A 69,806-nucleotide genomic window follows, 5' to 3' on the forward strand; every position below is an offset into this window, starting at 1 on the left:
TCTGTAGAGTCTGACGCAGGGCACAAGATTAGAGTCAGACTTGAATTCTAATCTTCCACTTAGGAGTTATGTCATCTTCAGCAAGGTACTTGACCTCTCTTACCTTAACGTCCACACCTGTCATGTGGAAATAACAGTGGTACCTAGGAGCAAGGCTAAAATGAGATGTTGGGAAAAGTGCAACGATGCAATAAGCATTGTAAATTCTTTCCCTGCTCCTTGGGATCTAGGGTGGGTTTGAGCTCCAAGTCCCAGACTGGTTGTGCTCTGAAGCCTGCTCAAGAGGAATCCCCAGGGAGGCCCGTGAGCTCAAGCTTGTCTTTTCTGGGTGTTTCTGTTTCCACATCACATTTTCTTTTCTGTTCCGTGGTGACGATTACACTTCTTTCCTTGATTTCCACCAAAACCAAAACAGAAACAAAAGTAAAAACTCCCTTGCAAAGAAAAAAATCCATGAGTATGATCAATTTACTGAAAATGGGTGACCACACCATACCTCTCAATGAATGCAGAATTTTGAATTGGTGTGTTGAAATTCCTGTCCTTTAAATTCACATTGGTTACCTAGCTTTGGGGGTCCATTTCTGACCCTTCAGCTGAAAGGTGAAAGGCTATTACTCTGACTCCTTTCTCCCTCTCTTCCTCACCATTTGCTCTTCCCCTCCCCCTTGCTCTATCTCCTCACCATTCAGATCTTAGCTCGCCTCTCCCCTTCTTAGAGAAGTCATCCCTGACATCGTTTTTATGCAGCTCCCTCTCTTCTTTCCCACCAATCACTCCTTATCACCTTGTTTTCTTTGTAACACTTACTACTATGGAAGTCACCTTGTCGTTTACTAGTCCCCAGGCTTTTTGCCCGTCTCTCTCCGCTAGGATGTAAGCTTCATGAGAGCAGGGCCATCATCTGCTCACGCAGAACTCCTGTCCAGAACTGACCTGAGCTATCTTGGAGACTCTCTTCCCACAATAAGGTTAGGGTTACGGTATTTGGTGCAGAAAAAGAGGAGCATGTGAATAGGATGTAAAACCCAGAGCAGTGAGCAAAACTCCCAGCACCAGCAGAAGAATGCAGATCTAGAGGAAACTCTGGGGAACAGGAGTCCCATTCCGTCATCCTTGGAGGTGTGGGGAGTGACCCTGGCTCCCCACAAGTTTGGGCTGGGGAGCAGAGGGTAAAATCTTCAGACAACTGAAATGTGTTAGGGACATATAAAAAACTGATATACTGGGGACATTTTCCCTTAAGAGGATGATCAAAACCAAGGCCACACAAGAAGATTATAGGAGGAGTTTTGAAAAAGTTGATTCTGTTCTTTTGGTGTCCTGTAGTTCCTAGCCTGGAGGACTCTGAGGCTGGCCCAGGTGGGTAAGGAGGTGGTGAACTGGAGAGCCTTTCCTAGAAGCGTCAGCAGGTGGCGCCCTAAACCAAGTGTGTCCTGTGAGGCTCAGCGAGCAAAGTGGGAGGTGGTTGCTCAGGCCCTTTGCCAGGAAATGACTCTCCAGGATGACTTCATCAGTGGGCTGTTCATCACTAGGTTCAGTGGGGTGAAACCCAGGAGGACTGCATCACTTAGTTATATCTGAGGTGATGGTGCAGCTGGGGGTTCCCTTCTTGACTTATTCATTCGACCTTCATCAACATTCTAATTAGTGCCTGATCTAGAGGGACATAGCAAGCATTTCCACAAAGATACCTCTGTCCTGCTTCCTTCTGAGTTTGGGAAGTGGAGTGGAGGATGGGGGAGCCAAAGCTAAACACCGGTGTCTGAACATGGAAAAAGGGGGGTGTGGATGGCAAAATGGAGAACACCCCAGCCCAGCCCAGCCCATGGTTCTTTCTTGCACTCTCCCTCCTTTGAAACTGCACACGACTTCTTGACGCTACTACGTCTCTGGCATTTATTGCAAACTGCCCCAGACTCTGATAAGTTTTTTCAAAGTGCATATCTTATCTCTCCAAGCAGCTGAATGGTAAAAGATGCTAGGTCAGGAATTATGTCTCATTCGTTAACACTATCTTACGAACTCCCACCCCAGCTACCTCTTTGCCAGCATTCAGTACAGTGACTAGAACATAGCGATGGATGTTCAATAAAGATATGGTAATAATGATAATGGTGATGATGTTGATGATACATCCATGGGTCATCTGTATTAACGTACTAGGAATGCTACAGAGGCCCTACTGAAGCAAGCCCTGAATGTCACAGATACTAATAAAGATGTCAAAGGTTACTGAGGCAGGGTGGTATGTGGTTTGGATTTGAGGATAACCAGCATCTCTGCTTTTGGAAGTAGTCATGTCTCAGGAAGCAGATAGCAAAGATAGCACACCCTGTTCATTATCATCCTGAACATTTCAGCTGATGATGAATTACATTTATCATAACAGCGTAGGACCCACTAGGCAAGCACTTAACCCTTAGCTCCTACTGGTTTGAAATCTCCCAGTGATAGAAGGATGTGGGGCAGTGTTACTCCCTGGGCACAATTATAGGTAGTGATATTCATGATTCATTCATTCATCTGTGCCTGCATTTACTCATTTCTTGAGTACCTACTATGTGCCAGATGCTGCGCTAGATGCTGAGATGCAATAATGAGCTGAAACAGACATGGCCCCTGTCCTCAGTGAATTTAAAATCTTGACAGAGATCCATCCAGTTATCACACAAATACAGAATGACTACTGTGATACAGAGGAGAGGTGTATGGTGAAATGAAAGCTTGTTTTAGGAGAATTTAGCCAGGAAAGGAGCCCCTCTGTCACCCACAGGCAGGAAACCAGCATGGTAACACGTCTGAGCAAAGCCAGATGTGGCTTCTGCTGAGGTCACCTGACTTCCGTCCTCTCAGAGGCTAATTGACTGCTTTGCATTTGAATTTCAGGGATGTCATGTCCTGAGGGGCAGCTAGAAACTAAAACTCTGCCACATTAGGGGTCTGATCAAACAGCAAGACACCCAGTAGGTTGTCAGGATTCACTGATCATCTAATCTATCGTTTTAAGTGGAAAGAGCTACTGAGAATAGGGAGGTACACATTTTAGTTCAGATGATCGACTCATCCTGGTTAACTGGGGGCTTACCCAGTTTGGGCACTGAAAGTCCCACGTTCTGGGATTGTCCTGCTTTTAGAGCTGAAAGCACCACATCCTGGGAACCCCCAGAGTCCTGGGCAAACCAAGATGGTCAGTTATTCTAGTGCAAGCCTTCACTCAACTCTGCCTCTTGGTTTCTTCTTCTGTAAGATAAAGCAGCTGGATGAGAACAGGGGTTCTCAGCCCTGGCTGCTCATTAGAATTACTAGGGAAGCGTCTCAAAAATACAAGTGGCCAGCTTCTCTTCCACAGCTTTGACTGGGGTGAGACCCAGGTGTCAGTGACGCAGTAATTCATCTCCAGGCTCAAGTGCTGGCCCATGTGGCCACTGCTGTTCCTTCCCCCCTCCCCAGCTTCTCCATCTCCCTTTGCGGCTCTCGAGGTCTTTCTTGGATGCCTAGGTTCCTAATGCTAATTCTACCCAGCTTTGCCTACTAGGCCTAGACCAATCAGCAACATCCCTTCTACTGTCCATCCTCTGTCTTGGCCTTCCCCTTCTCTAGCCTCTCTCACTTCTCACTAGAGAAGCTGAAAGAGATCTCTAAGTTCCAATGTCCCCTCTGCTGGGACCAGAGCCAGGCACTGTGCCCTGGGAGTCTTTCCTTTTTCCTCTTCACAGTGGAGAACAATCCCTGTGTATGCCTCCTCCCAGGTGGGTCCTGGGCATCCTCAGCCCAGGGGTCATGTGGCTGCCTGGTGACCCTAACTGCATTCCTACTCTGGGGTCAGAGATTGATATGTAGCTCCCTGCTTCAGACAATGTGCTCTGTGGGTACAGAAATAGACCAACATACATACATAGTCAGTTGAATTTTTGGCAAAGATACCAAGATAACTCACTAGGGAAAAGATAGTTTTGTCAATAAAGGGTACTGGAATAACTGGATGTTCAAAATGGAAAAAAAAAAAAAAAAAAGGGATCTTGACCTTTACCTCGCATGACACAAAAATTTTAACTTTAAAAGGATTATAGACCTAAAAGTAAAAGCTGAAACCATAAAAATTATAGAGAAAAATAGGAGAAAAATCCTTTGGATTAGGAAATAATTTTTATTTACTTTTTTATTAAGAAAAAAATTTTTTGGCCACATTGTGGCTTGTGGGATCTTGGTTCACTACAAGGAATTGAATCAGGGCCTGGTCACGAAAGTGCCAAGTTCTAATCACTTGGCTGCCAGGGAATTCCCCAAGAAATGACTTTTAGATAAGTCCTGAGAAACACAAACTATGAAGGAAAAAACTGATATGTTGAATTCCATCAAAAATAAAACCTTCTCTTTAAAAGACACTGTTAAAAAAGATAAGCTGCAGAATGGAGATATACAGAGAGTGCAAAACCCATTAGAATATAAGGAGAACTCTTAGAGCTCAGTAATAAAGAGAGAAACAACTAGATAAAAAGGGGAGGGGACAAAAAAGATCTGAATAAACACTCAAGTAAAGGAGATATCAGTTCAGTTCAGTTGCTCAGTGGTGTCCTACTCTCTGCGACCCCATGGAGTGCAGCACGCCAGGCTTCCCTGTCCATCACCAACTCCTGGAGCTTGCTCAGACTCATGTCCCTCGAGCTGGTAATGCCATCCAACCAGCTCATCCTCCGTTGTCCCCTTCTCCTCCTGCCTTCAATCTTGCCCAGCATCAGGGTCTTTTCCAGTGGGTCAGTTGATCATATCAGGTGGCCAAGGAATTTGAGCTTCAGCTTCAGCCCAAGAATACTGGAGTGGGTAGCCCATCCCTTCTCCAGCAGATCTTCCCAACCCAGGAATCGAACTGGGGTCTGCTGCATTGCAGGCGGATTCTTTACCAGCTGAGCCACCAGGCAAACCCAAGGAAGATATAGAGATGACCACTAAGCACAGGGCTTCCCTGGTGGCTCAGATGATAAAGAGTCTGCCTGCAAAGTGAGAGACCTGGGTTCGATCCATGGTCGGGAAGTTCCCCTAGAGAAGGAAATGGCAGCCCACTCCAGTATTCTTGCCTGGAGTACGCCATGGACGGAGGAGCCTGGCAGACTACATACAGTCCATGGGGTCGTGAAGAGATGGACATGACTGAGCAACTTCACTCACTTACCTTATCTTAATAAGCACAAGAAAGAATGCTCAATGTCCTTAGATATCAGAGAAATGAAACCACATTGAAATACTATTATATACGCATTAGAATAGCTGAAATGTAAAAGACTGACCGTAGCCAGCATGCGTGAGGATGCAGAGCAACCAGAACTGTCATATGTTGCTGGCAGGGATGCAAAAACGGTACAGCCGCTTTGGAAAGCACTTTAGTTTTTCTTACAAAGCGAAGCGTAAACTTACCATATGACCCAGAAATTCCACTCTTAGATATTTTATACTCAAGAGAAATGAAAACATGTCCATACAAAGAGGTACATGAACATTCATAGAAACTGTATTTATAATTTCCAAACTAGAAGCAATCCAAATGTCAACCAACTTGTAAAGGGCCAAATTGCAGCATATCCATATAATGGAATAGCACTAGCAATTAAAAAAAAAAGAGCAGACTATTGCTATATGCCAAAACACGGTGCTGACTGAGAGAAGTCACATATTTAAAGAGTGCATACTTGCGATTACAATTTATATGATATTCTAAAAAGGCGCAGAAAAGTGAATCCATGGTTGTCAGGGCCTGGGAGTGTGGACAGATGATTGATGGAGAAAAAGCATAAGAGAAACTTTTGGGAAGATGAATAATTGTTATTTTGAATGTAGTAGCAGCTATGCAACTGTAATATTTTTCAAACTCATCAAATTTCAAACTTTAAAAAGTTGAAGTTTGTGGTACATAAATTACACTTCAGGACATCTGATTTTTTTAAAAAAATGAATCAGATCATGCCACTACACTCCCTCAACACACTCCACTTACTTAAAAGAACACGATGGCTTTTCATTGTTCTTGGAATAAAATTTAGACCCCTGTCTGGACTAGATCTGACAGACAGAGTGCCTGATGAACTATGGATGGAGGTTCGTGACATTGTACAGGAGACAGGAATCAAGACCATCCCCAAGAAAAAGAAATGCAAAAAAGCAAAATGGCTGTCTGAGGAGGCCTTACAATAGCTGTGAAAAGAAGAGAAACGAAAAGCAAAGGAGAAAAGGAAAGATACACCCATTTGAATGATGAGTTTCAAAGAATAGCAAGGAGAGATAAGAAAGCCTCCCTCAGTGATCAATGCAAAGAAATAGAGGAAAACAACAGAATGGGAAAGACTAGAGATCTCTTTAAGATAATTAGAGATACCAAGGGAAAACTTCATGCAAATATGGGCTCGATAAAGGACAGAAATAGTATGGACTTAACAGAAGCAGAAGATATTAAGAAGAGGTGGCAAGAATAGACAGAAAAACTGTACAAAAGAGATCTTCAGGACCCAGATAATCACGATGGTGTGATCACTCATCTAGAGCCAGACATCCTGGAATGTGAAGTCAAGTGGGCCTTAGGAAGCATCACTACGAACAAAGCTAGGGGAGGTGATGGAATTCCAGTTGAGCTGTTTCAAATCCTGAAAGATGATGCTGTGAACGTGCTGCACTCAATATGCCAGCACATTTGGAAAACTCAGCAGTGGCCACAGGACTGGAAAAGGTCAGTTTTCATTCCAATCCTAAAGAAAGGCAATGCCAAAGAATGCTCAAACTGCTGCAAAACTGCACTCATCTCATACGCTAGTAAAGCAATGCTCAAAATTCTCCAAGCCAGGCTTCAGCAGTACATGAACTGTAAACTTCCAGATGTTCAAGCTGGATTTAGAAAAGGCAGAGGAACCAGAGATCAAATTGCCAACATCTGCTGGATCATCGAAAAAACAGAAGAGTTCCAGAAAACATCTATTTCTACTTAATTGACTATGCCAAAGCCTTTGACTGCATGGATCACAATAAACTGTGGAAAATTCTGAAAGAGATGGGAATACCAGACCACCTGACCTGCCTCTTGAGAAACCTGTATGCAGGTCAGGAAGCAACAGTTAGAACTGGACATGGAACAACAGACTGATTCCAAATAGGAAAAGGAGTATGTTAAGGCTGTATATTGTCACCCTGCTTATTTAACTTCTATGCAGATGTACATCATGAGAAACACTGGACTGGAAGAAGCACAAGCTGGAATCAAGATTGCCAGGAGGAATATCAATAACCTCAGATATGCAGATGACACCACCCTTAAGGCAGAAATTGAAGAAGAACAAAAGAGCCTCTTGATGAAAGTGAAAGAGGAGGGTGAAAAAGCTGGCTTAAAGCTCAACATTCAGAAAACTAAGATCATGGCATCCACTCCCATCACTTCATGGGAAATAGATGGGGAAACAGTGGAAACAGTGGCTGACTTTATTTTTCTGGGCTCTAAAATCACTGCAGATGGTGATTGTAGCCATGAAATCAAAAGATGTTTACTCCTTGGAAGGAAAGTTATGACCAACCTAGATAGCATATTAAAAAGCAACAAAGGTCCGTCTAGTCAAGGCTATGGTTTTTCCAGAGGTCATGTATGGATGTGAGAGTTGGACTATAAAGAAAGCTGAGCACCAAAGAATTGATGCTTTTGAACTGTGGTGTTGGAGAAGACTCTTGAGAGTCCCTTGGACTGCGAGGAGATCCAACCAGTCCATCCTAAAGGAGATCAGTCCTGGGTGTTCATTGGTAGGACTGATGCTAAAGCTGAAACTCCAGTACTTTGGCCACCTGATGTGAAGGGCTGACTCATTGGAAAAGACCCTGATGCTGGGAAAGATTGAGGGCAGGAGGAGAAGGGGATGACAGAGGATGAGATGGTTGGATGGCATCACCGACTCAATGGACATGGATTTGGGTGGACTCTGGGAGTTGGTGATGGACAGGGAGGCCTGGCGTGCTGTGGTTCATGGGGTCGCAAAGAGTCGGACACGACTGAGCGACTAAACTGAACTGGACTGTGGCCTATGGGACTCCAGGACCACTCTTTCCTTTGTTCTTTCTGCTTCCATGATGCTGCTCTCTTTTCCATGAAGCTCTTCCTTCTACCTAGAGCACTGCCTCTGATTCTTTCTCATTATCCAGGACTTTCCCTGACTCCATCACCCAAAGCACCCCTTCATTCTGCTCCATTTTATCAATTTTCTTTCCATTGCTACATGAAATGATTGTGTTTGTTTACTTTTTCTTGCTTACTGTTTGTTTCCTTTTTAGAACTTGAGCTCCATAAGGACAAGAATCTCATTTGTTTTCTTCACTAGAATTTGTTCAGATTTTTTCACCAGATTTGTTCAGAATCCTCAGTACCCAGCCCAGGCCTAACACACAGGAAGCTCTCAAAATTATTTGTGAAAAAGTTTTTTTTTTAAAGGTTAAACACAGAGTTATCATCAGTTCAGTTCAGTTCAGTCGCTCAGTCATGTCCAACTCTTTGTGACCCCATGAATCACAGCTTGCCAGGCCTCCCTGTCCATCACCAACTCCCGGAGTTCACTCAAACTCATGTCCATCGAGTCAGTGATGCCATCCAACCATCTCATCCTCTGTCATCCCCTTCTCCTCCTGCCCCCAGTCCCTCAAAGCATATGACTCACCAATTCCAATCTTGGGTATATACCTGAGAGAATTGTAAACATGTGTCCACACAAAAACCTGTACATAAATATTTGTAGTAGCCTAGTGGTTAGTGGTTGCCTATGGGGTTGTGAGAGGTAAGCTGAGGAGAAAGAGAGAGTGACTGCTAATGGGTGGGATGTTCTTTTGAGGGGCGATGAGTGTTCTAGAATTCATTGTGGTGATAGTTGCATAACTCTATACACTGTAAGCAGGCAAGTTATTAGGGATGTGAATTCTATCTCAAAGCTGTAATTTTGTGTGTGTTGGGGAGGGCAGGGGGATGAATTCATGAATCTACTTTTTTCTGATCACTTCCTGGCTCTTAGGGGAGACAAATCAAGTAAGACATGCTCCCATGAGCTGGTCTGTGTGCTAAGAGCTGGTCTGTGTGTGCTAAGTCACTTCAGTCATGTCCGATTTTTTGCAATCGTATTGACTATAGCCCACTAGGCTCCTTCGTCCATGGGAGTCTCCAGGCAAGAATACTGGAGTGGGTTGCTGTGCCCTCCTCCAGAGGAACTTCCTGACCCAGGAATTAAACCTGTGTCTCTTATATCTCCTGCATTGGCAGGTGGGTTCTTTACCCACACCCCCCGGGAAGCCCATGAGCTGGTCTACTCTGCTCTATTCTGGAAACTCACAGTGATGCCAGAGAAGTCCACACACATGTCCCGTTCCCCTCTGGGGTTCCATCCCCATGGAGCATCCCTGGATGCTATGGGAGACCTCCTGGAAAGGGTGTCCTGGAAAGGGTGTCCTGGAGGGCTGCACAGGATCCAGGCCCAGGTGAGACTGCTGGAATTTTCTCTCCAGCTCTCCGTGCTAGAGCAAAGCATTCTCTTAGTCACTGGGCTCTGTCACCCCGCCCGGGGTTAATTGCCCCTCAACCTCTGTGTGTGTGTCATCCACACATGTGAATGATTGCACTAAACTTGGGGCTGATGACTTGGGCCACGTTGCATCACACCAGTCTTGGCCCAGTGAAGGCTGGGAGAACTGGCTCTCCCAGGTGCTCAGGGTGAGTGGAAAGCCAGGGTGCTCAGCACTTAGAGGGAGAGGGGACAGTGGTGGCACAGAGGGCTCTCTGGTCTTCCTCACTTCTCACCCCAAAACTGGGCCCCAGAGTGGGTGGAGCCGTGGTGGCTCAGGCCAGAGCTGAGGATGGCTGGCTGGTTGGCCTCGTGTTTGGCCTTGAAGCATTGAACTTAGTATAGGAGAGTCTATGGTTTGGTGTTTAACCAAAGAAGCCTTGGGCAGCCTTCAGGCTCCAAGATGTGGGCAGAGGCCTAGGAATAAAAGTCAAGGACAGGAAGTAGGTCTTTAGAATTCTGGCCTCTCAAAGCTCTGCCATAAGATGTCAGAGAGTTACCCTGCAGTAGTTTAAGAGAATGATTCAGAAAAGAGGATCCCTGAGGTTCCTTCAGATCGGACATTCTGCGAGCCTGATTGTGAACACCCACTGAGCACTGAGTCTGTGCCACAGCTGTGTGTGCCCTGTCTTCATCTTCACATAACCCTAGGAGGTGTAGCCTAGTCACAGGAATTGTTCTTTGTGATAGGGAGATCAGTGGAGGAAATTTAGTTATTAAGCAACTCCTGATAGACACATAGTAGAGAGTCAATAAGGACTTGTTGATACAGAACAAACTTATGGTTGCTGGGGTAAAGGACGGGGGAAGGGAGTTAGGGAGTTGGGATGGACATGTACACATTGCTGTATTTAAAATGCATAACCATCCAGGATCTACTGTTTAGCACAGGGAATTCTGCTCAATGTTATATGGTAGTCTGGATGGGAAGGGAGTTTGGGGGAGAATGGATACATGCATATGGGTGGCTGAATCCCTTTGCTGTCCACCTGAAACTATCACAACATGGTTTGTTAATTAGTTATACCCCAATACAAAATCTGGAGAAGGAAATGGCAACCCACTCCAGTGTTCTTGCCTGAAGAATGCTGTGGACAGAGGAGCCAGGCGGGCTCCAGTCCATGGGGTCACAAAGAGTTGGACACGACTGAGTGACTCTCACTCAATACAAAATAAAAAGTTTTGTTTCAAAAATGAAGACTTGTTGACCGACTGACTGGTTGCTTAGATTTGTGCTAGACATTGTGAGGGGATGCAAAAGAATTACATGTCAATTAATGAGTACTTATTGTGTGTATTCTTCTGAAAAGTGTTGTCCGGTCTTGGAAGAGAGACCAAACTTCCATAGGTTTTTTAATGTTGGCAGTTAGTTCAGGTTAAAGTAATAGTGTCCAAATTCAAGAAAATACATTGTGAAATAAGAAGAAATCTATGTGTTGGTCTCTGCTCCCTCCGATTCCTGTCGTAGAGCTCCTGCACCCCTTGGAAATAGAATGCTAGGAGAACCTTCCATTTCAGTGTTTTGGTCTTTGATCCTGGTTCTTGACTCAGAGTTCCTAAAGTTCTTTTAATCTCCTGGGTGATACCAGTGTCTTTTGTTCTAATGAGGCAACTCTGGGTGGGCTCTTGAGCCTTCCTGGATGGGGGCTGGCCACCAGGAAGGCCAAGTCAGGATGAGAAGCTTGGACATTTCTGCCCCACCCCATCATTCCCTAGAAAGCGCAGAGAGGCTGGAAACGGGGTTGACAATTGATCCTGCCTGCCTGAGGCAGCCACCACAAAACCCCAATAGTGTGGGGCATGGGGAGCTTCCAGGTTGGTGAGCACTGGGAGGGTGAACGTGGAGACAGAGACTCCTGCCCTCCCAGACCTCACCTGTGTGTCTCTTCATCCGGCTGCTCATCTGTGTCCTTTATCATACCCTTTAATAAAAGGTAAGTGTGAGTAGTTGTTTCCCTGAGTTTGGTGACTTGTTTTAGTCAGTAACTGAATCCAAGGGGGAGGAGGTCATGAGATCCTCCAGTTTGCAGTTTAAGTTGAACGAAAGTTGTAGGTAAGCGGAGACCTTATTACTTGCAATGGTATCTGAAGTTGGGAGCAGCCTCATGGGACTGTGCCCTTAACCCGTGGGATGTGTCAGAACTGAGTTAAATCGTAGCACATTCATCTCGTGTCACAAAATTGCTTGGTGTGGGGAAAAAACCCACCTTCTGGTGTCAGTGTTGTGGGTAAGGTAGGAATGGGGAAACACAAGGTGAACACTGAGTTTTTCCCATCACAAACATCTTAATCCAACTGGAGAGAAGCTAGTTTTCAATATTTGTTTTAGATTTTCTAAATATGGTGAAAAGCTCCAATATTCAAGGTTATTGAAAAAGTTGTGCTTAAGAGGAAAGTTGCATGATATAATATACTACCACTGTATTGAGCGTTGTCTCATTTAACCTTTGAAACTCCATGGGATAGTAATGGGGTATTATTTTTCTCTTTTGCAGATAGAGAAACTGAGATCTAGATAGTAAACTTATAAGTAATATAACCTGAATTTCACTTTAGGGTATATATATTTTAAGTCATAGTCTAGTTTACATCCTTAACCATTATAGATAAAATAGTAGCCTCACCCAGAAAACCAACCATAGAGAAAATTGGAAACTTCTCTATACAAAGAATTGTCAAGTCACAGTTGTTTTCAGACACATTTCCACCTCTTACTAGCTATGTGTTCTTGGGCAAATTGCTTATTCTTTTTGAGCCTTGATTGCATCTTCGTCTGTAAAATGGGGATAAAAGTATCCATTCGTAAGTGTGATGTGGCAATCGACTCAGACACTGCCCATAAAGAGGATTCAATACACATTAGCGACTCTTCTGGTAGCGAAGTCCTGAGATGAGGAGTGTGAGGACGGAGAAGAATGAGGCTTCCATGGAAGGGTAAGTGTCATGAAGACAGGCACCATGCTCGGCTACTCCTTCTGTTTTCGTGGCCAGAGCAGTATTCGGTACATGATAGGTGCACAGCAAATTATTGTTTACAGATGTATAATAATTAAGCAAGATTTCAGGGGCTGAGTGGTAAATGGAAGGGAACATATTTCAGCAAAATGATCCAAGCACTGGGATCAAACCAGTCCATCCTAAAGGAAATCAACCCTGAATATTCTTTGGAAAGACTAATGCTGAAGCTGAAGTTCCAATACTTTGGCCCCCTGATGTGAAGAGCCAACTCATTGAAAAAGACCCTGATGCTGGGAAAGGTTGACATCAGGAGGAGAAGGGGGCAACAGAGGATGAGACGGTTGGACGGCATCATCTATTTAATGGACATGAGTTTGAGCAAACTCCAGGAGATTGTGAAGGACAGGGAAGCCTGGTGTACTATAGTCCATAGGGTGGCAAAGAGTCGGACACAAATTAGCAACTGAACAACAACAGCAGCAACAATTACCTTCAAGGTCGTGGGTCCTGAGCCTTTTGTTCTGACTCAAGAAAGGGAACCAAAAGGTGCTACTAATAGTTTTGGATACTGCCTACTAGTGGGTGGTTCAAAGGGTAGTCACAGCACCGAAGGTCCATGGAATCTGGATGTTTTGCAGGAGAACTTTGGAAACTAGCTGGAAATCTGATCTTGCTCTGTGTAATGCCCACCATTCAGTGCTTCAAGGGTCTCCATCAGGAACCCCTAAACCCAATTAGTTTAGGGAAATTGTGGGAAAATTAAAGCTAAAAAGAAAACCCCAATATGAACTTAGAAAACTTGGAAGGCTGAACTGAATTCTGGACACATTTTAGCAGTCAAAAGCATTGAGTGAAAACAAACTGTAGACAGATGTGTTTATACATAGTTTCAAGCTGATGGTAATAATATCTTATGTCCTGAAAGTTCACTTCAGTGTTTCCCATGAGCCATCTCACACTATCACTTGATCTCACAGGGGCAGGCAGAGAAGACCCTATCTTCTCTGCGAACTAAAGTGGAGTAATTTGGCCAAATTTCCGCTTCTGGGGAAGGAACCGAGCCAGGACTGGACCTGGGTCAAGGCGCGTTGTCCCTAAGCAGTGTTCTAGGTTGGATACACAGACAGTTTCAAGGGAAGTTTTGCCTTCATGAACTTTTATGTTGATCACAGTTATTAGGGGCATGAATGTGAAGTGCACAGTCTTGCAGGCAGTTCGGCTGCAGCCGGGCTCAGCCAAGCCACCAGCCTGGGGACCTAGAGACTCTCTGGCCTTTCCTGAGATTGTTAGCTGTCCGGTCCATGTAGGAGTGCTGTCCTAAGGGCTGCAGGAGATAAACAAAGAGAAAGGGCTTTGCAAATGTGGTTGTTAATGTCTTAATATCCATGTGCATAGAGGAAAAATCTCATATTCTTATAGATTAATTTGATCTAAACTGAGAAATCTTTTGAAAGCCAAAAAAGCAGAAAAGCTCATGCTTTCTTACCAAACTCTGAAAAACCTATTGGAGAAAAGGAATAACATAGTTGCATGCTCGAATATCTAAAGTTCCTCAAAGACATAGATAACAAATTTATGTTTACAAAGGGGGAAAGGAAGGGAGGGGATAGTTAAATTAGGAGTTTGGGATTAGCAGATACAAACTACTATGTATAATAGATAAACAATGAAGATTTACTGTGTAGCACAGAGAACTGTTTTTAATATCTTGTAATAAACTATAATGGAAAAAAATCTGAAACGTATATATATGCACATATATATAAAACTTCATCACTTTCTATACACCAGAAGCTAACACAACATTGTAAATTAACTATACCCCACAAAAATATCTAAACTTTCTCATGTTGTCTAGATTTAAAGTCTGGATAACTTTGTATCTTTTTAAAAATAATTCATATTAGAAAAGCCCAAAGTTCAAAATGCACAATGTTTCCCTTTCACTGGGGAAACAATATAAATGTCTATCTTTTGGTGTCAGTTGGCAAAACACAGCATGATTAATCTGGGGACCTGCAGGGCTTCACCTTCAAAGACTTCACACTTTTCATCTGCTCTGATAAAAACACATCTGAAGCAGCTGAAAAAATGAAGCTAGGAAAAGAGTTATTTACATCCAAATGAAGTCGTCCTTTTAAAATACTCTGAGCTGCAAAGAATAAAGGTTCTAACAAGAATGTACATATTTAATATTTTAAACTTTATTATCAAAACAGCATATTGATACTTAAGACAATTTAAAAATATGGTGACCCATTACACTGGTCTATTACAACTGACACTATCATGGTAAGAACATAGATGTGAGGCAGAAAATCTGAATATGAGCATTAGCTCCATCCTGCATAAACTATTGACAGTGGCAAGGTTATTGACTCTTTGCTTCCTTGTTGCAAAATGAAATTGTGTTCTGAGGACAGAATGAAATAATATTCATGCAAGTGCTTTGCAAATGTGAGTTATTATTTCTTGGTGCTCCTTTTATATTTAACCATGAAATATATATGTGTGTATATATATATATATGTATATATATATATATAATTTTCCCTTCAGATTCTTATTTACTGCGCATTGCACCTGTTCTTCTTCTCTCTGGGTTCTGATCACCCTTCTGTTCTTGTCTTTCTGGACAAACTTTGGTGGCATTGTCTTCTTTCTTGGACTGTGCTTCTATTTCTCTCTGTGAGATTTTCTGTTCCTCAGCTCTTCTGCAACAATCTCCACGCTGCCTAGTCCTCTTCACTGACTCTTGTGCCCAGTCTCTCTGCTTAGAGATGAGGTTCTCCAGAGTTGAAAAGGACCTCACTTTTTAGAGATAAGGAAGCCGAGACTAGGGGCCCCTGGGAAGAAGTTGCTTAAGAGTAACAGAGCAGGAACCAAAGTCCAGTCCTGAGCCGTAGCCCAGGGCTTCCCTCCACCACCCTTCCAGTAAGGAGCCTTCTCTCTGGGCTTCGGATTCAAAGCATGGGTCTTAACCCTCGCTATACCTGCTCAAAGCATTATGTGCTGTTCAACCAAATTTAGAAATTATATCACAACGGCTGCTATTTATTGGTGGGTACTATGTACCAAGGCCTGTGCCAAGTGTTTTATACAAATGCTTTCAGTGAGGGGACATACATACTTTGTTTGAGAGGAACAATTATCCCTGTCTGAGGGAGGCTCTGAGATGAGGAGTAACTTGTCCAAGGACACAGAGGTCGTACCCGGAGAGCTGAGATTCTATTTGCTGCTGTCCAGTCTCTAAGTCGTGTCTGACTCTGCAGCCCCATGGACTTCATCATGCTGGGCTTCCCTCTCCTTCACTAACTCCTGGAGTTTGCTCAAATTCAAGTCCATTGAGTTGGTGATGCCATCCCACCATTTCATCCTCTGTCATTCCCTTCTTCTGCCTTCAATATTTCCCAGCATCAGGGTCTTTTCCAGTGAGTTGCCTCTTCACAACAAGTGGCTAAAGTATTGGAGCATCAGCTTCAGCATCAGTCCCTCCAATGAATATTCAGGTTGATTTTTTTTTTAGGATTGACTGGTTTGATCAAAGGACTCTCAAGAGTCTTCTCCAGCACAGCAGTTTGAAAGCATCAATTCTTCGCTTCCATGCCAGATCTCAAAGTCTGTTGCACAAACCACTCAACACTCCCTGCTCTGAATGTTCCTTTAAGGCCTCTCACATTCCCGCTGGCCTCTCACATTCCCCCTGGCAGCCGCAGAGTGCCAGCCTGTCTTACTGCCTGCCTCTCACACCTCCTGGAATCTCACCTCCTCCTCCAGAAAGCCTTCTCAGATGGATCAGAGAGGAGTAGAGACGTTGCTATCTGATGTGGGAGTCTCGTGGCCACAGCAGTGTCTCATTTATCCTCACACTCTGCAAGTATTTGACTGGCTGTGCCCAGGTGGCACAGTGCGCCTCTGCAGGGCATACCCTCCACCTGTCTGCCAGCGCCATCAGTCTGCTTGCAGGTGCTTCAGTCCTGTGGAAAAATTAGCAGCAGTCGGTGGGTGGTCCTGGTGAACCGCTGCGTGTGCTCAGCCGCCCAGTCCCGTCCCAGTCTTTCTGACCCCGTGGACTGTAGCCCACCAGGCTCCTCTGTCCATGGGATTCTCCAGGCAAGAATACTGGAGCCGGTAGCCGTTCCCTTCCCCAGGGGATCTTCCTGACCCAGGCATCGAACCCGGGTCTTCTGCATTGCTGGCGGATTCTTTACCACCTGTGCCACCTGCTTTTATCTCAAGGAGGAGCCCGTGTAAATATGACTGTGGGGGCCCTGCTCTGGGCCCATGTTTCAGGGGGGCCAGAGCAGCCGTGGGCCCAATTTTGGAGAAATTCATGGAGGGAAGAAGACCTTGATATCCCCTCACACTAGGAGCAAGTGAAGGAACTGGGTGTGTTCAGGTGGGCAGATGCCAACTCAGAGGGTCACCAAACCATTCCCCCGAGTGTGAGAGGGGCTGTCGTGCTAAAGCAGGACTTGACTTCTGCTGGGAGGGGGACTGGGAATTCGGAGAGACGGGTGTGGGCGAATCATGAAGAAGAGCAGCTGCGCCAAATCCTTCTTTGGAAACAGGTGGCACCTAGGACTGTCTCCAGATGGTGCATGTTCTGCTCCCATGTGGGCACAGCTGGGTGGCTTCCAGGGAGGGGCATCACAGAGGGTCCGTCTGAGAGGGCTGGGCTGCTGTGGCCTGGGACATCCTGAGGACAGGCCCAGCCTTGCTCACTGCCCACTGTTAGAGGGAGCGGGGGCCAGAGTGTGCCAAGGTAGCCCAGGGTTCTGCCAGAGGTGTCTTACCTAGTTTATCCCATGTAATCATGGATTTGGGGTGATGCTAACCACCCTAGACAGTGATGGGAACTGTGATGGTCACGGGGAGAAGACCCGTGGTACCTCTCTGCCTCCTGTTGATCCTGCACCAGACCCAGGGGGTAGAAACTCCACGACTAAGGGGAACGCTGGCTCCTGGGCTGAGGGTTCTGGACCCTCCGAGGCACTCAGCTGTGGGGTCACCAGGTGGCCCTTTGGCCATGTTCAGGCTTCCTGCCCACCTGTGTTTTCTAGGTATGCCTGGACTTCCTCCCTCTGCCCTCCCCATTACTCAAGCCAAGAGGCCCCTTATCTGTAGGACTTGGGAAGCCTCAGCCGTGCCCCACCAGCAAGCCCCCTACCAGTCTTCCTCAGGCTACCCAAGGGGCCAGCTGGGACCAGGGACATCATTTAGGCACATGGATTGTTTCTTCTTGGCTTGGAAAAAAGTACCCCCACTCTATCCAGCCTCCCCTTATACTATCGGGGAGCATCTTTAGCCAAGTACCTGGTGTTGATCCGGGCCAGTGGCCTTGCTGGTCTGGACTCAGGGATAGTGCTGGACTGGGGGCTGGGGGGTGGGGAGCGGGGGCTGGGTGGGGGTAGTACAGACTCTGGGGTGGCGCAGTTGTCTTGACCCAAGGGGTCTCTCCTGGTGACTTACTCCCTTGAGGGTGACTCCTCTCTGCCTGGCCTCTAAGTATGTGGTCTGTGTGTTCTGGCTTCCCTTAGACCTGAAGGGAAACCCTTCTGCAGAGCTCTGAGTGATGGAAAAGCTCAGAAGTGGGGTGCCTAGGAGGGAGGGTGCTCAGAGTTTCCACGGAGGAAGAAATTTGGGAGGGAGGCTGCTGAAGGATTCAGGAGCCAGGACCACTGGCAACCAGGTGCAAATAGAATGGCTAAGAGCCTCGGTCCCCAATCTGTAGCCCTAGGAAGGAGCTCGCAAGGACCTGGGTAGTGGCGACTAGAGCAGCTGTGAAAAGCGGAGTGCCAAGAGTTTAGTCTCAAAATAGTAGTGAGATTTCTGTCACTCTTCACGCTCTTGGGGTTGCCTTGAGGCACTTGCTTGTTTGTATGGATGATATATTTTATGTGAAACCTCCTCCACCCTGAAGGAAAATGACCCAGAGGCAGGAAAGGACGAGGCTGCGGATGGCCTGGGGTCCCCACTGCAGTGGAGATGAACGGAGCAAATGAACACCTGGGTCTATCGCACTGCTTGCCTCTGGGTGGGAAGTGGTCAAGGTCGGGTCCCTGGTCGGAGAGAACTGAGGATGGTTTGACCAGGTGTGGAGACAAGACAGTGCAGAAGCCGAGGGCAGAGGCAGGTCTTCCCCAAGGCCAGTTCTGTTGCGGGAGAGTCCAGACCTTAGGCCAGCCCAGCACCTACCCCTCTGGAAAGAGGAAAACTACCAGCACAGAATTTCAAGCCTCAGTGTCCCTCAGTGCCTCCTCGCAGCCCCAGCACATATCCTGCATGTTCCCCCAACCCCGGGCAGGGTCCCGCCCTTCTGTTCTTTGCCACCCTCACCCCAGCAGCTACTGTGGGGCCTGGCGCTGAGCCATCAGCACTGACTGAACTGAACCAATGGCTGGTGGAGCTTTCCACGTGGGTCCTAAGGCTTGGTCAGCAAGGATGCTGAGACAACCTGTGTCTCTGATGGACCCAAAGAACAGAGCAAGAAATACAACCAACATCTCTCCAGAGCCTCACAGTGCTGGACATATTCTCTGGGGGTGGACGTGTCACCACAGTCTTCCAGAGAGTGAATCTGAAAACCTCCAAGTTCACATAGCTGGCCTTTATCTCCAAGGTGGGATTCCCATCCCCCCAGGCTGGCCCAGGACCCCAATCCTGAGCTCTTATCAGAGGCCGGTGGGACCTTCAGGGAATGACGTGAAGTTAAGGGTGACCCTGGGAAGCCAGTGGTCTGCCTGGGGGACAGAGTGGGGGTCCTCAAGTCTGGTGCATGGAAGGAAAGGCCCAATGCCAGTCTCCAGCCTTAGTCCCTGGTGGCCTGAGTCAGGGTAGGTGCCTCCCTAGGAAAGAGGGAAGACAAGGCACAATTTGGCATCTCCTTGGGAATGGATAACCATGTGGGAGGAGTCCCCCTGCCATGGCAGGCTGGTGGAGGGAGGGAGAAGGGGATAGGGCCAAAGCTGAGTTCTTTTGGAGAGCCAGGGCAGTGATGCCCCAAATCACCCAAATCTGCAGACCCCTGGGGTCTCTGCCTGGGCCCTCCAGAATACCTCTCCTCCATCCTTCTGTCTCTGAATTCGATTTCCCTTAAAGCACCTTTGGAGCCAGTGGTTTCCAATCTGATCTAGAACTTTCCATTTTCCTGTATGTAAATGGAGACAATAGTAGTCACATCCGTTGTTGTTGCTTGAATGTCCCCTCAGTGAGGCCCTCCCTGACCTTCCTGTTTCGAATTGTGATTTTGCTTCCCCAGCCCTCTCAATCTCCTTCCCTGCCTTGTTTTGCTCTGTGACATTCTCCCCTTTCTAACACACTGTATCTTCTATCTATCACCATCATTATTATCTATCTGTTTATTTTAAAAATTATTTTTGTCTGCCCCACCCCCCAAATGCTAGTGCCATAAGGCAGGGGTCCTCACTTATTTTGTTTACTGGGTCCCCAGCACTTAAAATGGTGCCAGGGACATAAGAAGCCCTTAACACATATTTGTTTAATGAATGAGTGAAGGATGGGTGAATAGGATTGTTGTAGGGATTAAACACATCACTGTATGTGAAGCATTTGGTAGGATACCCAGCACCTTATTGTTATTTCTGCTGTTGCTATTGTTTGTTAGATGTGACTTGTACAGGTTCCTCAGGCTCTTAGCTCTCAGGTTGTCCACCTGTAAAGTGAGGAGGCTGAATCACTAGATGAACTCTCAGCTTCCTTCAGGCTCTAAAAGATCTGCAGTACTATGATCTTTGTGCTCCAGATACTCGGAGTCTGGAAGGTTCTTCCTGAAGCTCACCTTCCGCTGTTCTCAGCAGCTCAGCTGGGTGTGGAGGTGCTAAGTAACCCTTCACGGCTCCTCTTGCTCTGTTTCTTTAGACTCGAATTCTTTCGACAGTGTAGGGCAGAGGTATGGAACCATGAGTCAGCCTAGGATTTCTTGGAACCTTTTCCCTTCAAAACATTTGTATATTTTATTTGCACTGGTTTTGATGTCTTGTTTCGTAACATTTTATCATTTTCAATAGAGGCAATTCATTATGTGCATAATTAGAAGTCGTTTGATTTTAATTTCCTTTAGCGTTTTTATAGAAATAAGCAAAAAAAAATTATTTTTTCCATACCACATGTCCTGATTTGAGATGTGGACATGCAGTCCTTGCAGACGAAGGTTCACACTGTCCTGCCATGGGTGGGCCTCTGAGCTTGACCGAGCCCCATGGGGACAGGATCGTACCTCAGAGGGCTCAGAAGCACCTGTTTTAGGAGTCGAGGTTGGCAAGGCTAAGATCGTCCTCACAGGTGCTGTGAGGACATTTTGGGCCATTTTGTCTCCCCAGAATCCTCTTCTGAAAGAGGCAATCTGGAACCCTTGTTCTCCCCAACAGCTGACTTTGTGGGGGCAGCTTTAGGAATAAAGGTAGCTTCATCCTCCGGGTATTTGGCATTTGCTGAGTAACTGTGGAGGCCTTGGAGGAGGGGCAGGGGACAGGTCTGGCTAGTTCTGCGCTGTTGTTCATACATGGGATTACTTCACATGTCCCAACCAGCTTCCCCGCCCAGCTGCGGGGGGGTGTGGGGGGGCGGCCCTCAGTTCCAACCCCCTTTTTCCCTACATGTCTGGGACGCCAGAGGCCAACATGGATCTTCCCTTCGACACCAGCTGAGTCCGGAGGCTTCAGGCCTTGGGAGACCATGGAAGGGGACAGCCGCCGGGTGAGTGCGTCTGGGGACCTCGGGCCAGAACCTCCTAGCACTGGGAAAGCAGGGATGGGTCTGGCAGCTAGGTGTGGCACGGGCACCCGTGTGCGCATTGGGTTTCATAGGAAATTGAAGGTGCCTTTTCCAGGAGCTACTTGGCAGCTGCTTGGGCAGCCTGCTTTATCACAATTCCTAGAAGGGGCTGCATGGGAGGAGAAGCTGATGGGATTTGGAGACTGGTCAGGAAGCAGCCCCTGGGCTCTGTAGCTGGATCCCAGCTTCCCACTCTGCGGTCTCTGAGAACCCCAGCCAGTGTGTGTGCTCCTGGGAAATCTTAGCTGGTTTGAGAATCACAAAAAATTATTAATAGCATTCTCACCAAGCTTCAAGGTTATCTTGGGAAACTTCCTCACTAAACCATCCTGGAAAAGGTGACTTTCTATGTGCATTTAAGATCTTCAAGGGGCCTTTTCAACTTCCCTTGGTCATTATTTTGAGCCTCCATAATCATCACGCTTGGAAAGTGCTTCCTTACGTCTAACCATGATTCCTTCTGCTACAACCAAGGTGACTTTCCTCTTCTGCTTCTGGTGGTGGAGAGCAGCCAACTGTCCTCTGTGGAAAAGCCAGCCATGTGCATCTGAAGGCTTCCAAAGCTTTTGTTCAACGATTCCTCAGCTCAGCTTTCTTTTCTTGAGGGACATTCCTCTTGTGCTCTAACTTCTCCTCGGGTCTTATTTTCTGCGCATCTCCACCTTCTTCTGTTCTCTACTGGTGTGGTAGAATCTAGGACTTGGGGAAGGATGGGCCACCTCTGGAACGGAAGCCTATGTCCTGGTTGACAGTGGGCTTGTGGTCCATTCTGAACCCCAGAAGTGTTTCTGCACACTTTACCATCATCTCTCCTGCCATTTTTTTCCAGCTCCTTCTTGACTTTTCTGTACTGGATTTTCTCTCCTCCCCTCTGCTCTGGACTTCTTGGCTCATGTCTCTGCCTCACCAAGGTCATTTGACCCTAGGCTTCTGGGGGTCATCGGAGCCTCTGGTGAGCAGTAAGCGTAATGCAGAGGGAGTTTTGTCTGAGGTACGGAGAAAGTGAGCCCATGGTCTCAGCCATGGGTTATGCTCCTTGATAACTTGCTGGGAACCTAAACTTCATGGTTCCTAGACAAGAGGGGTGAGAACAGAAGCTATCTGAAGGGTCAGTCCCTGGGGCAGGGTGACGGGAGTGGGTGATACCTGCGAGGAAGCTCACCTCTCCAGAGTTAGGGACCAACATGAAGGTCACTGGAGCACAGGATGGATGCAGGCTTTTCATTATTGATGGATAAATGGCGCATGTGTGGCAGGTGCCATGTTCACTCTGGGAGGCTGTCCTAACTTACCTTGGAATGAAAGAACTGAACAATTGCTTCCTTAATTAGGGTTCTTAGATTTGTCCCCTTATTTAAGGTGGAAACTCCAAGATTGTGAGCCTGACGGAGGGACAGAGAGAGCTTCCTGCAGGTTTTAATCTTATCTGCAGTGGGTTTCTTAATACAAATGAAATTGATTAAGAGCAGAGTGGGAGTAATTGATCATCCAAGGCTGTGCCTTCTCCCTGAGGACTCTGTCTAGAAAGATGCGTTGTACTTTTTGACCATCAGCTCCATACAGGAGTGAGAAAGATGGTGCCCACTGGACTTCAGCCTGATGAAGCTTCTCTGAGAGCTGGTCGGGACTTCAGGGGAATCTTGGAAAGAAGGTAGAGAAGGTTCAGAGCTTCTTTGTATTCAAAGGAGAAGCTGTAGGGTGTGGTGGACAGAACACTGACCAAGTTCCTGGTCAGCTGTGACTTTGAACCAATTACTTAACCTTTCCGCACCTTAGTTTCTTCATCTGTGAAATGGAACCAATGTAGTATCTACTTCAAGGAGTCTTAGAACAGTGTCTTTCACATAATAAGGCTCTTTGACGAGAATGTCTAGCATAGTTAGATAGATATACAGGCAGACCTATATTCATAGCTAAGATTTATTGTCATCATCATCATTGTCTAGGGTCTGGTCCTAGTCCCTCTAAATCTGGGCAAATATCTTCTGTTCTCTGTTCCTCAGTTTCCCCACTTACAAAACGAGAGGGTTGGACAAACTGCCCCGAGGCCCTTTCCTGGTTCCGTGACCGTCTCTGGAATCACACAGAGTGGAATTACAGCTGTGCCACCACGGAGATGCACGTTGCTTCTTTAAAAATAGTGTGTATTTTGTGTTTTTTCATAAGGCTTCACATTCTTAATTCTTAAAAAGAAGTGTCACATTAATTAAAGAAAGACAGGAGTAGACCCACTGATAAAGCAACAATTCTCTGTAGAGTGGCTCTTCCCCTCCTGCGTCTACTTAAAGTGGAGCAGGTTTTCCAAGACCACTTGAGAATGGCTGGAGATCCCAAGTCTGGTCCAGGATGAGGCAGCCTCTCTACAGGAGGCTTGTCAGGTTCCCAAGATGGCAGACAGCAGGCTCAGGTGACTCTGCCACTCCCTAGACCCTAAAGTGTAGGCACCCCCTAGGACCTCCGGCACCTGCCCTTCGTCCCTGCAGGTATGCAGCCCTCACCTGAGACCTCTGGGTTCCGGGTCGGCACTGGTGCTGAGCAGCCTTCCACCAAGCCCAGCCTGCCTTGCCGCCCCCTGTGTTGTCCCTGTGACCTGGCAAATGTGAGCGTCAGTGTGGGGGGGTGTGTGCGTACGGGGCTGCAGGCTGGGTGCTGGGCAGGAAGACCGACTGATGTAACAATAGCCACTTAGCTTAAGTGTCTTGGGTAAGTGTTTTGGCAAAACAGCTTCCTCTTGGTATGGCAACAACGGGGGTGGATGATGCCCAGCCAGGCAGGGAGGATGCTGGACTGGGGTATGAGGGAAGTTAGCACAGGGAACCCCGGGCTTTGTCAGCCAAGTGGAGGCCTTGATAAAGCCAGGTGGAGTCTGTGGTAGGGTAGCAGTACCCAGGACTGCCCACGGGGCTCCCATTCATAGCAACCCTGAACTGTGTCAACACCCCACCATTGGCAGAGAGGGGACATAAGGAGAAACTGAGGAACCAAGTTCCTGGGAAACCAAACATTGTTTGCTTGGCAATAGGGAGTACTCAATACTCCTTGAACTATTTGATTAATGAGTGAATGAATGAATAGGAAGGTGTTTTCATTCTGGCCTAGTAGTGATCCCCAGCTTTTTCACATGTTTAAGAGGCATCATAAACTAGAAGGAACTTGAGCTCCCAATCATGCTGGCAATTTTCAAGTTCTTTGTAGCAGCAGCCTCTTTCATTCAGATGAAATCTTATCTGGAACCCATTGTATCAAACTGAAAAGTTAATCTGCTCTGTTTAAAGTGGGATAAAGGACTTTTTACTTACTAAGCTGGATTCCAAGGCGTCTCCATGGAACTTCGAATGCTCAGTAGAAACTTGTCTGAAAATAGCTGGTTGTTTTTTAAAATTTATTTTAAATTTTTTATTTTGTAATGGGGTATACCAGCCCGGTAACAAACAACATTGTGATAGTTTCGGGTGAACAGGGAAGGGACTCAGCCATACATATACCTGTATCCATTCTCCCCCAAACTGCCATCCTATCCAGGCTGCCACATAACACTGAGCAGAGTTCTCTGTGCTAGACAGTAGGTCCTTATTGGTTATCCATTTTAAATATGGCAGTGTGTACATGTCCATCCCCAGCTCCCTGACTATCCCTTCCTGCCTTCCTCCCGCCCCACACGCCCCAGCAACCGTAAGCTCAGTCTCAGAGTCTGTGAGTCTGTCTCTGGAAAACAGCTGATTGTTCTATCCCTTCATTGTGTAAAGTTGCCAGCTCCAGAAAGGAATGCCGTTATCCCTCAGGTCACAGAGCTGGTTCAGAGCAGAAGCAAGACTCCCTGGTGCCTTCAGTGCATGGGGCGAGGGGCGCCTCACAGCTCCGGCTCCTTGTCCTGGAGCCCAGTTTAATTCCAGGCTGCCTCGGGCCCCTGAGGCTAACATTGCTTGTGTGTGTGTGTGGTGGTGGGGGGCGCAGGGGGGTGGGGGGGATGGTACTGGGGGCTGGGTGGGAGGAGATGCTGGGGAATCTGCCTGCGTTCTGAGGCCCTGTATCTGTGGGGTTTCTCCGGGTCCAGGGAAAGGAGAGGAGGAGTCAGCCCTGTGTACTGGAGATGCGACGAAGCCTGGCTTGGGCAGTGGGGATGGAAAGAAGGCTGAACCTCTCTGATCCAGTCCAGTTCATGCTGGAGGGCGTTCAGGCTCCCCTGCCGTGGCCTATGGGCTCCACAGGCTCCCAATAAGCCAGGGAGCTTTTTGGGTGCTGTTAAAGGGGCTCCTGATCTTTCTTGGTATCCCGGCTTCTGCAGGGTTGGGGACCACTTCTTCCTGCCTACCCTGGAGTGCTGGGGTGCCTAGCCCTCGAACCTCCTTGATGCTAAGGATCCCTGGAAGAGCGACACTGCCTCAGGGGCCTCAAGCTAGTGAAGAGTCCTTCCTTTTCTGAGCTTGTTAAGGGGTGGGCAGTAGGGGGACCCTGGAGGTGGGCAGCAGCCTGAGGACAAGAGTCAGGTCCTGATTCTGATCCTGGCACTGCCCCCGCTGGCTGTGTGACCTTCAGCAAGTCACACTGCCTTTCTGGGCCTTAATGACCTCAGCAGTAGGAAAATGGGTTGGACTAGGGGGATTTCAAGATGCTTCTAGTCTGTAGACAGCCTAAAGCACAGCCTAGGGCTGAGGAGGGAGGCCCAGTCAGTCCGGGCTGGACTTGAAGGGCCCTGATGGACCCGCCCTTGGCCCTGAAGACATGTTCAAGTTGCCGCAGGTAGACCTTTTTTCCTTTTTAAATTAAAAAAAATTAAATTTAGTTTTAAAACTTGGAGAATAATTGCTTTACAACGTTGCGTTAGTGTCTGCTGCACAGCAGTGTGAATTAGTTCTATGTATACATATGTCCCCCCTCCACCCGCCCCCGGCATGCTGCAGTCATGGGGTCACAAAGAGTCAGACACTACTGGGCAACTGAACAACAACAACAGACCCCCTCCCTCTAAGCCTCTCTGCCACCCCGACTGCCACCCCACCTCTCCAGGTCATCACAGATCACTGGGCTGAGCTCCCTGCGTTATGCTCACGGCTGTGCATATATGCCTGTGCTGCCCTCTCGGGGCTTCTCAGGTGGCACTAGTGGTAAAGAACCCACTGCCAACCCAGGAGACGTGAGAGATGCAGGTCGGGAGGATCCCCTGGAGGAGGGCATGGCAACCCACTCCAGTATCCTTGCCTGAAGAACGCTATGGACAGAGGGGCCTGTGGGCCATGGTCCACGAGGTCATAAAGAGTCGGATATGACCGAAGCGACTTAGCACCGACCAGTGCGACTCTCTCAGTTCGTCCCACCCTCTTCTTCCCCTCCTGTGCCCACAAGTCCGTTCTCCACGTCTGGATCTCTATTGCAGGCGGACATTCTCAAGTCTAGCGTGAGACGTTATTAAAGGGTACTTTTCCCTGTGCTGCCCGGGGCTCTGAGTGACGCACAGAGTGCAGCCTGCCGTCCGTGGGTAAATAACTGTCGCTGCGGAAAGCCCAGGGCACAGTCCATGGCAGCAGCCACGTAACTGCTGAGATGAAGCAATCTGAGAGTGACTGTGACATCACTCAGCACAGCCAGAGGCCCCTGCCTCCCTGGCACCTCTGGCTGGGCCTGCAGGAGATGCAGAGAGGCCAAGGGCAGGACACACCCGGGGGCTTGTTAGCTCACCCCCATCCCCCACCAGGTGAGGGGCCAGGGCAGAGCTGCAGCAGGAAGCCCTGGCCCAGGAGCCATGGTGACTCTACCCTGGATGCAGTTGGTACAGAGGGCAGGTCTCTAGTTTCAGTCCCTGTTCTGCGATTAGACAAGACGTACCTGAGCAACTTTGAGCAAAGCATACAAATAATTAGGGCCTCTACTTTCTTGTCTGTAAAATGGGCATAATAATCCTCAGCAACTCCTGGCCAGGAAAGTGCTTGGAAAGAGCCCCAGGGCCCAGGACCGGGCCTGCTCTTGTCAGCCCTCTCCCTGGCCCATCCCCGCTGCCTTCCTGCGGACCCCGGCCCTGCCTCCCTCCTCCTGCCCCAGAACATCTTGAGGGGACTGGATGAGTTTTGAGTAGGAGTCCCTGGGAGCTGCAGAGGTATAGGGGTATAGGCCACCTGGGGTATAGGCCTAGTCCGTAAGAGGGTGAGGGTTCACAGCTCTATTTGCTGAGGGGTAAACCCAGAGACCACACCAGGGGTGGATGGGGTTAGACAGGAAGAAATGCCTTAGGATTGGCAATGCTAATCCAGGGAAAAAGCCCTGAGTCACCCAGGCTTCGGCTCTGCCCTGTCCCCCGCCCCCTCCCAGGGAAGGCAGCGGAGCCTCTGGTCTGCAGGTAGGTTGTGGAGAGCCTGGGCCTTGGTCCTCTGAGTTCCATTACTGGGTCTGCTGTTCACGGGCCAAGGCCAGGAGTCAGGCCAGTTCAGGCCTGGGCTCTGCCCCTTGTGTCCAGGACCGAGGGCAGGAAGTCTCCTCCCTACCCTGTTCCCCACCTGCTTAAGGCATCTGCCCTGAGGGTGAGGTCAGGTCTCCAGGAGGGATGCTGGAATCTCAGCAACTGCTCTCCAAGAATTGAGGAAAGGAAATGAGTTGCTGCTCTAGTAGGCTAGCCATCAGGAAGAACTTCCGGGAAGGTGGGGTGGCAGGCCGTCAACGGCCATGGACCCTCCTACTCTGGGGGGTCCCGGAAAATGAGAATACCTAGCATGTTCTGTGATGTTTGGAGTCAGGAAGACGGAGTCAATGGCCTCTCTCTGACGCTGTGTTCCTCTGGTCTTGGGGCCGTGCTTTCATCCTCTGTCCCTGCTAAGGGCACACACTTGGGTGGCTCCCCACATGGGCCGCTTCGTCTAGCACCTGGAGGTCCCTGGTCCGCGGGCTCAGAAACTCTCCACTTGCCTCCCACCCTGTCTGACACTAGAGCGCTTGTGCTCCTGGGGCGTCCAGTCCCTTCTGGGGTATCACTCTTTCTCCCCTCCCCCCAGCTTCTCCTCCACCCCCACCCCCTGCCTCCCAACCCTGGGAAGTCTTTGTACTGGGCCACCGAGGCCCAGAGTCAACAGTTTGAAAGTCTGACTGGAGACGACTCACCCTTCCACCTGGCTCCTTGGGCACCAAGCCCCTGGGTTGGTTCCATCTTACAGGTCCCACCTCCCTCTAGACTCAGAGAAGAGGAACCCAGGTGGTTTCCTGCCAGGACCTCAGGGCTCAGCTCATCTCTGCTTCCTGTTGGTCAAGGCCTAGGGTGGGCAAGTTGGGACCTACCTGTAGGTGAAGCCAGCATCAGGGACAGGGACCCTGCCTCTCATGGCTGCTCTTGGCCTCCTGCTCTGCCTCCCGCCCCCTGTTCCCTCCAGCCTCCCCCAGGTCTACCCACCCCCATCTTCCTCTGGGCCTTCACCACTGCAGGCCTCTCAGCCCTTTCTTACACAGCTCCTGCCCTTCATGATGGGGTAGCTGGATCAGAAGCTTGTGATCAAGTCCCAAGACCACTAATCGTTTTAGAGGTTTTAGGCATGCTCTTGAGTGCCTCTGAACCCCAGTTTCCTCATGTATAAACTGGAGATAAAAATTTCTGTCCAGCTTGTTAACTAAGAGCCTTGTGAAAAATGGAATAAAGGGTATAAAAGCTCTTTGCAAATTGTAAACCCTGAAGAAATGCAGGAAGTTATTATGGGCCTTCTTGATACTCTGGGGCCAGATTCTACTTGCTCTGAGGGAGCCTGGTGAGAATCCAAGCCCATCAATTAACTGAGATGTGAATTTGGGCATATTCTCAACCACGTTGAAGCTCAGTTTCAAAATCTGTAAAATGGAGTTAATAATACCAACCACGAAAGCTGTTATGAGGTTGAAATGGGATCAAGTGAGACGTCTGGTAGGCTGTTCCATTTGTTACAGTGATGAGCATTTATAAACTGGGCTCTGCCATATAGATTCCTCGCTTATCTGGGGGAAGGAGACAAGGTCAGTCCCATTTCGCACGTGGGGAGACAGATTCTAAAGGGTTAACTCACCTGCCTGAGCCAGTCAGGCATGGATGTCGTCATATTTGAACACAAATTTTTCCATCTGAAGCCCAGTATCTTTAACAAGCAAGCAAATAGACACCTACCCACCCGCCATCACCAAGCGTGATGGTCACCAAGCGCTTACTCTGCATTCATCACCCACCACTGCAATGCTATGAGGCAGGGTGACCAGCTCACCGAACAGATGAGGAAACCAAGATGTACAGAGGTCAAGTCACTTTCCCAGAATTACCACCCGGCTTCGAGAGTTCTGGAGGGCTCCTGACCACCAGGTTCCACCCGAGATCCTGACAGGCCTCTGGGACCAACACTGGTTCCCACCAGAAAGTTCCACAAGGTCGAGATCCCTGTAGGGACCCCCGGCCCCACCCCCAGATCCCCTCTGGTGCTCCCAGCCCTGCGAGGCCCCAGGCCCGGTTCTCAGGCCACGGCACAGCTGCAGAACAAGCAGGCCGTGCGGAGTTCAGAGAGAAGGTATGCCAGCAGCGTCTGGCTGCTGACTCAGGGGGCAGGGGGCTCAGATGCACGCCGGTTTGTGGCAGTTCCGGACTCTGGGGTTCTGGGCAATCTGTGCTCTGAGCCTTGGATTCCTCATCTGCAAAATGGGCTTCTAGACGTGTCAACCTCCCCTGGAGTGAGGACCCCAGGAGGCCACAGATATGCAGGTTTATTGTAAACTCTAAGGCGCCACTCACTGGGAGCTATTATCATATTATTGTCTTGAGTTATGGGAATTTCCCCTGAGGTGGGGATAAACTTATATTATGAGCATCACAGACGGAGACCTGGTAGGTCAGTGGGGATGCCACCATGCCAAGGTCCCAGGCAGGCACTGAGGCTTGGGTGACTGCTGGGAAGGAAGGACGGGACCCTACCCAGCCTGAGCTTCTCCCTCTCGTGGTAGGACCTTGCTCTGGTCTTTGTCCAGTTCCTTCTTTCTCCAAAGATGAGCTCATACCACCTTATAGCCCTCTGGTTGTGCCCCAGGGCTGCTAAATCTCAGCACGGTGGGTGCTGGGTGCGCCAGTGCAAGGGGAGAGAGGAATGACCATTTCCTGCTGGACACAGGCCAGAGATTTCCTATTTTATCTCATTGAATCCTCAGGACGACTAGTCCTATTCTACAGATTAAGAAAAAGGAAAGTTGAGGGGCTTGTCCAAAGTCACACCTCGGGTGAGACCTAGGATTGGGGCCCAGGTCTGCCTGACACCAAAGCCAGTGCTGTGAACAGAGGCATTGTACATTTACACATATTCTCACCTCCTCTCCCTACTCCGACTCCTGTCCTGATGCCCTTGAGGCTTCCGGGGGCATAACCTGTCTTTGTTCTGTGGAGCTCTAGCCTCTAGACAACGAGGGTAGGAGGGAAATTTGAGCTCTGGTTCATCTGGGTCAGCAGCTGCTGCAGGTGCTCTTCACGTCCCTAAACACACACGCGTGTGTCGCTGCTCTGCTGGCTGGGGCATCTGGACCATGTGTATTTACCCACATCTGTCAGTGAACCCCAGGGACTAGTGACTCCTGGGATAGTCACTCCTGGTCCCTGCTCCTGTAAAGCTGAGTATAGTCAGGGACGTGACATTCTTTCTTGGATTCATCTCACAGCCTCCAGAAAAACAAAGAAGTAACTAAATCTGTTACCTCTGACTCTTAGAAGATGGAGTTAAAAAAAAAACAACCAACCCTGTCTGGTAGGCTTGATAGTGTTGACTTGAGTTTGATGTTCTAATAAGCAGGACTTTTTAGTAACTGGGCTGCTTACTAATAATGTCAAATGCATTTAAGCACAGTGGTAGCTGAAAGATGAAAAGGAGGTGCCTGAGGTCCAGAGCACATCCCCTCCTCACAGCCCTGCTGACTGTACCCCCAGTGCAGGGACCCTGAGCACAGGTCTCGGCTCCCCCTGCTTCCTGCTGCTCCCCCGTTGCCCTCCTTGGTGTTCAGTCAACCTTCAGCAAAAATGAGAATGAGGGGCAGACGCGACCCCCTAGGCCAGGCTAGCCCCCAGCTCCCCTGCTGTGCTGGGGACACGTACAGGGGCTTAGAAGGCAGAGGTGGCGCGAGGGAGGGCAGAGACCTCCGTAAGGGGCCACGGAGAGGACAGAGGAGGCCTAATCTGGTGATAGGGCCTGGGTGTCCTACAGACCAGGGCATGGCTGCCACCAGAGGCTACTCGAAGGTTTTCCATCAGCCCTGGCTGCTCACCAACTCCCAGTCCCAAATTGAGTGCACCCAAAGTTTTTGAACTGTGGTGTTGGAGAAGACTCTTGAGAGTCCCTTGGACTACAGGGAGATCGAACCAATCCATTCTAAAGGAGATCAGCCCTGGGATTTCTTTGGAGGGAATGATGCTGAAGCTGAAACACCAGTACTTTGGCCACCTCATGCGAAGAGTTGACTCATTGGAAAAGACTCTGATGCTGGGAGGGATTGAGGGCAGGAGGAGAAGGGGACGACTGAGGATGAGATGGATGGATGGCATCACTGACTTGATGGACGTGAGTCTGAGTGAACTCCGGGAGTTGGTGATGGACAGGGAGGCCTGGCGTGCTGCGATTCATGGGGTCGCAAAGAGTTGGACATGACTGAGCGACTGAACTGAACTGAACTGAAAGGCTTTCCACAGAGGAACAGCGCTGGTGTTCGTGGATCACCTGCTCTGGCCGCAGCTGCTTTAACTCTCACCTCCCTCCTCAGAGAGGCTGCAAAGCCTCCTGGTTGAACACGACCCTCAGAGCCCAACTTTCTGGGCTCACACCCTGGCTCTGCCACTCTCACGTGAGATCAAGTTTTGATCAAACTCTCTGCTTCTTTTTCCCTGGATGCACAATAGGGATAATCAGCGTTCCCTCCTCATAGGGTTGTTTCTCAAGACCAAGTGAATAAATACATATAAAGCACGTTAACTCCTCTGTAACTACGGATTAAAGTGCTAACTCTAGATGAATGAATCACTTCTCCTATAGCTGAATAAGGTTAAGGACCTTGGTCACCTTCTTCCCCTGCCTTCTACCTCTCCTGTTGTGTTGTTGTGTGTGTGTGTGTGTGTGTGTGTGTGTTTGTGTGTGTGTGAGTGCACACGAGTTCCCTTGTTACTGAGAAGAGGGGAGAACAAGGCAGGTCAGGGCTTTTCTTAAGCAGTGCTTCTCACACTTTTTGATGACAGCTCAAAGTAAGAATGATGGTTTATAATCTAACACACATACACAGAAGGATGGGGTGCGGGGGAGTAAAGAAGGAAGAAAGGGTGGTAACTCCCAGCTCAGAGTAAGGTCTGGTCCAGCAGCCTCTTTTTTGAGGGTCCCTAGACAATAGTAACCCACTCCAGTACTCTTGCCTGGAAAATCCCAAGGGTGGAGGAGCCTGGTAGGCTGCAGTCCATGGGGTCATGAAGAGTTGGACACAACTTGAGCGACATCACTTTCACTTTTCACTTTCACACATTGGAGAAGGAAATGGCAACCCACTCCAGTGTTCTTGCCTGGAGAATCCCAGGGACGGGGAAGCCTGGTGGGCTGCCATCTATGGGGTCGCACAGGGTTGGACAAGACTGAAGAGACTTAGCAGCAGCAGCAGACACATGTAGCCCTTGGAGGAGGGCATGGCAGCTCACTCCAGTATTCTTGTCTGGAGAATCCCAGGGACAGAGGAGCCTGGTGGGCTACAGTCCATAGGATCACGCAGAGTTGGACTGAAGTGCCTTAGCACAGCACAGCAGACACATACAGCCAAAGCAGATGCCCTGCGCTCTAGGCAGATGGCCCAGCGCCCTCTGCCCACCTCTCTGTAAGGGCAGAGACCACAGGGAGTTGGGGACAGCAGGCTCTGAGCTTTCTTTCCATCCTCAGACACTCTCTTCCCTGTTTGGGGGCTCTGCTCACCCCTTAGCCACCTGCCCCAGGACCTCTGTCTCCTGGGTCAGCAGGGCTGACTGCTGCATGAGTTAATAGAGGAGCAGCCTGAGGGACAGCCTTCGATCTGCTTTCAGAATGCCTCCCCAGCAAGGACGCCTCCAGCCCGGGCATCCCCGGGCCGAGCACCCCCAGCCCGGGCATCACCTTCCAGGTCATCGTCTGGCAGGTCCTCGTCCACCGTGTCAGCATTGACATCATCTCCAACCCGAGTGTACCTTGTGAGAGCCACGCCAGTGGGGAGTGTCCCTGTCCGTGCGTCTCCTGCCGGGCCCGCACCAGCCACCAGGGCCGCCAGGGAGAGCCCAGGTAAGGGGACTTCTGCAGGGAAGGCAGGAGGGACAGGGGAGCCATCGGAAGGCGGAGGGGGTGTGGTGCAGGTAAATCTCCAAGTTGGACACTCTCTGCTTCTCCTCTAGCTGTTGGATGACAATGTCTGGGAAGGAGGGGGGATGGTTTGGATGGGCAGTGGGGGACCTGGGGAGGTGGGGGCAGAAAGGAACCATGACACGCAAACCCAAGACAGTGGGAAATTGGGGCAAATGTGGTAAAGCATGAGAAATCAGGACCAACACAGCAGGCATGACTTTGGAGGCTGCACATACTGGGTCAAGGTGCAGATTTTGAGAGCCAGAGCTCCTGGTTAGAAACCAGGCCTCTTTCCTAGAGCTGCCCTGGAGGGTCTGCCAGGGAAGCTGGAGTCTGCACAGGAGTTCAGCGATGATCAAGGGCCTATCTGTGGGTGAAGGAACAAAGGGAGAGATTCTGATCAGGCAGGCACTCCCCACCCCCAACTTCCCAAGCTGGCCATTATGATTCAGCCCATACGGAGACATGCCAAATGGGCCTCAGGGACTGGCTCTGCCCTTAATGAAGCAGCCCTTTTGCCCCCATTCCAACTTGCCCTCCTCTTGCCCTCGAGTTCAGTCTGCCCATCTTGCTCTCTGAAGAGTCAATGAGGCACTTTGGTGTAGAGACCTTTGGCATCAAACACATTTCATTTGAATTCCTGTTCTGCCACTCACTAGCCAAGTAACCCTGAGCAAGTCATGTAACTTCCATGAACCTCAGCTTCCCCATCTATAAAATGGGTATAATAATGCCCAGTTCACACAGTTGCTGTCAGAATTAAATAAGATACCACACACAAATGCCTAACGGGCCCATAATAGATTCTAAGTAAAAGGGAACTTGGTATCAGGCAGGGATGGTACCATATGCTGGGAGGAGAGGGCCTAACTGGGTCCTCCTGGACCAGTCTTCTTTCCCTACCCCATCTCCTCTCTGCCTGACTCCCCTCTCACAGTCGCACCCTCCCCTGCTGCTGGCCTGCTCCTAGGTATCACCTTGCCCAAGTTCACCTGGCAGGAGGGCCAGAAGCGGCTGCCGCTCATCGGATGTGTCCTCCTTCTCATCGCCCTCGTGGTGTCGCTCATCATCCTATGTGAGTTTAACAGAGGGAGCAAGGCTGGCCCCTGGTCATTGCAGGGTGGAGTGGGGTTGGGGGATGGGGGCACTCAGCAGGGAGACAAAAGTAGGGAACACACACAGGCTGCCGTGTCCACAGAGGGACACTCTTACAAGTGGCCTTGAACCCTGGCACTTCCAGGCCCCTTGGCGGTGGGCGGGTTGAGAGGGTGGGAAGTCAGAGGAAGTGGGAGTGGGTCCCTTCTGTAGTAGTTCACCAGTCTGAGCTTAGTTTCTGTGTCTTCAAATGGGATTAAATCCATTCATTCATTCAAATTAACATGTGCTTAGTAAAATATCCTGAAGATTTCACTGGGTTATGAGGAATAAATGAGCTAATGGCACAGTGCCTGACACAAAAATCCCCCTCTAAAAATGTGACTTATTTAAAAAACAAACACTTGGAACATTGATGAGGTAAAGGCCCCTTGGGCATTTTTGGTCAATGAGATCAAGCGTTAGGGGTCCAATTCCCCTGAAATCCACATCTTCTCGAAAAGACACTCAGGACCTGTGCCAGGGCTCCCTGCGGGGGTGTCTGCTCTGAGCCCAGCACAGTGGGAAGCAAAGGAGAGTACCCACTGTACCCCCCAGTCCTTGGGGCGAGTACAGTCCCCTGGGGGACAGAGATGGAAATGATTAAGGCCAAGTGGATTTGAGTATTACCAACAGGAAGAGAGGACAGCTGTGTGGGTACGGAGGCAGGGGGCAGTTCCTGAAGGCTGTGGGGCCAGATGAGGATCCAGAAGATGGCAGGGAGGGGAGAATCTCCTGGCAGGGCATCTAAGCGCGGTGAGCAGCTGCAGGAAGTGTCGGGGGGGGAGGCAAATGGGCAAGTTGGCATGGGGAGGGACCCGATTCACCAAGGTAAATACTCATCTGGGGACCTGAAGGCTGTCCTTGGGTTGGGCATGGCTTGGCCACGTTGTAGAGAGCTTGAAGTGCCAGGCCAAGGGGTGAGGATTCTGTTACAGAGGCTGCACAGGGCGGTGAAGGGCAGGCTGGGTGACTACAGGGAAACACCCAGCTGGCAGGGCTGTTTGAGGAAGAGAATCGCATGGAAAGAAGCAGCTGGTTACAAGTACAGCTTTAGGACCAGACAGACCTGCTGAAGCATCTTGGCGCAGCCACTTAAGTTAATGAACTTCCTGAGCCTCAGTTTCCCTGCCTGCTTGACAGTGCCCATGAGGGTGTCAGCACAAAGCCTGCCTCGTGGCCCCCATGTGAACCTCCCACCAGGATGCTCGACCCTGTTCCCTCCCTTTCCCACACAAGGCACACGCTCCAGGGGAGGCCCCTGGCAGTGCACAGAGAGCACCAGGAAATAATCCAGGGGGAGGTGAGAGGGCAACCTGGGCAAGGGGGACTCTCAACATGATTTCACAGCATTTCCTTAAGTCCCCTGACCTCCGGACTTCCCGGGGAGGTCGTCACTGAGCAGCTTGGCAATGTGGTCAGGACTAGAGCCCCCGTCTCTTGAGAGCTCTCTGCTACACATCAAGGCGATCCCAGGAGCCTCAGTGCCCGGGATGGGGGTGGGGGGTAGAAAGAGCAGGGCACAGGAGGAAGGGAAGTCCAACAAGTTAGGGGGACTGATGTCTGAACCAGGGAGGAGCAGTCACAGAGGGTGACCTCCAGATGGCATGACAGCACAGTGGGGCCAGTGACAGAGGCTGGAGTCAGGGCTGAGAAACAGGTTGCAGACAGGAGGCAGGGTGAGGGGTCAGACCCTGGGCTTCCTCAGGCGTCCAAGGAGGCATGACAACTCCCAGTATGGAAAGCGCTTTTAGGAGAAGTTGTGGAGCTGATGCTCACATATGGTTTGTAAAGCTGTCGGCTTTTCAACCCAACTTGTGCATTCGGGAATCAGCCACCTAGAGCTGCTCGCTGAGTGGGAAGACACTTTTTATTTTTGGCGGCCCTGGGTCTTCGTTTCCGTGTGTGGGCTTTCTCTGGTTGCGACAAGCGGTGGGCTACTCTTGGGCTGCGGTCCGTAGGTGTCTCATTGTCATGGCTTTTCTTGTTCTGGAGCACGGGCTCTAGAGTGTGCGGGCTCAGTAATTGTGGCTTGCAGGCTTAGTTACCCTGAGGCACGTGGGATCTTCCTGGACCAGGGATCGAACCTGTGTCCCTGCATTGGCAGGTGGATTCGCAACCACTGGACGACCAGGGAGTCCCTGGGAAGACAGTTAAAGGCCTTGAGACAAGCAGTGGGGCAAGAACTGAGCCTAAGGAATAGCTCTTGTTTAGAGAAGAGGGAGGTGGAAGAAAATCTAGGAGCTTTTGAGGCTGGAAGGACAACCTCTGAGAAGACCAGACAGGCAGTGGCTGCAGATGTGTGCGCTACAACCTGCAGCGCATAGAGATGGTGAGGGTGCTGGACTGGGTCTGAGAAGGGGCCTCTGGGACACTGAAAAGGAAGATTTCTCGGAACAACACTCTGCCCAGCACATCGGGCAGGAGAGCTTCCAGAGTATTACCCATCTCCACACCTCCCTCCCTTACTCTCTCTCTCTCTCTCTCTCTCTCTGAGTGGCTGCTTTTGAGTTTGCCTGGTGCTGTCCTGCTTGCAGGAGCTTTCTGGAACATTCCAGAGCATTCCTGAGCAGCCTTTCTCTCCATACAGATGGGGGACAAGAACCCCAGAGCCCAAGAGGGATTACAGGTCGGTGTCTCAGAACCCCCAGGGCCTTGGGCTGCATCGTGTCATGTCTCTCCGGGGCTAGCAATGACCCAGCTTCTGCTTCATGTTTTTTCTCTCAGTTTACTTCTGGCGGGGCCACACAGGGGTCAATTACAAGGAGCCAAGAGAGAGCTGCCCCAGTCACGCTGTGCGCTGTGATGGAGTCGAGGACTGTAAGCTGAAGAGTGATGAGCTGGGCTGTGGTAAGGAGGTTGGACGTGTGCGTGTGTTTGTGCGTGCACTCTGGGGGCTGCAAACTGGCTATCAGCTCAAACGGGAGGTGACGGACAGAGACCTGGAGGATCTGGGTTCTAGTCATAGTAGACTGGGGTCTGGAACCTGGCTTTGAGTGTGTCTTGGCCAAATCACTTACCTTCTCTCGGCTTCAATTTCTTAATTTGCAAAATGTGTGGACTGGACAAGATGAGTGCTTCTCAGATAAAATCTGATAGCTCCCAGCAAAGCACAGCTGCTCTGCAGCTGGGGACAAGTGTGGGGTCCGAAGCCCTGTCCGTGTACCCCTTCTCTTCACTCAGCAGGTAACCTCTGACCTGCCACCTCTATGGTTTCATAAAGGTCAGTTTGTAAATGAAGCTGCAGATGAGACAAGACCTCTTTAAGTGCTGTCCTCAGTGGTTTTTACAAGTGTCGTCTATGTACAGCCCTGACGTGGGTGTCTGTGGGTACATAACCTGCCCCTTCCACCTGTGTGCATATGTGTGTCCTTGCCCATGACCACATCCATCTGTGACTGCACAGGTCTAGGGAGGACTCAGTTGGATCAAGGTTCCCCTTGTCACACTCTTATTTGGGCATGTCACTGCCCTCTTAGGGTAATGCCTCCTGGCAGTGCTCACCCCTTCTCCCAGCAAAGGCTCCTGGGTTCTGTTGAACAGAGAGCTCTCTGCTCCGCTCCAGCCCCTTGCCTTGGCTCTGCCCTCACCAAGCATCTTGGGCTCTGAGTACTGGCTGATGGCCATCCTGTCCCCGGCCAAGCTCCCAGACGTCGGCAAGGCCTCAGCAAGAAGCCTGGGGACAGGAGCATCTCAGAGCCTCGCTCAGTTCATTCCTCAAGAGCTTGGAGCCTCCCGGTGTTGAGGACCCACCTTGCCCTTTTCTTGACCGGCAGTGAGGTTTGACTGGGACAAGTCTCTGCTTAAAGTCTACTCTGGATCCTCCCATCAGTGGCTTCCCATCTGCAGTGACAGCTGGAATGACTCCTATTCGAAGAAGACCTGCCAGCAGCTGGGTTTCGAGAGGTACACCTTCCCCACCAGTCCTTGCTTCAGGGACGTCTCAGACTTTTCACACGGGCATCTCAGGCTCAATGAGGGTCACTCATACCAAGAAGACTCTTGGGGACCAGGGCTGAGGTCACGAGCTCATAGTGCCCTCAAGTTATTCAAAGGAACAGCAGCCTGGGGGGAGCCCAGGTCTGGGGGCAAGCTGTTTCCAGGAGGCCAAAGTAGTTATTAGTAGATTTGCAGCAGGATGGCACCCCTATACGGTTCTTTGCATCAAAGCACCCTTGTGCCCACGATCACATTCAATGGTCGTGGTGGCCTGTGAGGTGAGTGTGCATTTGGGAAGGTCTTCTCCTCACATCTGATAACTAGCAGCTCAGGCTGGGCAAACCCTTCAGCGGACTCTGAGCAGCTGTAACTCGAGCTAGGACTCATCAAACGAAGAGTGAGATGGGCAGATGTGGCCAGGTAAAGTCCTTAGCACCTTTGACTCTAAAGATCTGAAACAGGAAGCTGGTACCAGTGGGTGGAGGAGGGAATGGGGTTTACCATGACCTTCCAGCTTGAAGGAGCCCTCCATTTTTGGCCACATAGTCACCTCCATACTCCCTTTTGGTCTGAGTTTCAAACCAAGTAGTTTGGGGGGGGGTTCACTAATGTGTGTGAAGTTCTGGGGAGAGGGTTTATTAAGGATCTCACTGTGGGTTCTCTGCAGAAGCACCTGGAAAACTAGGGCTTGGAGGCTAGGACTGAGAACCAGTTCTCTGCCCCCACATCAGAGTTCCCATCGTGAAAGATGACCTGGGTGACCTAGTTGGAAGATGACACGGTTTATCATTGAGTTGTGTGACTTTATGCAAATGTGAACTTCCCTTGGACTTCAATAGACAGCGTCATTTATTCAAAGAATATTCATCGAGTTTTTATTATGTGCCAGACACCCAGACAAGATCCCTGTTGTGGGACAGTCTCTGGTATGGTGTGGGCGAGAGAGGCTTTAACCAATAATCACAGCGCTGTGTGATGTGTAATGGAAAGAATATGTGGGAAGCATTATGTGCACACAACAGAGAGGGTGCCTGACTGCACTTGGAGGTCAGCAGAGCAATGGAGGAAGAGCACCCGCAAAGGCAAGCTTGCATGTGAGGGCGTCCCATGTCCTAGAAATGCACCACAGTGCCACACAGATAGCAGTCCACAGATCACACAGAGCAGAATCACCTGGGGTGCTTGTTAAAATGCACCCTGAAATAAAAATCTCTGGAATTAGGATTTCAAACACTTACCAACACCCCAGGGTGGTTCTTAGGCACACTCTGGTCTAAGGAGCTAAACGGTTCTCAGGCTTTAGTGTGCAAACCCATAACATGGAGTTCATTAAAATGAAGAGCATGGCTCAGCAGGTCTGGAGGGGATGCTGCTGCTGTGGGTCCATGGATCACAGTCCAGACAGGAAAGGGCTCAGCCCATGTTCCTCAAACTCCAGAGTGCAGCGGGATCACCTGGAGAGCCTGTTTAAACACAGAACCAGAACTGTTGATTCAGCAGGTCTGAGACAGAGCCCCCAGATTTGCATTTGTAACAAATTCCCAGGCAGTGCTAACATAGTCCCCTGAGATGGGACCATATTTTCAAAACTACTGGCTAGTGTGTAAGGCGAGTGGGGGGAGTAGTGGAATATGTGGGTGGGGTCTGAGACCATTGGATTTTAACTGCCTCTGGCCTCTGCAGCAGGGCTGGCTGGGACTCTCATGCAGGCCCGGGGACCAGGGGTGGGCGCTTTCTCAAGGTGGTTCATTCCTCTCCCCTCTCCTCCCTTGCAGTGCTTACTGGACAACCAAAGTGGCCAATAGGAATGTTGGCAGCAGTTTCTCAGTCTCTGAATTTAACTCCACCATCCAGGAGAGCACCTACACGTACGTGGGGTGGGCGTGGCTGTCTGCTGCCTCCAGGAGTCCTTCGTGAATGTCCAGAGCATCTCAGAAACAGCTCTCGTTCACTACCTGCCTCCTGAGTTGGAAGTCATCAAAACTTGGTGCACAGAGCACCTCGAAGTCAGGGGGGCCCAAAGAATTTACCTGGTTGCCAAAGACAATGAATAAACCGTGGGGCCACTGATCAGCCTGATGTTAGGACTGAAAGCTGCTGCAGGGAGGGTGCTTGGGGTGGATGGGGAGAAACATCACTGGGGTGGCAGTGGGGAGGGGGAGTGCCAGGTGCAGGGAGTCAGGGGCAGGGAGGCCCATCTGGGGAGCTTCACCCTCTCTTCCCCGCTGGGCCTCGCCACCTGTCACTCTGCACTGCAGCTGCTCTCGTCCCAGCGCCACTGGGTGGAGGGGGATGGGGGGCTCTCCAACAGCTAGCAGTGTTTACCCTGGGGAGAGGAGAGAAGAAACCAGGCTGTGAGAGAAAAAGGCATGGAGAGGGAAGGAAGGCAAATGAGCTTCCTCCTGGATTCCTGCTTTTTGCTGGGTGGTTCACGTGCTGTATTGCTGGCAGAGCGTTGAGCAAGTGTCAGAGGAGAGCTGAGCCACATGTTTAGCTGCACAAAGATGCTGGGACAGTGAAGTCATGAGTTCAGAAGACATGACCTAGCCTGTATGTGCAACCTGCCACAGAAAACCTGGGAGATGGGGAGAAGGGTGGGGCTGGTTCGCACTAAGCCATCCCTGTCTCTAGAGAAAGCACAGGAAGGGTCTGTCTTACTGGGAGGGAGAAAGGTCAGAATCTCCACCTTCTTGTGCAAAGGGGATAGGATAGAACTTAGCAGGGGCCAATCGTGGAAGGCTTCCTGGAGGCGGTGGCTGATGCGCCCTTTTCTCAACTTTTGTATCTTCTCCTGCAGGTCTGATTGCCCTTCCCAGCAGTATGTCGCTCTACAGTGTTCCCGTAAGAAGACACTCTTCCTCCTGGATTGTGGCCTGTGTGGGGTGGGAGTCAGGGGACAGAGGGATGGAGTCCCTGTGAGGAAGAGAGCCAACCCTGGGGATCAGAGCCAGGAAGAGGGGCTTGAGCAGCAGGCCTGTTTCAGGGCCAGGGTGCCTGCAAGTCATCTGGATAGACACTCTCAGGGCAGCATTTCCCCTTCTGACTCTGCCCAGCCCAGCAACCTCATCATTCAAGTGTCTTCGATTCTGGGCAGGGGGCAGAGGATTGAGAGAGCATGTCAGAGCTCATGGTAGGTGAAGAGCTGGTATTGAATCTTGGGTCTGACCACAGGGCCCAAACCATTAACCAGTCCACGAGTGCTGCGTCCTCATGATGAACAGGTGGGGTGCCCCCCTGAGCAAGTGGGCACAGTGCTATGGACAGAGCCCCCTCAGACCCCCGCTGGCTCTTCACTCTCTCCTCCTTCAAAGAGAAAGGAAACTCTGTGCATGATCTCAGGGGATGACTCACTCTGGAACATGTTTGGAAATGTTCCCCTGGGGCACAGGGTCCCCAACAGCACTAAATGACCCCCTGAGAAACCATGTGAGCACCAACTACTTGTGCATCATGGGAAGGAATTTTCTTCTTCCTTTTGAAATGATCCAAATCACATTGCTCATCAATTCAGGGTTGTGTTAGACTTGGTCTGTTTTCCAAAGCTCTTGACAGCAGCCCTGGGGTTCACCATTGTGACCCTAACGCCTGGCACATCACCCAAAGCAGGGGGTGCTTAGGAAGCATTTGTTGAATTACTAGAACAATAAATGAGTGGGAGGAAAGAGGATATTTCCTAGGATCAGACTTTCTACTGGATGATCCCAGAAAGCTAACCCACCATGTGGGAGCTCTGTGTTGGCGGAAAATAGCTGTGCCGAATCAGATTAAGTGGGCAAAGCGGCCTCCGTGGGTGGGTGGTGCTCTCATGCCTGAGCTTCTCTGGGCCTAGGAGCACGGTAGCAGCTCTAAGAAAAGCCGACTTCATCTCTTCTGCTTCTCTCCAGACTGTGGACTGAGGGCCATGACCGGGCGGATCGTGGGAGGGGCGCTGGCCCCAGAAAGCAAGTGGCCTTGGCAAGTTAGCCTGCAGTTCTCCCATACCCACATTTGTGGGGGCACGCTGATCGATGCCCAGTGGATTCTCACCGCTGCCCACTGCTTCTTTATGTAAGTGCCCGGGGGCGCCATGATGAGACGCGGCTGAGGGTCTGGACGCCAGGAAGGGCTGAGGGCAGACTGACTTCTCTCTGTGGAGGGGGACTTTGGTTGCAAGCCTGGCCCCGAGGACTGGGCGGCACATGTGTGGTGAGGACCGTGATTCGGTCCTGGGAGTATGAATTAGGGTTACTTATCCTGAGCCAGTGCAGAGTGAGAAAATACCATTGCTGGCTTCAGGGGAGAGAGACGGGAAGGTAGACAGGAGGAATTGGGAGCCTGCCCTAAAGAACAGGGTGAAATAAAGAGGTTTGGGGCTTGTGGCTGCTTTCAAAACCTGGAAGTTACAGAAGAGGAGCTGGAGACATTGGGAATGCTGTCCCGGGAACTGCGGGCAGGACAGAGCAGTCAGCTTTCGACAGGCACCAGCCAGGCTTGTCCTTCGAGTTGGTGGACAGGAAAGGGCTGGGAGATGAGGCCTCAAGGGCACCGGCTTCCCCAGCAGTGAGTCTTCAGTGGGTCACTTGGTCCTGTCGAAAGCCTCATTTCTGCTGAGAATACTACCACTGAGATGTGTCCCGTCCACTTCCTTGGATCCTTGGTGGCATCCAGAGGAGACAGTGGGGCCAGTGGTTCCAGAAGTCTTACTCGTCTCCTCCCATTCTCCATTTAAAAATTTTATATATTTATTCATTTATGGTTCCACTGGGTCATCATTGCTGCATGTGGGCTTTCTCTAGTTTCAGCGAGCCAGGGCTACTCTCTAGTTGCGATGCATGGGCTTCTCATTGAGGTGGCTTCTCTTGCTGCGGAGCAGTGCTGGGGCTTCAATAGCTGTGGCACGTGGAGTTGTGGTTCCCAGGCTCTAAAGCGCAGGCTCAACAGATACGGCACATGGGCTTAGCTGCTCCTCGGCATGTGGGATCTTCCTGGACTGGGGATCGAACCTGTGTCTCCTGTATTGTGGCTTTACCACTGAGCCACCAAGGAAGCCCCCATTTTCTATTGTAAGGTACAGAACCACCAGTTCAGAGCAGCTTTCTGAAAGTAGAGGATTGTTCTAGACCCCTGGGCTAAGATAGAGTGCCCCCTCCAGAGGTCACTTCATCCATCCTCCTGCCTCCAAGCTGGTGCTCTGGCTGAAGCTCCTTGTGTGCAGCAGATGTTGCCAGGACCTCTGCCAGGTGGTAACTGGCCCGTGCTCTCTGTGGCTTTGGCAGTACCCGGGAGAAGATCCTGGAGGGCTGGAAGGTGTACGTGGGCACCAACGACCTGCACCACCTGCCCGAGTCAGCCTCCGTCGCCCAGATCATCATCAACAGCAACTACTCAGATGACCAGGATGACTATGACATCGCCCTCATGCGGCTCTCCAAGCCCCTGACCCTGTCCGGTGAGTGAGCCCCCTGCTCAGCCAGCACCCCTCGGTGCCGAGCCTTTGCACTTAGCAGCATCCACAAACCCATCCCAGGGTCCAGAGCTTCAGCATGGCAGATGTCAGTCTTCGAGATCATTTGGTGGAACTCTATATTACAGTTGGCAGAACTGAGACCGGGAGGTTGGAAAGAAACTTGCCCCAGTGACTCCTCTTCTATTGCAAGTTGGTGACAGAGCCGGGGTTTAGGTTCTGGGCTTCATTAAGATAAACAGATCGAATTGTTTCACTGGTATATCCAGCACTTAACAGAGGCCAGACACCATGGTAAGTGTTTTACATCTACAATTTCATATTCTCTTCACTACCAGATCCTGTGAAGCAGGTACTATTATTAACTTCATTTTCCCTTTGAGAAGACCTTTAGAGAGAGATAATTTCCCGAGGTCATGAAGTAATAAGGAGCAGCTTCAGGACTGGGTCCAGGTGGGTCTGCCTCACAGGCAACTTTCTTCCCACGCTGCTCTGTGCTGGCAAATTGCCAACACCGAAGTTGCGAACACAAGCAAAATACCTACGCAACCAAACAGCCAACGGCTCAAAGGATGGAGCTGAGACCTTGAGAACTAAATGGGGCTACAGAAAGGAAATGCTACCGAAATTCTCAGGAGGAGATCAGTTTTCGTTCATTAGTTCATCCGCCCATTTGTTCAGGTATCAAATACAGTGTGTCTACTACCTAGCGGCTCTGCAGTTCCCCTGCAAAGAGAACAACAGCCGCTTAGAAGCTAGTGATGTGATGTCAGGGGCCACCGCGGGAGCGGGGTACGGTGGCACAGATGTGGGCACCTAACAGTCTTGGCAGGCTAGAGAAGCTTCCGGAAGCCTCAGAGGGCTCTCTGGTTAGTCCAGCCTTTCTGGCGCTCTGGGCCTGTGAGCTGGCCTTTCCTGGCACATTAATTGCGGAGGCGGGGTTGGTCCTGAGTCAGAGCAGATAGCTCGTCAGAGTGGTGTGGGGAGGAGTCCAATCCCCAACACAAGATTTGGTTGGGTGGGGCCAACCCAGAGCCACGCCCACCTCCAGCCACGCCCACGCTGCGGGCCCTCTCTGCCCTCTGCCTGCCACCCCCCATCCCCCACCCCGCCCCCAACATCCTTGTCTGCGGAGCCTCGGACTGTGAGGGGAGGGGTGCCCTACTGCCCCTGCCTTGCCCCCCTCATGCACACATAAAAGGGGGCAGGCAGTCTGCAGGACCAAAACAGGCCTTCCCAACCTTGTCAAACACAGACTCCATTTGGTTAACCATCCGGACCTCGCTTGCCATCAACCCAAACCCCATTAATATTATCTGAAATTCCAAATCTAATTAAATAATTTGTAAAATGAAATTTAAGTTATTATAGCATTATATATGCTTTTCAGACTACAGCAATCCCTCCCTATACTCTGATAGCCACCCCTCCCTGCCCCCCACTTCTGGTCAAGAAGCATCTTTGTAGCATCATAAATCACAGCTAGGATTTGTGTAGTCCTGAGGTCAGACCATGTGCCCTGATTTTTGGTTTAGAAATCAGAGCAGATTTTCTTAAACTGCCTGGTAGACTGAGCACTTTGAAGTCACTGTACTAGCTGAGAAAGCTTGTGAAAACTCACAGATAAATTTAATTACTCTATAAAAACACAAGTAGATATATACCAGTGTTACATGTTTTTAAGACTGTATGTCTCCAAAATAGGTATAGACTAATTTTTTTTTTTTGGTATACAGTAGGTTCTTGTTATTTATTTTTTTAATTAATTTTTTTATTGAAGGATAATTGCTTTACAGAATTTTGTTGATTTCTGTCAAACCTCAACATAAATCAGCCATAGGTATACATATATTCCCTTCCTTTTGAACTTCCCTTCCATCTCCTGCCCCATCCCACCCCTCTAGGTTGATACAGAGCCCCTGTTTGAGTTTCCTTAGCCAAACAGAAAATTCACGTTGGCTTATCTATTTTACATATGGTAATGTAAGTTTCCATGTTACTCTCTCCATACATCCCACCCTCTCCTCCCCTCTCCACAGGTCCATAAGTCTATTCTCTACGTCTGTTTCTCCATTGCTGCCCTGCAAGTAAATTCTTCAGTACCATTTTTCTAGATTCCATATATATGCATTAGAATATGATATTTATCCTTCTCTTTCTGACTCCACTCCATATAATAGGTTCTAAGTTTATCCATCTCATTAGAACTGACTCAAATGTGTTCCTTTTTATGGTTGAGTAATATTCCATTGTGTATATGTACCACAACTTCTTTATCCATTCATCTGTTGATGGGCATCTAGGTTGCTTCCATGTTCTAGCTGTTGTAAATAGTGCTGCAACGAACAATGGGATATATGTGTCTTTTTCAATTTTGGTTTCCTCAGGGTATATGCCTAGGAGTGGAATTGCTGGGTCATATGGTTGGACATGACTGAAGCGACTTAGCAGCAGCAGCAGCATGGTGGTTTTATTCCTAGTTTTTTAAGGAATCTCCATACTGTTTTCCATAGTGGCTGTATCAATTTACATTCCCACCAGCAGTGCAAGAGCATTCCCTTTTCTCCACATCCTCTCCAGCATTTATTGTTTGTAGACTTTTTGATGATGGCCATTCTGACCAGTATGATGTGATATCTCATTGTAGTCTTGATTTGCATTTCTCTAATTATGAGCAATGTTGAGCATCTTTTCATGTGTTTGTTAGCCATCTGTATGTTTTCTTTGGAGAAATGTTTGTTTTTCTGGTATTGAGTTGTATGAGCTGCTTGTATATTTTGGAAATTAACCCTTGGTCAGTTGTTTCATTTGCTATTATTTTCTTGCATTCTGAGGGTTGTCTTTTCACCTTGCAGAAAGTTTCCTTTGCTGTGCAAAAGCTTTTTAGTTAATCAGGTCCCACTTGTTTACTTTTGTTTTTATTTCCATTACTTGAGGAGATGGGTCATAGAGTATCTCGCTTTGATTTATGTCATCAAGTGTTCTGCCTATGTTTTCCTTTAAGAGTTTTGTTTCTGGTCTTACATTTAGGTCTTTAATCCATTTTGAGTTTATCTTTGTGTATGGCGTTAGGAAGTGGTCTAATTTCCTTCTTTTACATGTAGCTGTCCAGTTTTTCCAGCACCATTTACTGAAGAGGCTGTCTTTGCCTCACTGTATAGTCTTGCCTCCTTTGTCAAAAATAAGGTACCCATAGGTGCATGGGTTTATTTCTTGGCTTTCTATCTTGTACTATTGGTCTATATTTCTGTTTTTGTGCCAGTACCGTACTGTCTTGATGACTGTAGCTTTGTAGTATAATCTAAAGTCAGGAAGCTTGATTCCTCCAGCTCCATTCTTCTTTCTTTCTCTTTCTTCTTTCTCAAGACTGCTTTGGCTATTCAGGGTCTTTTGTGTTTCCATATGAATTGTGAAATTTTTTGTTCTAGTTCTATGAAAAATGTCATTGGTAATTTGACAGGGATTGCTTTGAATCTGTAGAATGCATTTGATAGTATAGTCATTTTCACAATATTGATTCTTCCTACCCAGGAACATGGAATATCTCTCCATCTGTTTATGTCATCTTTGATTTCTTTCATCAGTGTCTTATAATTTTCTGTGTACAGTTCTTTCATCTCCTTAGGTAAGTTTATTCCTAAATATTTAATTCTCTTTATTGCAATGGTGAATGGGATTGACTTCTTAATTTCTGTTTCTGATTTTATATTGTTAGTATATAGAAATGCAAGTGATTTCTGTGTATTGATTTTATATCCTGCAACTTTGCTAAATTCACTGATTAGCTCTAGTAATTTTCTGTTACTATCTTTAGGGTTTTCTATGTACGGTATCATGTCATCTGCAAACAGTGAGAGATTTACTTCTTCTTTTCTGATCTGGATTCCCTTTATTTCTTTTGCTTCTCTGATTGCTGCAGCTAGGACTTCCAGAGCTATGTTGAATAATTTTGGGGAAAGTGGACACCCTTGTCTTGTTCCTGATCTTAGGAGGAATGCTTTCAGAGGCATAGACTATTTTAAGTCATATTTTGTGGTTTTGGTTGTTAATTAGTGCCATGCCTTCATTTATTTTTTGTTTACACTCTAGCAGATAAATGTGTTAGACTCCCAATTTGTAGGAAAAAAATGTTACATTTATCCTCCTTCCCTCCCTCTCTGCCCCCTCCCTCCCTTCCTCCTTCCCTCCTCCTCCTTCCTAAGAGCACTTTATATGTATCAGGCACAACTCTAGGTACAGGAATCTGCAGCATGCATAACAATTATGAACACGGCAAATATCCTCTTCAGGGCTTCCTCAGTGGCTCAGGGATAAAGAATCTGCCTGTAATGCAGGAGACGTAGGGTCATGAGACTTTGATCCCTGGGTCATGAAAATCCCCTGGAGAAGAAAATGGCAACCCACTCCAGCATTCTTGTTTGGGAAATCCCTTGGACAGAGGCGCCTGGTGGGCCACAGTCCATAGGGTCGCAAAAGGGTCAGACTCAGCGACTAAACAACAGCAAATATCCTTTCTATCAACTCTTTTCTTCTTGTAAACTGGTCGATGCTCTAATCCACAGGGGAACACTAGTCCTCAGAGGGAACTTAGGAACTGATACACAGTAGCACCTTCTATAGGACTCTGAGTGCAGGAGCGAGTGAGCAGCAGTTTAGTGGGCTGTGCCTCTAGGGATTCACTCTTCCCACTTGGAGAGGTTGTCTCACCCTGGAGGGAGAGTTTCAGGCCCTGGCTAACCAGGGGTGGCCTCTCCAGACCACGCAGGACCCACCACTGACACATCATGGCAATAATACCTGGCATTTAGCCGGTGCTGCATCTTGCTCTGGGGGACAGATGTGGAAGAGACTCAGCGAGGACAGCTGCTCTTGGAGTGGAGACACCCTCAGCCACCCAGTGTCAGCTTGGCACAGGGAAGCTCCAAGGCACATGTATATGCCCACATGGCGCCCACTGACAAGTCAGTATGTCTGGGGGACTCTGAGTACGCTGAAGACTGGAGGGTCAAGATGAAGTGACTGAGTTTCTTGCCTGGTCAATTGAAGGCCTTGAAAGATTCAGGAGCACCCTATGGGGAAGGAGGATGTCCTAGGATGTTGGTACTCCTGTCCCTCCACACACCCCTCCAAAACCTCCAGCCTCTTCCCTTCGCTGACGTCTTGAGGTCTTGTTGCAGCTCATGTCCACCCTGCCTGCCTCCCCATGCACGGACAGACCTTCGGCCTCAATGAGATCTGCTGGATCACAGGCTTTGGCAAGACCAAGGAGACAGATGGTGAGAGGCAGATGCTAGACTCTGTGTGTGTGTGTGTGTGTGTGTGTGTGTGTGTGTGTGTGTGTGTGTTTGACTTATACATGTGTTTCTTTTCTTTTTTCTTTTACTTGTATTTTTTTGTGGCTTTTATTTTTAGGCCATAAGTTTTGTTTCTTCAGGATCTTCTGGGGTATCTTTTTCTTCTGTGCAACCTCCACTTCTGGTTTAGGAAAATCTGCCCTTTTTTTTAGTAAGGATCATCTCCATGTGGCAGGAAGAGCTCATGTATGGGTTGATTCGACCCATAAGCTCTGTAAGTCCTGTGCTCCATCTTGAGGGCTTTGCTCACTTGGGTGTGCTCGATGACCAGAGAATCTGTATCTAAGCTCTTAAGTTCATCATTATTCTCTGTATTTTTGAGCACTTGCTGTAAAAACACAGCACTCTTCTTGGGCCACTGATTCTTTCCAGCCCCACAGTTTGACCTGAGCACACGTATCAGCTCCATTATTGTGACGATGGAATGGAACACGCTGATTCTTCAAAGTGACACCCTTCAGATACTTGGTGGTTTTTCAGATATGCATACCTTTAATGGCCTGGGCAGTTTCATCAGTGTTCTTAGAGTGAACATGAGGATTTGAACCTCTTGATTTGCACAATTTTGTGGTGTTTTCTGGATCAAGTGACTAGTGAACCATTTTTAGAGGTCACCTCAGGTTGCTTATCAGAAAAACTATACATGTGCTTCTGTGTATGGGGTGATATGTAGGGGTATAGAGATGAGGGTCTACCTAGATGAGGGTTTGGGTATATAGATTCATGGGCCTGGATGTGAATGTGTGTATATATACACCTGCATATACATCAAAGCCAGGCTTCCCTGGTGGTTCAGTGGTAAAGAGTCTTCTGGCAATGCAGCACACACAGGTTCAAACCCTGGGTTGGGAACATGCCCTGGAGGACAGCATGGCAACCCACTCCAGCATTCTTGCTGGGAATTCTTGCATGGACAGAGGAGCCTGGTGGGCTATCAGTCCGTAGGGTTGCAAAGAGTTGGGCCTGACTGAAGCGATAGCATGCAAGTGTGCTATAGGGTAAGCACTGGGTTGGGCATTTTTGCCTAATTTGGGGTCCGGAAGCCTACTGGTGATGATCAGGGGGGGCTTTTGGCAATGGTTACAATGGGACTCAGTCAGTTTTGGAGGTGGCCTTGGTTCTGGGCTCCATGTCTGTGGCCTTGGTGCAAAGCCTTGCACCTGTGATCTTGGGATAGGACTCCACAGATTATCTTAATAACCTCATCTAGAAAGAGTCAATAGACTGAGCCTAAAGCTATAGTTGATGAAGAAATGAAGAAGCAGCAGCCACTCATTCTGGCTGGAAGAGGGGGCCCTTTGGTCCTTTTGTGATGTGGCCTACTTTGTTTTTGTCTGGGCTGAAACAAGGTTAGAAAGTGGTTTGGTCTTCCCTCACTTCATCGTGATTACTGGGCGGCCTTATCTGGTGTCGGTTCTGTCGGACTGTGGATACTGGGCAGGAAAGCACAGCAGTCAGCTGGCCTTACCGTGAGACTCGTGAGGCTGGCCACTGCAGGTGTCAAGACCTTGCTCGTGGGATGAAGTGACTGGCTGGGAGCAGCCTTGTTCTGACCTTAGCTCTCTAACTGACTACCTGGGTGACTGTGCATGCCTGCCCAGACGCTTCAGTCATGTCTGACTCTCCGCAACCCTATGGACTGTAGCCCACCAGGCTCCTCTCTCCATGGGACTCTCCAGGCAAGAATACTGGAGTGGGTAGCCATGTGCTCCTCCAGGGGATCTTCCTGACCCAGGGATCAAACCTGCATCTCTTATGCCTCCTGCATTGGCAGGTGGGTTCTTTACCACTAGTGCCACCCGAGACTGTGGGCAAGTCCTTCTTCAGCCCCAGGTTTTTCCTTCTGTAAGTGGGTTCACCACACCTGCTCTCCTTAAAGCACATCATTTAAAGCACCCAAAGGCAAATGAAGTGATCTCTTGTGTTGACTGAAAAGTTCTTTCGGGTTTTCCGTCCTATCTTTTCTGTTTTGAATACAGAAAAGCATTGTGCGCGTGTCAGGCAGCCTGATAGGCTTGTGTGTCTCTGCGTGTGTGTCTCTGTTCTGTGTAGTGACTTGGGTCTGATGTGAGGCTGTGTGTGCCCCTGTGATGTGGGTGGCCCACCATGGGAATGGTGCCCTCCGGGCCTGGAAGGTTGCCAGTCTGGGGCCTGGGCTGGGCGGCTGGAAGGCCTCAGAGCCGCCCGGAGTCTCACTCCCTTCCCGCCCTCTCTCTCCTCCACCCCACCGCGCTGAAGAGAGGACTTCCCCTTTTCTCCGGGAGGTGCAGGTCAACCTCATTGATTTCAAGAAGTGCAACGACTACTTGGTCTACGACAGCTACCTTACCCCGAGGATGATGTGCGCGGGGGACCTGCGAGGAGGCAGAGACTCCTGCCAGGTGGGCTTGCTTCTGCGTGGGGCTCAGGTCCTGGGACCCAGAGGGAAGGGTTGGGGTGCTGTAGTCGGAGGGAGAGTCAGGGGCCCACCGTTTCTTGCTCAAGGGCCACCTTTCCCACACTGCTGATGTGCATGCTCCCTCGCAGGGGGACAGCGGGGGGCCTCTGGTCTGCGAGCAGAACGGCCGCTGGTACCTGGCAGGAGTCACCAGCTGGGGCACGGGCTGCGGCCAGAGGAACAAACCCGGCGTGTACACCAAGGTGACAGAAGTGCTCCCCTGGATATACAGCAAGATGGAGGTGAGAGCCCTGCTGGGGGCATGCTCCTGGCAGGTGGGGACCCCCAACGGTGGGGTGCCTGGAAGCGAGCCTGGCCTTTCCCCGGGGTCTCAGCCAGGTCTCCGCACCGCCTGCCTTTGGGGGGTGTTCAAAAGTTGCCAGGAGAGGACAGGACAGGTGTCAAATGTTAGCCAACCCTAGCTGCCTGGACTTCTTCCCCTCCTTTTCCTCCTGCAAAACAGAGCTCAGAGGGTTGGAAAGGGGCGAGGGCCGGCCCCCAGGATCCCTCTCCTCTCCCCAGCGATGGACAGTTGTGAATTCACACACGGAGTTGGGGAGGCCTCCCCTCCTTGGCAGGAGGTTGGTCTCCCAGGAAACTGGGCATCGGGAAGGAGAGGTCTACCCCACCTCTGCTGACCCAGTCCAGCCCCTGCCTCCCCTGCACTCCCATCCTTCCTGTAGCTGTGCCCGCCCTTCCCTTCTCCACCCAGGCAGTGAGAGCTCGGGTAGAGGTGGGGAAGGCTGCTCCGGAAATCCAGGGTAGCGGGTCTCTAAGAAACCACTTCCATCTTGTCCCCTTGGCTGCCCCTCTTCTCTGAGGGGCAGTGCCCGGTGGCAGCTGGGCTGAACTTTAGGCTCTGAGCCTACATCCTGCCCTGTGCACACCCAGCCCAGCTTCACTCTGTTCTCTCTCTTCTCATCCTCAGAGGGAGGTGCGCTTCCGGAAATCATAAGCAGCTCTCCTGCGCCAGCTCACAGAGTCCACCGTGAAGATCTGGCCAAAGGGACCAGGCCATTTGCAACCTCCTCTGGGCTAAAGGCCACCAGACACCATCGTTACTGCCACCTCCACTGTCTGCTGCCTCTGTGAATACACACGTGTGTGTGCATGTGTGTATGTTTACATGTGTGTGTCACTGCTCTCCCAAGGTCCTCAGAAATCAGGAGAGCTGTCAGCTCTTCCCAAACTCCCGGCTGGAAATCACCTGAAGACAACCGTTTGGGCCCCGTGAGGGATTCCCCGACACGGAAGTGTCCATCACAGATGGAGGAGGCGGAGCCCAGGGATGGTCTGGAAGGCCACGTCAGGAACTCTTGTTTCCGACCCTCACTGGAGACTAGTCCAGAACAGGCAGCCCCCTGTGGCCCAGCCATCACTGCCAGCAAGGGACAGTATCAGATTTCACAGAGTGCCTAGACCGCCTCTAGTGGGAAGATCTTCCCGTTGACCATCGGCCCATCCCGCCCCCTCTCGGCCCTCTCGCTGGATGCGGAGAGGGGCCACGCCATGGCTGTGCACGCTGACCACTCAGCACAGGGCTTACTGTCTTCGTCCGGTAACAGGCTGTTGGAGGCAAACTTCATTTCATTTTTATATTCAAGTAATGGAAATAAATGTATTATTTAAAGGTTCTCCCAAAATTCCAGGAGCCAAGAGAGCTAGCCACTCAATCACCCCAAGCACTCTGAGGGACTCCTGGCAGCTGTGTCCCCCTGGCATCCCATGGAATGCTCTTGGCCTCAAGGGGCCAGATTAAGGGGCCCTTTGAGATACTCAGGGAAGCAAATCCATCACCAAGATGGCCACGCTGCTGCTGTATCTGAGGGCTGTATCCAAAGGAACTGATGCTGCTTCTCTGTTGGCCCAGGATGTCCTGGAACTTTGGAATTTCCTCTCAGCTTTCCTCATCTTTCACCTTCTCAGGGACACAGTGTTGCCATGGAAACTGCCTCAGAGAGAAAGCTGACTCTGTCCCCAGGCTGCTTCCAAACTGCTTTTAGGAAGGATCCGAGTTGCCGCTCCTGCTGGACATCAGTGAGTCTGGCCTTTGAGTCAGCTGAAGTCCCAGATCCGCATCCTTTTCTCTGGGGCACTTGGTCCTCCCGCTGTCTCCTGCCTCCCTTGGGCCTATCTGATGGTGCTGTGACTCCCAGAAGTGGGGTCAGAGCAGATCAGCCCAGCCCAGCTCAGGCAGGTGGCTGCTTGGGGGATAGACTGTTCTGGAAGAGCAGCTGGGATTGGCTAGCATGGCTCGGAAGGTTCTGAGGGGGCTGGTGATGTGTTATCAAGGCTGGGGTTGGGGACAGCAGTGTTCATGTCCACAGCACCCCAGCAGTGATCTTCAACAATAAAAACTATGTGACCCGAAAAATTGGTCATTGGATGTTTCTGTGGTACCCTGGGTAGAAAACTGAGGCTATCTACCCAGATGCTCAGGCATCCTCAGTTTAGTTCTTAGTTTGGGTTCCTCAGCTTTGGGTTCTGCTCATTTAATCATGATTCATTTATTTATTCACTTACCCACCATACTGGTGCCTGCCCTGTACCAGGAACTTATACCAGGCCCAGGAGGTACAAAAGCAACAGTGGTCCTCAGGAACTCAAGGTCATGACCCAGTGTGATGGAAGCTGTGATTCAGTGTGGACACTGTGCCTGGAACACAGCCGGCAGCCTCACCAAGGAGGTCAGGGAAGGCTTCCCAGAGGAGGTGAGGTTTGAAATGACTCTTAAAGAGTATGTAAGTCTTCACCAAGCAGATGGGTGGGGGAAGAGCAGTCCAGCAGTCCTTTTTGCCTCCTTCCTCTTTCTCTGCCTCTGCCTTTGCCAGCTCAGCAAAAGGCATGTTTACGAAGAAGCCCCAGTGCTTACTCAACTGTTTCCAAGAGAATTGGATGGGTGGTTCCATCGGCCTCGTCTGAAAGATCTAGTCCTTCTTGCTCCGTACTTACTTTTCCTGCATTTAAAATATTGACCTCTTTTATTTTATTGACCTCATTTAATATTACATTCCCACGATGAATGCCCAGCACCCACACCACCCCCACTACACACACTCATGCCTCTAGCCATGAGCACAGAATTCTCCAGGCCTGCCCGCATGGGCCTGGCCTCTGGACACCTTCAGAGCTTTTTTGCCTGGAGAATCCCAGGGACAGCGGAGCCTGGTGGGCTGCTGTCTATGGGGTTGCACAGAGTCGGACACGACTGAAGCGACTTAGCAGCAGCAGCAGCAGAGTGTTTAATTCCCCCCCGCCAGTGCCAAGGCAAATCCTTCCTCCAATCATTTTCTCGTTCCATCTGCATGACAAAGCATGAGGTGGGGGCATGTGCCAGGCCCGCTGGATGAGCAATAGGGGCAACACAACTGCTGTCACAGATCCCACAATTTCCCATGATCTCAGTGGCTTGACCCAATCAAAGCTTATGTCTCATCTATCGAAGGGTCCAATGAGGGTGTCTAGCCAATGGGAGCCTTGCTTCCACGCGGTTTTTCAGGGACTCAGAGTTTTTCAGCCTAGTTGACTTTGTCATCTGCTTCCAGTGAGAGGACAGAGGAAAGAAAACGAAGAAGGCAGATCCATTTCTTAAACGCTCTGACTCAGGAGTGATCCATAGCACTTCACTCATATTTTATGGCTGTCTGCATGTCACGTGGCACCAACTAGATCAAGTGGGAAAGGCCCTAAGAAAAGCGGTCCTGGGCAGTTCCCAGGCAGGAGCGAACACTTGTTTTGGAGGATAACCAGCCATCTCTGTCTCCCAGAGGAAGCTGGTCAGATCCCAAAAACCAGGCCTTGGGGCAGAGAGTTAGGGCTTAGGCCTTTTCTGTTCCTGTCTCCTAAGGAACCAAACTCTTTCCTTCCTCTCTTGGCTTCCTAGGACAGAAATTGATTTGCAGGGGTGCGGGCGTATGTGCAAAGACCCTGATGCTGGGTTGAAAGCAGCATGAGATTGAGGGCAGGAGGAGAAGAGGATGACAGAGGACGAGATGGTTGGATGGCATCACCGACTCAATGGACATGAGTTTGAGCAAGCTCTGGGAAATGGTGATGGACAGAGAAGCCTGGACTGCTGCAGTCCATGGGGTCACAAAGAATCGGGACGAGACTGAGCAACTGAACAAGGCATGTGCATGTTTGGGGGAGATAAGAGAAAAAGCAATCTCTAAATGGAAAAAATAAAAGTATTCCTTAGGCCCAGGACATCTATAGAGGCTATAAACTCATAAGGACTTCCCTTGTGGTGCAGCGGATAGGAATCCGCCTGCCAATGCAGGGGACACAGGTTTGATCCCTGGTCCCAGAAGATTTCACATGCTGCAGAGCAGCTAAGCCCTTGCACCACAACTGCTGAGCCCAAATGCTACAACTACTGAAGCCCTCTAGCCTAGAGCCTGTGCTCCGCAGCAAGAGAAGCCACTGCAAAGAGCAGCCCACACACTGCAACAAAGAGGAGCCCCACTCACTGCAACTAGAGAAACCCGTGTGCAGCAATGGAGTCCCAGTGCAACAAAAAATAAAAATAAATCAATAAGGAAGAGGCTGGGAGAATCTCAGGATTTCCAGCTAGACTAAGATACCTTAGCCATGTTGTGCTGCGTGCTAAGTCGCTTCAGTTGCATCTGACTCTTTGCGACCCCATGGACTGGAGCCCTCCAGACTCCTCTGTTGATGGAATTTTCCAGGCAAGGACACTGGAGTGGGTTGCCATGCCCTCCTCCAGGGGCTCTTCCCAACCCAAGGACTGAACCCATATCTCTTATGTCTCCTGCATTGGCAGGTTTTTACCACTAGTGCCACCTGGGAAGCCAAAGTACCTTAGAGATTTATATATAAAAAAAGAAAAAACTCATGGAGGGTGGGTGATGGGACTTCCCAAAGTGATCCAGAATCTCCAGGGAGATGGGTGTGTACTGAGGGGAGGGTTTGCTGGCGACACTGTCCTATGCTCGCTAGGTCCCAGGCATTCTCCAGGCACCAGTAAAACTCTCTGGCTTTGTCAGCTCTGTTGACGGCTGAATTTCCCTGGAAATTCCCCGCGGAGAGGGGCAGGGTCAAGTGAATGCTTCGGGAATGGGGCAGATGAAGATGACACTTTGGAGGAGCCAGTTACAGCCTCGCTGCCCATCCAGCTGCCTCTGGGGTTTGGTTAGGTTCCCAGGAGCTATTGTTGCCCATAATTGCTCAGCCAATGTTCTGATGAAATTGGAAGGACGTTGGGAGAGGCACATGGAGAGCTCCTCGTAACGATAATGATGAGGATAATGACAATAGCAGCTAGCCTTTGCTGTATGCCAGATGCTGTGCAACACTTGATGTATGTTATCTCCTGTGAGCTTGGAGTACGCATTTCATGGCCTCTGTTTTAAGGATGAGGAAACAGGGCCAAGAGAAGTGAAATAAGCTTCCCCCAAACTATCAGCTACTAAGGGGCAGAGCTGGACATTGAATCCAGGCTGACTGATGTTAAAAGCTGTTTTAAAAAACAGGTGGAGTCTTCCTAGCTGCCCCCTCCTGGGGTCTGCCATCTGGCTCTGCGGATCTTTCCGTTCTCTACCAAGTTTCCGCTGTGCGAGGGGCAGGGTGGGCAACACCTTGGGAGGATGGGCACATCCCTCAGAGCGTCACATGACCAGAACTTAGAGCAGGCAGTTTCCGGAACCTGGGACAAATGATTCATGGATGGGAGGAGGCCCCCTGGCACCTCCCGCACCTCCAGTCCCCAAAGGAATGGTTTCCCTCCCATGTCATGACACACTGCAGCTCCAGGACGCTTCCACGTCTCTTCGACGTGTGTGGGTGACTCCAAGAAGCACGTGCCGCTCATTCCCTACCTCCTCCGCTCTGGCTCAGGCTTCCTGTCCCCTGACACTGCCACCCATCCAGGGAGCAAGCTGCATACTGGTCCTACACGGAGGGCCATGCTCTGGAGATAAGCAGCTGGGATGGCCCAGGCAGGAGGCTTTATTAGATGAGTCCTTTGAGAAGGGAGGAGCACGGCTTGGCCTTTGGTCCTCCACGCTCAGTTCCTGCCAGCGAAATCAGTGGGTATGACAAACCATCTCTACTGTCTAAGCCCCAAGTCCCAGAAGTTCTTCACTTTTCATATGAGGAAGGAGCCGGGAATCCTCTTTGCATGTTGTTGCTGTTGTTGTTTAGTTGCTAAGTTGTGTCTGACTCTTGCCACCCCGTGGAGTGTAGCCTGCCAGGCTCCTCTGTCCATGGGATTTCTCAAGCAAGAACACTGGAGTGGGTGGCTATTTCCTCCTCCAGGGGATGCTCCCAACCCGGAGATCGAACCCACATCTTCTACACTAGCAGGAGGATTCTTTACCACTGAGCCACCAGGGAAGCCCCTTCTTGGAATAATTCCTCCTAATTATGCTATGTTGCAGTGGAGAGAACCTTGGAGCTGGAAACCAAGCACCTGGAGGTACAAATTCCTCCAGGTACCTCCAGGCTCGGCCACTTGTTTGGCTCTCTGGCCTTGGGCAAGCTGATCTCTGCTTCCTCATATGTGAGAGGGGTGTATCCGGCCCACACGCTGGTGCAGAATGAAGTGGGAGGATGCATGTAAACGCACAGGGCAAAGTGATTGGCATATTATGATGTCTCAACAAATGTCAAATTTGAAACAAAAAGGATAGATCTTTCACCTCCATATCCCTTCACCCAGCAAGTGTCGTAGAAGAGGGGAATTTGACTATTATCTTCAGGGTTTAGGAACTTTCCTCTTAGTCTCCTAACAATGGGCTGATCTTCCAAGCAGATGACACTGCCACCTGGGGTAGATGCCCTCCCCTACTGGTGGCTTCTCTAAGCCATGGCAATACACTGAATTGAGCTCACTCAGCTCTCTCATTTACTGATGGGACCAGGATGGTTTCCTGTCCCTGGCCCTGCCCTGGTGGCATCTGACTGCTCAGCCAAAGAAGCTGACAATTCAGGGCCATGAGGGGACACGCACCTTTGTTCCTGGTGGACTCGTCCATCTACGGCCATCTGGCTCCTACCCCATTACGTCTGTGATTCGCCACGTTGCCAAATCTGATGGAAGCGTTTTTCAGTCCTCATCTTACCAGAGCTCTGAAACTGCACCATTTCACTCTCGAGTACTTCCTACTTTGTGAAATTGCTGCAACTTCTGTGGCATCAAGCTCTCCCAATTCTCCTCCTGACCCTTGGCTGTTCCTTCTGTCTTCCATAAACCCTATTAAAGGTGTCCCTAGGACACCAGCTCTCTTCTCAGGGTACATACTCACCCTGAACCATCTCATCCAGCCCTGGATTTTCTTTCCAATATCAGTGGAGCCAGTAAGAATTTGCTCTACATCATTAAAGTACAAAAAATGTCATCTTTCTTTTTAAAACCAGATTAAAATCTGACTGAACTGCCTCATCCTGGCTGGAAAACCTCTATCATCGTGTTCTTCCCCCGGGAGCTCAGCCCCAGGAGAGCCTGTCCACCGTGCTCCTGGTGGGGTGCTCAGCCTGCAGCCATCACAGGTCCCCTTAGGGGGTTGCAGGTAAAAGGAGTAGCTCACAAACCTGCTGCTCCCTGTACCCCGTCTCAGGAACCCCACTCTCCCTGGGTCAATCTCAGGCTGCTCTCCACTCTTCAACCCCCAAAGCCCTTCTCTCTTTGCAGACAACTCAGACCTGTCTCTGCCATTAAATATATATATATATATATATATACATATATATATATATATAATTCACCTGTTGGTTTTGGACTGTGCTGGATGGGCTTTCTTTAGTTACGATGAGTGGACTGCTCTCCAGTTGTGGCGCCCGGGCTTCTCATTGCTGTGGCTTCTCTTGCTGCGGAGCACAGGCTCTAGACACAGGCTTCTGTGTTTGCGGCACACAGACTCTAGAGCGCAGTCTCAGTGATTGTGGTGCATGGGTTTTGTTGCCCCAAGGCATGTGGGATCTCCCTGCCACCAGGAATCGAACTCATGTTCCCTGCATTGGCAGGCAGATTCTTAACCACCAGACCACAAGGGAAGTCCAGGCCTGTCTCTTTTATGTACATTACCAGTGTGTTGGAATTTTTTGACCTATGACAAAGGCAAATAATTTCTCTCTAGGGAAAAAGGCATTCGTTCTTGATGAGATCATGGCAGAAATCAAGATCACCATAGATCTCAATGATTGTATACAGATTATCATGTGAACCTAAGTTTTCATTCTTCTAGGAAAAATTACCCTAGGTCACATCATGGTTTCATGCATGCATACCAAGTCACTTCAGTCATGTCTGACTCTTTGCGATCTTATGGACTGTAGCCTGCCAGGCTCCTCTGTCCATGGAATTCTCCAGGCAAGAATACTGGAGTAGGTGCCTTGCCTTCCTCCAGGAGATCTTCCTGAACCAGGGATCGAACTTGCATCTCTTATGTCTCCTGCATTGGCAGGCGGGTTCTTTACCACGAGCGCCACCTGGGAAGCCTGATGTTATGGTTATCATATGTTTAACTCTGTAAGAAACTGCCAGGCTGTTTTCAGAGGGGCTGTACCTTTTTACATTCCCACCTGCTGCATGAGAGTTCTAGTTGCTCCATGTATAAACTAGGTAACTCATGAGAATCTACTGTATAACACAGGGAACTCTACCCAATGCTCTGTGGTGACCTAAATGGGAGGGAAATCCAAGGAAGAAGAGATATATGCATATATGTGGTTCCTTCCAGAGAAGGCAATGGCACCCCACTCCAGTACTCTCGCCTGGAAAATCCCATGGACGGAGGAGCCTGGTGGGCTGCAGTCCATGGGGTCGCTAAGAGTCGGGCACGACTGAGTGACTTCACTTTCACTTTTCACTTTCATGCATTGGAGAAGGAACTGGCAACCCACTCCAGTGTTCTTGCCTGGAGAATCCCAGGGACGGGGTCGCACAGGGTCGGACACGACTGACGCGACTTAGCAGCAGTAGTAGTGGTGGTTCCTTCACTTCACTGTTCAGCCGAAACTAACACAACACTGAGAGGCAATTATACTCCAATAAGAAAGAAAGAGTTCTAGTTTCTCTGTATCCGCTCCAGTTCTTGGTATTGTCAGTGCTTTTTATTGCAGCCCTGCTAATAGATGTGCAGCGGCATCTCATGGTGGTTTTCACTTGCATTTCTCGGATGACTAATGATATCGAGCGTCTTTTTATGTGCCATTTGTCATCTACCTATCATCTGCAGTGAAATTCCTGTTCAGATCCTTTGCCTGTTTGTTGGTTTGTTTCTGATTGTTGAGTTTTGAGAGTTCTTTTCAGAGATTTATTTATTTACCTTTATTTTTTGGCCATGCCAGGCAGCATGTGGGATCTTAGTTCCCTGACCAGGGATCAAACCCACATCCCCTGGACAGGCAGCTCAGAGTCTTAAGCACTCACTGGACTACTAGGAAAGTCCTGAGCGTTCTTTACATAGTTCAAATACTAGTCTTCGTTGAATATATGATCTGTAAATATTTTCTCTGCATATGACCAGCCTTTTTGTTCTCTTAATTGTGTCCTTACAGAACAAGTTTTTAATTTGGTGAATTCCAATTTATCAGGTTTCTTTTTTTCAGATTGCGCTAAGAACTCTGCCAAATCCAAGCGCAAGATCTTTTCTCTTAAGAATTTTATTGTTTGAAGTTTTACACTTGAATCTGAGAAGCATTTGGAGTTACTTTTTGGATACCATTGAGTTATAGATTGAGGTCTATTTTTGTTTGTTTGTTTCTTTGTTTGCAAATGGATGCCAGGTTGTTCTAGCACCTTTTGTTGAAAAGACTGCAACTTTTCCTATCCAATTGTCTTTGCATTTTGTCAAAAATCAATTGAGCATGTTTGCGCAGGTATATTTCTAGACTCTATTTTGTTCCATTGGTCTATGTGTCTGAAAGTAAAAGTGAAATTGACTCAGTCGTGTCCGACTCTTGGAGACCCCATGGACAATACCATCCATGCAATTCTCCAGGCCAGAATAAGGGAGTGGGTAGCCTTTCCTGTCTCCAGGGGATCTTCCCAACCCAGGGATCGAACCCAGGTCTCCCACATTGCAGGCAGATTCTTTACCAGCTGAGCCACAAGGGAAGCTCAAGAATACTGGAGTGGGAAGCCTATCCCTTCTCCAGTGAATCTTCCCGACCTAGGAATTGAACCGGAGTCTCCTGCATTGCAGGCGGATTCCTTACCAACTGAGCTATCAGGGAAGCCCCGGTCTGTGTGTCTATCCTTGACCAATGCCACCCTGTCTTATAGTATGTCTTCGGCTTCCCAGGTGGCTCAGTGGTAAGGAAACTGCCTGCTAATGCAGGAGACATGGGTTCGATCCCTGGGTCAGGAAGACCCCTGGAGAAGGAAATGGCAATCCACTCCAGTATTCTTGCCTGGAAAATCCCATGGACTGGCTGGCTACAGTCCACGGGATCACAAAAGAGTCAGACACAACTTAGTGACTAAACAACAGGAACATAGTATATCTTAAATTTGGCAGGGTGAGTCCTCCAAGTCTGTTCTTTTTCAGCATCATTTTGGTTATTCTAGCTCTTTACGTTTCCACAGAAATTTTAGAACCAGTTTGCTTAATCTATAAAGAAAGCTGTTGGAATTTTGACTGCGATTGTGTAAATCTATAGTCAACTGGGAGAGAATTAACACGTTAACCATTGAGTCTTCCAAACCATGAACATGACGTATCTACCCATTTATTTAGATTTTCCTTGACTTCCTTCATCTAGATTTTGTAGTTTTTAGCATATAGATCCTGTTCCCATTTCATTATATTTATAACTAAGCAATTAAATATTAATGAAAATAATGTTTTTATTGAAATAATATTTTTAAACAAAAGAGAGGGAGATGAGTAGCATTGTTTTGTATTTTTGCAACTGTCTTTAATGTCTGGCTTAATGAAAGACCTGGATTCTCATTTTTCCTTCAGTGTTCACTCTGTTGTGATACACTGTTTTGGTTGAAATACACAAAGAAAATTCAGTATTATACAAATACAGAGTTGGAAAGTGGAAATATGTTTTATTAGCCTTTCAGATACTTATGAATACTTTTTTTGATACTTAGTGTACTCAGACTTGACAAGTGGCAGTTTCTTAAAGGTCAGGTGCAATGTGAAATCGAAAACCTGTCAATGAACTTTTTTACTCAGTTACTTTAAAATCTCTGGTCTTTGTTGCACCCTGAATGGGTCTTTGTTGTTGTTTAGTCACCCAGCTGTGTCCAACTCTTTGTGGCCCCATGGACTGTAGCTCACCAGGCTCCTCTCTTCATGCAATTCCCCAGGCAAGAGTACTGGAGTGGATTGCCATTTCCTTCTCCAGGGGATCTTCCTGACCCAGGGATTGAACCCACGTTACCTGCTTGGCAGGTGCATTCTTTAACACTGAGCCACCTGGGAAGCCCTGAACGGATGGGTCTTTGACCCATGTCTAATTTTGCAACATAATGAATTCGTCATTTGGAAAATATTGATTCTGAGTTATGAACATCTTCCAAATGCTGACATATTGCATTATACAATACCAAAAATAATTAGTGTTAACATCTCTACTGCTCTCATTAGAAGAGTATTTAAGGACTGGAAATCAGTCAAGCCCCATGGGGAAGGATGCACATTTTCCAAAATTCCAATTTTCAGCTGAGAGTTTGAATTCTGTCCCTAGCAACAAATATTGTCTGTGTTGTCTGTTCTTTTCCTTGCTGTGACAAGCTCATTTTGTTCATTTTTGAGAAAATGATTGCCAACTATCCAGTCTGAATAGCCATTTGTCTGTTAATTTTCATTCAAGGAAAAATGGTATTTCATGAAAGAAGTGGCTAGTTCAGCTTCAGCTCAAAAATGCAAGTGTTTTTCCTCAAGACAACTTAGCACTTTGGGATGCAACCCAAGTGCCTTGTTCACACTTAGCATTTTTCACACCGAGTACTAAAAAGACATGTATTCAAGACTGAGACTAAATAATGAATACTTTTCAGTAATTAATAATTTCTACCACTTCACTGAGGGGCTTCCCTGGGCTCAGTGGCAAGGAATCCGCCTGCTAATGCAGAAGAGAAGAGACACTGGTTCACTTCCTGGGTTGGGAAGATCCCCTGGAGAAAGAAACAACAACCCATTCCAGTATTCTTGCCTGGACCTGGAGAATCCCATGGACAGAAGAACTTGGTGGGCTCCGGTCCATGGGGTCGTAAAGAGTCGGACATGATTCAACAGGCACACTACTACTACCACTTCATCAAAGATGCTCTTAAAATCTGGCAAATTTGTGCGGCTGAAGGATGCAGTGACTATACACACAGTTTGGTGCTGTGGCCTCAATTCATGGTTCAGTTCAGTTCCGTTGATTCGCTCAGTCGTGTCCAACTCTTTGCGACCCCATAAATCGCAGCACGCCAGGTCTCCCTGTCCATCACCAACTCCCGGAGTTCACCCAAACTCATGTCCATCGAGTCAGTGATGCCATCCAGCCATCTCATCCTCTGTCGTCCCCTTCTCCTCCTGCCCCCAATCCGTCCCAGCATCAGTCTTTTACAATGAGTCAACTCTTCACATCAGGTGGCCAAAGTACTGGAGTTTCAGCTTTAGCATCATTCCATCCAAAGAAATCCCAGGGCTGATCTCCTTCAGAATGGACAGGTTGGATCTCCTTGCACTCCAAGGGACTCTCAAGAGTCTTCTCCAACACCACAGTTCAAAAGCATCAGTTCTTCGGTGCTCAGCTTTCTTCACAGTCCAACTCTCACATCCATACATGACCACAGGAAAAACCATAGCCTTGACTAGACGGACCTTAGTCGGCAAAGTAATGTCTCTGCTTTTTAATAGGCTGTCTAGGTTGGTCATAACCTTCCTTCCAAGGAGTAAGCATCTTTTAATTTCATGGTGCAATCACCATCTGCAGTGATTTTGGAGCCCGAAAAAATAAAGTCTGACACTGTTTCCACCGTTTCCCCATCTATTTCCCATGAAGTGATGGGACCAGATGCCATGATCTTTGTTTTCTGAATGTTGAGCTTTAAGCCAGCTTTTTCACTCTCCTCTTTCACTTTCATCAAGAGACTTTTTAGTTCCTCTTCACTTTCTGCCATAAGGGTGGTGTCATCTGCATATCTGAGGTTATTAATATTTCTCCCAGCAATCTTAATTCCAGCTTCTGCTTCTTCCAGCCCAGCGTTTCTCATGAAATACTCTGCATAGAAGTTAAATAAGCAGGGTGACAATATACAGCCTTGATGTACTCCTTTTCCTATTTGGAACCAGTCTGTTGTTCCATGTCCAGTTCTAACTGTTGCTTCCTGACCTGCATACAGGTTTCTCAAGAGGCAGGTCAGGTGCGCTGGTATTCACATCTCCTGAAGAATTTTCCACAGTTTCTTGTGATCCACACAGTCAAAGGTTTTGGCATAGTCCATAAAGCAGAAAGAGATGTTTTTCTGGAACTCTCTTGCTTTTTTGATGATCCAGCAGATGTTGGCAATTTGATCTCAGGTTCCTCTGCCTTTTCTGAAACCAGCTTGAACATCTGGAAGTTCACGGTTCACATATTCCTGAAGCCTGGCTTGGAGAATTTTGACCATCACTTTACTAGCGTGTGAGATGAGTGCAATTGTGCGGTAGTTTGAGCATTCTTTGGCATTGCCTTTCTTTGTGATTGGAATGAAAACTGACCTTTTCCAGACCTGTGGCCACTGCTGAGTTTTCCAAATTTGCTGGCATATTGAGTGCAGCACTTTCACAGCATCATCTTTCAGGATTTGAAATAGCTCAACTGGAATTCCATCACCTCCACTAGCTTTGTTCGTAGTGATGCTTCCTAAGGCCCACTTGACTTCACATTCCAGGATGTCTGGCTCTAGGTGAGTGATCAGACCATCGTGATTATCTTGGTTGTGAAGGTCTCTTTTGTACAGTTCTGTGTATTCTTGCCACCTCTTCTTAATATCTTCTGCTTCTGTTAGGACCACGCAGAAGCATGGCCAAGAGGAGCTACCCCTTGCCCAGAGTCAGAGGCAGTGACTGAGAGCGTCAGGCTGAGGTGGCACGGGAGCAGCTGAGAGAAGCTACCCCGCGTCCGAGGTCAGGGGCTGCGGCCGAGATGAGCTACCCCACGTCCAAGGAGCAGCGGCTGTGCAGGCCCAGGAGGGCTGAGAGGAGCTACTCCATGTTCAAGGTCAGGAGGGGCAGCCGTGAGGAGATACCCCTTGTCCAAGATAAGAAAAACCCAAGTAAGATGGTAGGTGTTGCCAGAGGGCATCAAAGGGCAGACACACTGAAACCATAATCACAGAAAACTAGCCAATCTGATCGCAGGGACCACAGTCTTGTCTAATTCAATGAAAGTAAGCCATGCCGTGTGGGGCCACCCAAGACGGACGGGTCATGGTGGAGAGGTCTGACAGAATGTGGTCCACTGGAGAAGGGAATGGCAAACCACTTCAGTATTCTTGCCTTGAGAACCCCATGAACAGTATGAAAAGGCAAAATGATAGGATACTGAAAGAGGAACTCCCCAGGTCAGTAGGTGCCCAATATGCTACTGGAGATCAGTGGAGAAATAACTCCAGAAAGAATGAAGGGATGGAACCAAAGCAAAAACAATACCCAGTTGCGGATGTGACTGGTGATAGAAGCAAGGTCTGATGCTGTAAAGAGCAATATTGCATAGGAACCTGGAATGTTAAGCCCATGAATCAAGGCAAATTGGAAGTGGTCAAACAAGAGATGGCAAGAGTGAACGTCGACATTCTAGGAATCAGTGAACTAAAATGGACTGGAATGGGTGAATTTAACTCAGATGACCATTATATCTACTACTTTGGGCAGGAATCCCTTAGAAGAAATGGTGTAGCCATCATGGTCAACAAAAGAGTCCAAAATGCAGTACTTGGATGCAATCTCAAAAACGACAGAATGATCTCTGTTCGTCTCCAAGGCAAACCATTCAATATCACAGTAATCCAAGCCTATGCCCCAACCAGTAACGCTGAAGAAGCTGAAATTGAATGGTTCTATGAAGACCTACAAGACCTTTTAGAACTAACACCCAAAAAAGATGTCCTTTTCATTATAGGGGACTGGAATGCAAAAGTAGGAAGTCAAGAAACACCTGGAGTAACAGGCAAATTTGGCCTTGGAGTACAGAATGAAGCAGGGCAAATGTTCATAGAGTTTTGCCAAGAGAACGCACTGGTCATAGCAAACACCCTCGTCCAACAACACAAGAGAAGACTCTACACATGGACATCACCAGATGGTCAACACCAAAATCAGATTGATTATATTCTTTGCAGCCAAAGACAGAGAAGCTCTATACAGTCAGCAAAAAAAAGACTGGGAGCTGACTGTGGCTCAGATCATGAACTCCTTATTGCCAAATTCAAACTTAAATTGAAGAAAGTAGGGAAAACCACTAGGCCTTCCAGGTATGACCTAAATTAAATCCCTTATGATTATACAGTGGAAGTGAGAAATAGATTTAAGGGACTAGATCTGATAGAGTGCCTGATGAACTATGAATAGAGTTTTGTGACATTGTACAGGAGACAGGGATCAAGACCATCCCCATGGAAAAGATATGTGAAAAAGCAAAATGGCTGTCTGAGGAGGCCTTAAAAGTGAAGTGAAGTCAAGTCACTCAGTCGTGTCCGACTTTCTGTGACCCCATGGACTGTAGCCTACCAGGCTCCTCTGTCCATGGGATTTTCTAGGCAATAGTACTGGAGTGGGTTGCCATTTCCTTCCCCAGTGGATCTTCCCGACCCAGGGATCGAACCCGGGTCTCCTCCATTGTAGACAGATACTTTACCATCTGAGCCACCAGGGAAGTCCAGAGGCCTTAAAAATAGCTGTGAAAAAAAAAAAAAAAGCTGTGAAAAGAAGAGAAGCAAAAGGCAAAGGAGGAAAGGAAAGATATAAGCAGCTGAATGCAGAGTTCCAAAGGTTAGCAAGGAAAGATAAGAAAGCCTTCCTCAGCGATCAATGCAAAGAAATAGAGGAAAACAACAGAATGGGAAAGACTAGAGATCCCTTCATGAGAATTAGAGATACCAAGGGAACATTTCATCAAAGATGGGCTCAATTCATGGTAAGTAGCCTTAATTCGTGATAGTTTTGTGTACCATTACTTTTGTATTATTGGTGCAAAAGTCAACACAGTGAAAAGGGCAAATGACATCACAGCATTATTATGAAAATAGTTTTGACACTGCAGATCCCCTGAAAGGTCTCAGGACACCTTCTGGGGTCCTCAGCAACCACACTTTGAGGACAGCTGCATTAGGCCACGGGACTTCCTAGGTGGCGCTAGTGGTAAAGAACCTGCCTAGGAATGCAGGACACATAGGAGATGGGGGTTTGATTCCTGGTTCAGGAAGGTCCCCTAGAGCAGGGCATGGCAATCCACTCCAGCATTCTTACCTAGGGAATCCCATGGACACAGGAGCCTGGTGGGCTACAGACCAGGCGGATGCAGAGTCGGACACAGCTGAAGAGACTTGGCTCACGTGCACATATTAGACCACACAAGACAAAAAAGGGAAATCCACAGGTATTGATTTTGGATAGGCACATTCTGGAAATTCTACCAGAACCATATCTTGATCTTACCCTCCCCGCTCACTCTCAGGAAAAAGTGAACAATCTCACCTGTGTAGAGGGCTAAGGCTGTCAGCTTTATGTGGTGATGCTGGGTCTTATTGAAGAAGAGGGATGCTTATTTAATTGTAATTTAGTGAAGAGCTCAGTGGGTGGGAGAAGGAAGAGTGGCAGGGAATTTGCATTTCTTAACGTCCTGGGCTTGATGTATCCCCAGCCAGTGCTCCACTTCTCATAAGAAACACTTCGATCATTCTGCCTGGGACTGGGGAAGACACATGGCCCAGAGTTTCAATATGAGAGATGAACTCTGGGTGGGGTCTGCTTTGAGGTTGGGACTAGAGATCAGAACTCCATCACGTTCTTCTCTGATAACCCTCCTAACGGGATTAATAGATGCCCCAAATTCTGCTGGACTCAACACACTGCCACCGCCACTCACCAGTCCGAGGACTGCACTGAATGCTGGGAGCAGGACTGTGGTTGGGGTGGGGGACACACACCCACATCATGGCATCCCCTCCCTTTCTACTGTGGCCTTTTTCTTTTAAAGCTTGATTGTATTTGTAATTTTGTAATTTAATTCTCACTATGTGCTGTGCTGTGCTTAGTGGCTCAGTCGTGTCTGACCCTTTGAGACCCCATGGACTGCAGCCCGCCAGGCTCCTCTGTCCATGGGGATGCCCTCCTACAGGGATTTCTCACTATAGGAGCATTTTTTAAAAAATCCAAACAATCCCCAAAACTATAAAATAATATATATAAAAGGTACTGTTTATTTGTCAAGCATAAACTTTCCATATTATCAGTTTATGATCTCATTTAATTACTCAACAACCATTATAATAGTAGGTACTACTGCAAAGAAGAAAGTAAAAATCACTTTAAATCCCACCATCCAGAAGTATATATTATTGGTACTTTGGTAAAATCTTTCTAGAACACTCTCTATGCATTCATAGAGAGAGGTCTACAATTTTATATGAGTGGGGTCATATTTTACAGATTATTTTGTATCTTGGTTCCTTTTATTCTCAACAGTAAGAGATATACATCTTTCCCAAGGGGGTGGATATTATCATATTTAATAATTGTAGAATACTCCATAGTATGTATGTATATGTGTGTGCTTAGTCGTGTCTGACTTTGCGTCCTCATGAACTGTAGCCCTCCAGACCCCTTTGCCAATGGAATTATCCAGGCAAGAATACTGGAGTGGAGTTGCCAGGCCCTCCTCCGGGGGATCTTCCCAACCCAGGGATTGAATCTGCGT

The 69,806-nt window shown here is 48.9% G+C and overlaps 1 protein-coding gene across 4 annotated transcripts; it reads left to right on the plus strand.

Annotated features, from left to right (window-relative positions):
- Window positions 21,115-54,306, plus strand: TMPRSS13 (transmembrane protease, serine 13). 4 transcript variants are annotated; one of them, XM_013969565.2, is made up of 14 exons: window positions 21,115-21,245; window positions 33,340-33,571; window positions 34,569-34,706; window positions 37,356-37,394; window positions 37,493-37,615; window positions 38,542-38,671; window positions 40,480-40,572; window positions 41,502-41,545; window positions 42,589-42,751; window positions 43,960-44,132; window positions 49,325-49,423; window positions 51,740-51,882; window positions 52,028-52,180; window positions 52,867-54,306. In XM_013969565.2, the coding sequence occupies exons 1-14, from the start codon at window positions 21,225-21,227 to the stop codon at window positions 52,891-52,893; spliced, it is 1,578 nt and encodes a 525-aa protein (XP_013825019.2). In that variant the 5' UTR covers window positions 21,115-21,224; the 3' UTR covers window positions 52,894-54,306. The 4 variants fall into 4 exon arrangements, with proteins under 4 accessions (XP_013825019.2, XP_005689557.2, XP_013825020.2 ...); XM_005689500.3 differs by having other exon boundaries at window positions 34,602-34,706; XM_013969566.2 differs by lacking the exon at window positions 37,356-37,394.

Source organism: Capra hircus, chromosome 15 (genome assembly GCF_001704415.2).
Source record: "Capra hircus breed San Clemente chromosome 15, ASM170441v1, whole genome shotgun sequence".
Lineage (NCBI taxonomy): Eukaryota > Metazoa > Chordata > Mammalia > Artiodactyla > Bovidae > Capra > Capra hircus.

Bases quoted from the DNA above. Each gene is read 5' to 3' on its own strand.
- TMPRSS13 (XM_013969565.2), top strand. From the start codon at position 21,225: ATGGAAGGGGACAGCCGCCGG. The intron at 33,572-34,568 runs GTAAGGGGACTT...CCCCTCTCACAG, and splicing joins GGCCGCCAGGGAGAGCCCAG to TCGCACCCTCCCCTGCTGCT. The intron at 41,546-42,588 runs GTAAGAAGACAC...GCTTCTCTCCAG, and splicing joins TGTCGCTCTACAGTGTTCCC to ACTGTGGACTGAGGGCCATG.